This window comes from Oncorhynchus nerka, linkage group LG12 (assembly GCF_034236695.1).
Source record: "Oncorhynchus nerka isolate Pitt River linkage group LG12, Oner_Uvic_2.0, whole genome shotgun sequence".
Taxonomy (NCBI): domain Eukaryota; kingdom Metazoa; phylum Chordata; class Actinopteri; order Salmoniformes; family Salmonidae; genus Oncorhynchus; species Oncorhynchus nerka.
The window spans coordinates 17595900-17667988 of NC_088407.1; the positions used below are offsets into that span (position 1 = coordinate 17595900).

At 44.0% G+C, this 72089-nt stretch overlaps 3 protein-coding genes across 3 annotated transcripts; all 3 read left to right on the top strand.

The window, feature by feature from the left end:
* Window positions 1-2235: 2235 nt before the first annotated feature.
* Window positions 2236-17084, top strand: LOC115137886 (galactose-3-O-sulfotransferase 2-like). The gene is made up of 6 exons (XM_029674168.2): window positions 2236-2355; window positions 3973-4092; window positions 5393-5543; window positions 5658-5804; window positions 9490-9610; window positions 10353-17084. The coding sequence occupies exons 1-6, from the start codon at window positions 2333-2335 to the stop codon at window positions 11309-11311; spliced, it is 1521 nt and encodes a 506-aa protein (XP_029530028.1). The 5' UTR covers window positions 2236-2332; the 3' UTR covers window positions 11312-17084.
* A 3852-nt stretch (window positions 17085-20936) lies between these two features.
* LOC115137885 (trafficking protein particle complex subunit 14-like) lies at window positions 20937-48931 on the top strand. The gene is made up of 11 exons (XM_029674167.2): window positions 20937-21649; window positions 22578-22673; window positions 22761-22890; window positions 23040-23126; window positions 28330-28450; window positions 28575-28722; window positions 40840-40901; window positions 42711-42883; window positions 43176-43312; window positions 43472-43671; window positions 44189-48931. Exons 1-11 carry the CDS (start codon window positions 21158-21160, stop codon window positions 44370-44372), a joined length of 1830 nt encoding a protein of 609 aa, XP_029530027.1. The 5' UTR covers window positions 20937-21157; the 3' UTR covers window positions 44373-48931.
* A 4549-nt stretch (window positions 48932-53480) lies between these two features.
* mblac1 (metallo-beta-lactamase domain containing 1) lies at window positions 53481-54868 on the top strand. The gene is made up of 2 exons (XM_029674178.2): window positions 53481-54028; window positions 54231-54868. The coding sequence occupies exons 1-2, from the start codon at window positions 53597-53599 to the stop codon at window positions 54489-54491; spliced, it is 693 nt and encodes a 230-aa protein (XP_029530038.1). The 5' UTR covers window positions 53481-53596; the 3' UTR covers window positions 54492-54868.
* Window positions 54869-72089: the final 17221 nt, after the last annotated feature.

The following is a 72089-nucleotide window of genomic DNA, read 5'->3' on the forward strand; positions in this document are numbered from 1 at the left end:
CCCCCAGATGGTAAGGTAGGCAACAACACATCTGCCACGCTGATCCTCAACACTGGGATCCCCAGGGGTGCATGCTTAGTCCCCTCTTAGTACTCTCTGTTCACCCACGACTGTGTGGCCAAGCAAAACATCAACACCATCATTAAGTTTTCTGACGACACAACAGTGGTAGGCCTGATCACCGACAACGATGAGACAGCCTATAGGGAGGTGGTCAGAGAACTGGCAGTGTGTTGCCAGGCCAACAACCTCTCTTTCAATGTGAGCAAGACAAAGGAGCTGATTGTGGACTATAGGTAAAGGAGGGTCGAACAGGCCCCCATTAACATCGACGGTGCTGAAGTGGAGCAGGTCGAGAGTTTCAAGTTCCCTGGTGTCTGCATCACCAACAAACTATCATGGTCCAAACACACCAAGACAGTTGTGAAGAGGGCACGACAATACCTTTTCCCCTTCAGGAGACTGAAAATATTGGGCATGGGTCCCCAGATCCTCAAACAGTTCTACAGCTGCACCATCGAGAGCATCCTGGCCGGATGCATCACCGCCTGGTATAAGACGCTACAGAGGGTAGTACGTACGGCACTGTATATCACAGCGGCCAAGCTTCCTGATATCCCAGGACCTATATAGTAGGCGGTGTCAGAGGAAGGCCTGAAAAATTGTCCTCGACTCCAGTCACCCAAGTCATAGACTGTTCTCTCTGCTATCGCGGGGTAAGCGGTACCGGAGCGCCAAGTCTAGAATCATAAGGCTCCTTAACAGCTTCTACCCCCAAGCCATAAGACTGCTGAACAACTAAGGAAATGGCCACCCGGACTATTTACATTGACAACCCTGCTACTACTCGTTGTTAATTATCTATGCAAATTACCTCGACTAACCTGTACCCCTGCACATTGACTCGGTACCGGTATAGGCTCGTTATTGTTACGTAAAATATTGCGTTACTTTTTGATTGATTTTTTTTTTTTTACTTTAGTTAATTTAGTAAATATTTTATTAACTCTATTTCTTGAACTGCATTATTAGTTAAGGGCTTGTAAGAAAGCATTTCACGGTAATGTCTACATCTGTTGTATTCGGGGGCATGTGACAAATACAATTTGATTTGAATTAAAGGCCACTCTAAAATGTGCAGTTTTGTCAATCAACACAATGCCACGATGTCTTATGTGTTGAGGTAGCGTGCAATTGGCATGCTGACTGCAGGAATGTCCACCATAGCTGTTGACAAAGAATGTAATGTTCATTTCTTTACCATAAGCAGCCTCCAACGTGGTTTTAGAGATTTTGGCAGTATGACCATCTGGTCTCACAACCCATAGACCACGTGTAACCACACCAGACCAGAACCTCTTCACCTACGGGATCGTCTGAGACCAGCCATGAAATTGAGGAGTATTTCCATCTGTAAATATATATTTTTTAAATAAAGTCCCCAAAAAATTATTCTGATTGGCTGATCCTGGCTCCCCAGTGGGTGGGCCTATGCCCTCCCAGGCCCACCCCTGCCCAGTCATGTGAAATCCATAGATTCGGGCCAAATGAATGTATTTCAATTGACTGATTTCCTTATATGAACTGGAATACGTAAAATTGTTGCATGTTGCGTTTATATTTTAGTTCAGTATAGTTTTTTTGCTGCTCAAAATGATAATTATTGGGCTATTAATGGGATTCAAGGAATAAAATGGCCAGTGTAAGGGACTCAAGGAAAAAAATGGGCCATTGTGTTAGAAATTCCAGAGCCGATGTCTGATCCCAGTCTGCCCCTGCTGCTATAGGATACCCCTCAGGACTCTGCTCTGCACCTCAGTTCGTTCTGTCATGCGCCATCCGAGCAAACTAACCGACGGCTAGATCCATGACGTCAGAGCTCAACCAACTCACAGTGCAGTGGGCACAGCAATCTCTCTCTCTCTGTGTGTGTTACTCCCCCGCCTCTCATCACACACACATAACGCATACCAAACTCTCTCCCCGTCCAAACATGTTTTATCCTGGAGCCCTGAAGGAGCAGCCAACCACGACAGAAGGGCGCAAAATAAAAGCGAATTAAGCTTGACAATCAGCACTTTGAGGGCGGCGGTGACATGTACCCCCAATACGGTACACTACAGTCGTAAAGCAAAAACCTCTGGTATTTTCTACAGGCGACAATAATACCCGTTCTACTATATCTCTCGATGGCTTGATTATTTTGAAGCCTATCCTCGGTGGTTTTCGGTCAAGGCACCGCCAGGGCTCAAGCCTTCGAGATGCACGGTGGCTGCTGCTGCCGCCAACCACTGCACCACAACACGGACACCGCCACGGGCCCAGTTCTATCATGGTTTTCAAACGGAGAGCGAGGTAAGAACAACGATGTAATGTTCGGTCGGGACCGGGGGCATGAATTGGCGGCGGGAGCACAACGGAGGTTGAGAGCGATAGATAGGGCTCTGAAATGATGATTGAAACTGAAGCTGAGATTGATAAAGTGACCGCAGCCGTGGTCCGTGCAGAAGGACCTGAAAGGAGAGAAGCCTTTGCCTTACCAAACAAAGGCCCCCCTTTCGTTCGTGCGAGAATGTGTCTTGCCTATACCCTTCATTGCGTTATATAATGTATGTTGGCGTCTCGAAATATAGCCTAACTTCGCCTCGCCATTGGCTGCCTTGCTTGTAGTAAGTAGAATCAGCATGCTTGCTCAAATCCGTGCTTTGGAAGACACTGCTTATGATTCGGCTATGTTGTAGGCTATCAAGCAAGATGCATTTTCAATAAACGCTACACTGTTCTTGTGTAATTGCTAGCTTCATCTTTCAGCCCGGAAATCTTTGTTCTTGATTGAACATCTGGGCACATTTAAGTATACCCCCCCCCCCATCTCCAGTTTTATAATTATTTTATTATAGTAATAAATCCGTGTATTGTAGCACTTATCGAAGCGTGGGTGGTTATACACTGTGACACATTACAGTGGGACAGTTGGTGAAAACGGTAACAGGCTATGTAACAGTACAATGCATTCTATTGTTCTGGCATTTGTTTTAGTTCTTCATGCAAAACGTCCAGTGGTGAACAGTGAGGCTTTGCACAGTACATTGATTTAATTACAGTACCACTAAACCAGGGATGGGCGTTAGTTTATTTCGGGCATTTGTACACATTTTGCCATGGGGCCTTGAAACTGTTGCCGTTTTACAGCAAATTTCCTGCAATTCTACACGTCTTTCCATAGGGTGGAGAGAAATGTTTGCAGGTTTTAATGAGTTAAACAGAAAATCAATTTGGGTCGATAATTCGACCATGATTACTTAGTTTATATAGTTGGCCTCGAGACTAATTCACCAATCTAAAAATTGTTAGCTGACGTGGGCTAATTGAGTGACTATCAGTGACCGACATAAGAGAGAGAGAAAAAAAATCGAAATTGCACCTTGTGTAGTCAGTCTAATGTTCTAACTTGCAACAGTAAATTGAGCCCAACTGAGTTCACCCCCCTAAATGTTTTTGTTGTCTACTTTCACGATTTTGCAAGCGTTGTAGCGCTGATAAGTTGTCATTCACTGCTTTGTTTATAGTACAGTACACTGAGTATGAACAACATCAGACTCCGTGTACTGTACTAGCTGAATGATACATACGGGTGCTTCTCGCTGGTCATCACAACCCTGAAGTCATATTTGTTTGGTGAGCCATACAACTCTGCCTCTCTCCCCATATCTCTCTCCCAGCGCTCACACTCCCTCTTTCTGTTCTCCATATTTATTTGTCCATTCTGTCTCCCCCTCCGCCCTCTCCCCTCCTTATATTAGCTTGGTATGTTATATCATATTTGATTGATGACCCTTTGTAAATCTCTCCCTCCCAGCCTCTGTCTCTCTCTCTGTCCAGAAGGATGTGACTGGGGCCCATGTGGATCTGGACCCTTAAATATTATTATTGTTGTTATATTATTATTTATTTTTCTCTCTCTCTGTCCAGGAGGATGCGTCTTGGGCTGGGGTGCTATCGGGTGGGGCCCACGTGGCTCTGGAAGGCCCTGCTGGTGTTCGTGGCCATTGCCTTCGCAGGACAGCTCCTGGGAGTCATCTACAACAAAAGGTCAGAGGTCATCTAGCTTTTAGCCTGGTCACCTAGCCTGGCCACTCAGCACCTAGCCTGGTCAGCTAGCCTGGTCCCAGATCAGTTTGTGCTGTCTTGCCAACTTCTATGGCTGCAACCACCCTGCAGCTTTTGTTGTTGTTCTACTTCATCATCATCAATCAAATCAAATGTACTCATAAAACCATTTTTGCATCAGCCAATGTCACAAAGTGCTATACAGAAACCCAGCAAGCAATGCAGATGTAGAATCGTGGTGGCTAGGAAAAACTCCCTAGAAAGGCAGGAACCTAGGAAGAAACCTAGAGAGGAACCAGGCTCTGAGGGGTGGCCAGTCCTCTTCTGGCTGTGCCGGGTGGAGATTATAACAGAACGTGGCCAAGATGTTCAAACATTCATAGATGACTAGCAGGGTCAAATAATAATAATCACCGTGGTTGTAGAGGGTGCAACAGGTCAGCACCTCAGGAGTAAATGTCAGTTGGCTTTTCATAGCCGAGCATTCATCTTCTTCTTCTTCTGTTATTACTCTGTGTTATGTTTCTATTTCATTCTGCTCTTTAATAGATAATAGATTAGAAAAGACTAAAATGGAGCTGTCTCTTCTGTAACTGCCTAAAGGTAGCCCATCCTCCTATAGCTCCTCCCATCAGCCTCCACTGTTTTTTTTTTTTCATAAAAAAAAAATGTAACTAGGCAAGTCAGTTTAGAACAAATTCTTATTTACAATAACGGCCTATGCCGGACGGTGCTGGGCCAATTGTGCGCCGCCCTATGGGACTCCCAATCATGGCCGGTTGTGATACAGCCAGGAATCGAACCAGGGTCTGTAGTGACGTCTCTAGCACTGAGATGCAGTGCCTTAGACCACTGCGCCACTCGGGAGCCCTATGGTGGGTGCATAGACAGATAACAGGACAGATGAGGCAGAACAGAAGACAGCAGGACTGGTTTGACTGGATCTCTAGGCTGGCATGCTCTTGGTAAGACTTAGGTGTATTGCCTGGGGCTGCATATGTTGACTGTGGTTGATTTATATTATATGACTTAAATGTAAATTAAATGACTTAAATGTAAATTTCATTCACCATTTGGTTCACAGCCCATATGGGTAGACAAGACACTCTTCAACGAATATTTGTGCACAAAACAACATTACAAAACAGCTTATTAGGATACATGCTTTAGCCAAATGGGCCTTGGGTTGGGCAGGTTTCATTGTATATTGCCAAAGCAGCAATACACCTTTTTCTTTTATCTCTCTCTGTCCCTGTCTCTCTCTGTCCCTGTCTCCCAATAGCCTCCAGCAGGACAGGTCGTGGTGGTTGTTCTCATCCGATGGCCAGGGCCCGTCTCTGGGCTTCTGTCGGCCCCGCAGCCACGTCATGTTCCTGAAAACCCACAAGACAGCCAGCAGCACCGTCCTCAACATTCTCTACCGATACGGAGAGGTACAGACTCCATCTCCACATTCAAGGGAAACATTTTCGTGTTAAAAAAAAGAACAAAGCTGTGCAAAAATACTGTAAACCTCATAATAATCAATTGGATTCTTCTTCATCTAGGAGAAGGACCTGCGCTTCGCCCTGCCTCTGGGGTATCAGTTCGGCTACCCCCTCCCTTTCAACGCCCACAGGGTCAAAGGTTACAGAGGGCCCCGTGTGGCAGAATTCAGCATCATGGGAAACCACATGCGCTTCAACAAACCAGAGGTACTGCATAGGTACTTCAGGGGCGTATTCATTACGTCAATTCCGTTGCAAAACGTTTCTTAAACGGAACAAAACAGGGAGGGACCTACCTGAATTTGTCCAATAGAAACTCTTGTTTTGCACTGTTTACTTCCATTTGGTTTTTAAACGGTTTCCGCAATGAATATGCCCCAGATACGCCCCAAAATTATATAAGTAGAACATTTTCCACATTTTATTTGAAGGTTGTTATTTTAAATTCTAGAAATACATGTTGGCATTTTATTTCTTGAGGAAATTAAATTAAGTAAAATCCAATGTTTTAGTATTGTCGTATGTTAGCAAAACACAGATTGTAATTTGCATCGAGGTGATCTCTTTTGTAGGTCTGTCAGCTCCCTAGTGTTTCGTTAACTACTCATGTCACTGTTGGAAAAGAAAGGACTGAATGTTTAAGTTGTATGTACTGTAGGTGAACGTTTCAACAGGAGTTAGCTACGTATTATAACGGAAGGAGCAGGGATACTGTCTGTGGGTGTGTGTATTACTATTGTTAGCAGGACAAACCAGAGCTAAAACGGGTTTGTTAGTTTGAGATGACAGTACATGCTGACATTCTGTGTGATCTGCAGTGGTGGAAAAAATACCCAAATGTCATACTGGAGTAAAAGTATACATACCTTAATTTAAAGTTACCCAGTAAAATATTACTTAAGTAAAAGTATAGATACAGTTGAAGTCGGAAGTTTACATACACCTTAGCCAAATACATTTGAACTCAGTTTTTCACAATTCTTGACATTTAATCCTAGTAAAAATTCCCTGTCTTAGGTCAGCTAGGATCACCACTTTATTTTAAGAATGTGAAATGTCAGAATAATAGTAGAGAGAATAATTTCTTTCAGCTTTTATTTCTTTCATCACATTCCCAGTGTGTCAGAAGTTTGCATACACTCAATTAGTATTTGGTAGCATTGCCTTAAACAATTTAAACTTGGGTCAATCATTTCAGGTAGCCTTCCACAAGCTTCCCACAATAAGTTGGGGGAATTTTGGCCCATTCCTCCTGACAGAGCTGGTGTAACGGAGTCAGGTTTGTAGGCCTCCTTGTTCACACGCGCTTTTTCAGTTCTGCCCACACATTTTCTATGGGATTGAGGTCAGGGCTTTGTGATGGCCACTCCAATACTTTGACTTTGTTGTCCTTAAGCCATTTTGCCACAACTTTGGAAGTATGCTCGGTGTCATTGTCCATTTGGAAGACCCATTTGTGACCAAGCTTTAACTTCCTGACTGATGTCTTGAGATGTTGCTTCATTCCTCATGATGCCATCTATTTTGTGAAGTGCACCAGTCCCTCCTTCAGCAAAGCACCCCCACAATATGATGCTGCCACCCCTGTGCTTCATGGTTGGGATGGTGTTCTTCAGCTTGCAAGCCTGCCCCTTTTTCCTCCAAACATAACGATGGTCATTATGGCCAAACAGTTCTATTTTTGTTTCATCAGACCAGAGGACATTTCTCCAGAAGGTACGATCTTTGTCCCCATGTGCAGTTGCAAACCGTAGTCTGGCTTTTTTTATGGCGGTTTTGGAGCAGTGGCTTCTTCCTTGCTGAGCGGCCTTTCAGGTTATGTCGATATAGGACTCGTTTTACTGTGGATATAGATACTTTTATACTTGTTTCCTCCAGCAGCTTCACAAGGTTCTTTGCTGCTGTTCTGGGATTGATTTGCACTTTTCGCACCAAAGTACGTACAACCTCTAGGAGACAGACCGCGTCTCCTTCCTGAGCTGTATTACGGCTGCATGGTTCCATGGTGATTATACTTGCGTACTATTGTTTGTATAAATTAATGTGGTACCTTCAGGCATTTGAATGAAAAAGGAGACCGCACACTGCTCTTGATAGTATCACTGATCTTTAGTAAGCTTACGTATCGTCCTCACGGCCTTCGTCAGAGCTTTTGTGAATTTTTTTAATTAGCACCCTTATGTAGACCTAGCCCCAGGTCTACAATTTTCTTCTGAGTTCTTGATTGATTTGTTTTGATTTTCCCATCATGTCAAGCAAAGAGGCACTGAGTTTGAAGGTAGGCCTTGAAATACATCTACAGGTACACCTCCAATTGACTCAAATAATGTCAATTAGCCTATCAGAAGCTTCTAAAGCCATGACATAATTTTCTGGAATTTTCCAAGCTGTTTAAAGGCACAGTCAACTTAGTGTATGTAAACTTCTGACCCACTGGCATTGTGATACAGTGAAATAATCTGTCTAAACAATTGTTGGAAAAATGACTTGTGTCATGCACACAGTAGATGTCCTAACCAACTTGCCAAAACTATAGTTTGTTAACAATACATTTGTGGAGTGATTGAAAAAGGAGTTTTTGACTCCAACCTAAGTGTATGTAAACTTCCGACTTCAACTGTACCTTAATAGAAAGTTACTCAAGCAAAATAGAGAGTTACCCAGTAAAATACTACTTGAGTAAAAGTCTAAAAGTATTTGGTTCTAAATATACCTAAGTATCAAAAGTCAATGTAATTGATTAAATATACGTCAGAATCCAAAGTTAAAGTAAAAGTTCAAATTCCTTATATTAAGCAAAGCAGACAACACCATTTTCTTGTTTTGTAAATATATACGGATGGCCAGGTGCACACTCCAACACTGAGACATAATTTGCAAATGATGCATTTGTGTTTAGTGAGTCTGCCAGATCAGAGGCAGTAGGGATGACCAGGGATGTTCTCTGTTTAGTGAGTCCGCCAGATCAGAGGCAGTAGGGATGACCAGGGATGTTCTCTGTTTAGTGAGTCTGCCAGATCAGAGGCAGTAGGGATGACCAGGGATGTTCTCTGTTTAGTGAATCTGCCAGATCAGAGGCAGTAGGGATGACCAGGGATGTTCTCTGTTTAGTGAGTCCGCCAGATCAGAGGCAGTAGGGATGACCAGGGATGTTCTCTGTTTAGTGAGTCTGCCAGATCAGAGGCAGTAGGGATGACCAGGGATGTTCTCTGTTTAGTGAGTCTCCCAGATCAGAGGCAGTAGGGATGACCAGGGATGTTCTCTGTTTAGTGAGTCCTCCAGATCAGAGGCAGTAGGGATGACCAGGGATGTTCTCTGTTTAGTGAGTCCGCCAGATCAGAGGCAGTAGGGATGACCAGGGATGTTCTCTGTTTAGTGAGTCTGCCAGATCAGAGGCAGTAGGGATGACCAGGGATGTTCTCTGTTTAGTGAGTCCGCCAGATCAGAGGCAGTAGGGATGACCAGGGATGTTCTCTGTTTAGTGAGTATGCCAGATCCGAGGCAGTAGGGATGACCAGGGATGTTCTCTGTTTAGTGAGTCTGCCAGATCATTGACAGTAGGGATGACCAGGGATGTTCTCTTGATAAGTGTGTGAATTTGAATATTTTCCTGTCCTGCTAAGCATTCAAAATGTAACGAGTACTTTTGGGTGTCAAGGAAAATGTCATGATTTCATGACAATAACATCCTATTTAACAGTTTGACTATGGCATTCATTTACATTTACATTACATTTAAGTCATTTAGCAGACGCTCTTATCCAGAGCGACTTACAAATTGGTGCGTTCACCTTATGACATCCAGGCATTCGTCACTCATTTTCTTTCTCCATGACCTTTGACCCCTCTAACCTCTCACTTCTGACCTCTCTTCTTCTGCGGTCTACTCCAGGTAGAGAAGGTGATGCCAGCCGACACCTTCTATTTCTCCATCCTTCGTGACCCTGTAGCGCTCACTGAGTCGTCCTACGCCTACTACAAAGCCGTTGCCCCTGCCTTCAGGAAAGCCAAAGGTACATCATAGTGACACCACTCCGGAGGCCTATGCACTAAAGACCCGGGTTCGATCCCAGGCTGTGTCGCAACCGTCTGCGACCGGGAGACCCATGAGACGGTGCACAATTTGGCCCAGCGTCGTCCGGGTTAGGGGAGGGTTTGTCCTTGTCTCATCGCGCTCTAGAAACTCCTTGTGGCACGCTGACTTCGGTGTTTCCGCCGACACATTGGTGTGGTGTGTGAAGAAGTAGTGTGGCGCTCACTACATGAGCCTACATGAGGAAAGGTCCCTCTTCCCAACTCAGGACAGGAGAGCTGGGAGTGCAGGGTCTTTTTTCGGAGGACGCATGGCTCTCGACCTTCGCCTCTCCCGAGTCCCATCGCTGCAACTCCCGTATGGACAAGACTGCTAATTGGATGTAATGAAATTGAGGAGCAGCATACAACAATTTTTTGAACTACCTAGTCAGTCAGGGTCTGGGTCAATTCTATTACAATTCCAGTCAATTCAGAATTTTAACCAATTTCCAATTCCACATTTTCCTCATTGAAAATCATTTACTTCCTGAATTGACTGGAATTGATCCCAATGCTAGTATTGTCCAAAATAACATTGAAATATGTAATTGTATAGACTCCCCCCCCCACCCCCCACACCCTCCCATCACCAATGTATATAGAGTCTGGATGCTATCAAATGAATAGCCTCATTGAGGACATTTTAGGTTTTCTAATCTTAATCTAATCTTAATCTGACAGGCCTGGGAGACTTCGCCGACAACCCCCAGAAGTACTACGACCCCCGTCTCCGTAACAACCACTACGCTCGCAACCTGCTGTGGTTCGACTTCGGCCTGGACCACAACGCCAACTTCTCCACCACACTGACGCAACGAGGTGAAGTGGCCATTCGACGTGCCTTCAAACTCATCCTGGTCTCGGAGCACTTCGACGAATCCATGGTACTGCTCCGCCACGCCCTCTGTTGGCCTCTGGACGCTGTCGTCTCCTTTAGCCTGAACGCCCGGCAGCAAAAGTCCAATGGAGGCAGCTCCTGGGTGGATAAAGCGGCCGCTGCCCAGCCCCCCGCCATGGCTCTCACAGACAACCAACGGCAGAAGCTCCGGGAGTGGAACTCCCTGGACTGGCACCTCTATCAGGCATTCAACCGCTCCTTCTGGGATGAAGTGGATCGCTTTGGGAGAGCCAGAATGGACCAAGAGGTCGTTCTACTCCGGACCCGCCGGAAGTTGCTGGCTAAAGCTTGTCTGAGGGAAGGCGGGAGGCCGGTAGAGGCAAGCCGCATCCGGGACAAGAACATCAGGCCCTTCCAGAGCGGTTTGGTGAAGATCCTAGGATATGAGCTCCAGCCTGGGCTGGACAACGCTACCCGTCAGGCCTGTCTGAGGATGATCAGGCCGGAGATCCAGTATAAAGACCTGCTGGATGCCAGGCAGTTCCCCAGGGCAGCTCCCCAGCCTGCCCAGGCTCCGCCCCCAGCTATCCCTGCTGGGGGAGCCTACATGAGGAAAGGTCCCTCTTCCCAACTCAGGACAGGAGAGCTGGGAGTGGAGGGGGAAAGGAGGATGGGGGAGGAGGAGAGGGACTGGGATGGGAGTCGGTTATCACGTAGTAGTAATAATAATAATAATAATAATAACAACCAAACATTGGTACGAGATAGAGGTGGAAGAGAGGGGAAAAGGAACATAAGATAGTTTTCCATCCAGAATTAATTCCAGGTGGGGAGTGGATAAGACTAAACCCCGACTGAGCCTGTGTACTCGTACTCCAGCACTTGTTGAGTATTTCTATTACTCAAGTACTCCGAAAGACCCATTCTCCCTCCAACCCTGCTGTACCTCCACTTTATTGTACATCCCCGTTTTTTTGGCACATCTTATGACTCCTTTTATGAATGGTTATGACTCCCTTATGTTCATATTGACTTTGTAAGGGTGCGATTTATGGCACATGAGCTCCTCTAAAGATAACAAAAGTCAAAAAATGTTTTTTTTTTCTGGGAGGGGTATTAATAATTTGACCTAGACACGCACAGACAGCAAGACGCATCCATCTTACCGCTCAGTATGTGTTGCCCATATATCTGATGCTGTCGGGACCAAACAAGTATGACAGAGGGGCTGCGTTTCGCACGCTCCGATCCTTTCTCTGGTGAGATACAAGTAACTGCCAAAATAAAGGAAACACCAACATCAAGTGTCTTAATAGGGCGTTGGGTCACAACAGCTTCAATGCTCATGCCGCTGTGGCATCGATTCTGGAACTCTAAGTGTCTGGAACTCTATTGGAGCGATGTGACACAATTCTTCCATGACAAATTCCATAATTTGGTGTTTTGATGATGGCGGTGGAAAATGCTGTCTCAGGCACCACTCCAGAATCTCCCATAAGTGTTCAATTGGGTTGAGATGTGGTGACACACACACACATCCTTCAAACCCCTTATGCTAATTTCAGACGCTTCTTTCAAAGTCACTGAGATCTCTTCTAGTCATGGTAGCCAAAATAATGGGCAACTGGGCATTTTTGTACATGACACTAAGCATGATGAGCTTAATTAACTCAGGAACCACACCTGTGTGGAACCACCTGCTTACAATATACTTTGTATCTCTTATTTACTCAAGTGTTTCCTTTATTTTGGCAGTTACATATAGATTCATTCTGCCAATTGAAGGAAAATGACTTATTTTTGTATAAAGAATAATAATATTGTTCACATTTTTGGGGAAACATGGCTTCCCTTGGCATCCAAGAATACACCCACTGTAGAAGGCCTAATGCAAATCACCAAATGTCATTACACTGATGGCGTCTATAGCAGATGTCTCTTTCTATTCATTAAATGGCGCGTGCACAGTGCACTGTTTGGATGCTGTAATTATTTTGGAGTGGAGGAACCGCAGGTAGCCGACTTTTTGAAGTGATATGTTTTACAATCAGATGACTACTTCATGACTGGTTGTGCTCATGCCACATTAAAATGTAATACATTTTTACAGTTAAATTATAATAATATCTTTACGATTAGGCCAATAAACTGTTTCCTAGTAGACGCTCCCCTGAATGTCACAGTATAGTTCGCTCTCCGGACTTTATGAACACTGGACGTGAAATGGAATTGCATCGCATTCAGTGGGCCAACTGTCATTCAAAAAGTTTACTTCTCTGCTTGAGATTCGGCAGTCCAACTTCTCTTGCACGATCAAAATGTCAGCATTTTTTTTGTTTTTAGAAAAAAAGCTTGGCTGTTACCTTTTTCTTGAATGCTAATGTTAAAACAGCAAAACAGGCAGCCAGCCATAGCTACTGTAAATGCTGGGGTAGGGATGATGTGAGTTGCATGTTCTGACTGAGGATCGGAATGGAATTCCTCCCTCTGAACGCAGTGTGCCTGGCATAGAAAAAGTAGTTCGCATGAAGCAGTGGAGGCTGGTGTGAGGAGGACAGCTCATAATGGCTGGAATGCAATGAAAGGAACGGCAACAATCACATGGTTTCCATGTGTTTGATAGCATTCTATTCATGCCATTCCAATGAGCCTGTCCTATAATTTAAAGTGACACTAGCCTCCACTGATACAAAGCCAGCATTGAAGAGCAGTGAATCTCACAATAGGCCTTACTGTGATGTCTTCTAGAGAGATAGATGGAGAACATCTTAAAGGCCCAGTGCAGCTGTTTTTATATCAATGTCAAATCATTTCTGTCTACCAATTAAGTAATAGACTTCTATTAAAAAGGGCAAAAATAGTTTCTTTATGAAAAATTCTCAAGCTAGAATTTAGCTTGGACTGTCGGGACGGGGATTATAGCTGTTATTGGCAGATAGGATTTTAACTATTTGTTATTGTTATCTATTAAACAATTTCTCGCATGGTGATGTCACCATGGAAAGCCGTAACTCCCGCCTACAAGCCTGCTGATTAGAAGGGGGATGTGTAGATATTTTTATTTTTCAACCAGCAACTTTCAGGAAATAACACTGATAATAAAAAATGTAAAAAACTTCTACAGTGTTTCATCAGCGGTATCAATTATATAACAGAATGTTGACTGCACTGGGCCTTTAATGTTAACACATGGTACTTTGATAGGCACCGACATGTACTGTATCTGAACTGAAGCACTGTGGTTGAATGGATAGCAAGTCTGACTAACTTTTTTTTGTGTGCCTTTTCATACACTGTACATACCGTATGTAATATAGTACACACTATTTCCCTGGCTCAATGGTAAGTTTCAATGCGAGCTAGGATTCCACCCCCTCGCATAGATATTCACATGTGAAGCCTGAGTACATCTCATGCATACCTTACATACAAGAACACGTATGTACATCATATCTTACATAGTATATACATTTTAACACACACACACACACACTGTAGTCTGTCATGCTTGACAGCTTAAATGAATCATGGAAGCTCATTAAAATGCATTCTCACATGTCAGCCAGCCAGCGCAATTGGTGTCAGGTGATCATGGGGTGCATATATAAAGGTCCGCCATCTGGTGGTGTGGAGGTGTAATGCTATAATCCTGGTCCCAGATCTAGGTGTGCTGTATTAACCAACTCTTAGACCAGGCTATAGCAATGCCACTGAGTACCAGGATGTTATTATTGGTTGACGATCTTACTAGTGTAAGATCCACACATGATTTAATGTCTTTGGTGGAACGAGCTGTGATTTTTGGAGAGAATCTGTGACCAGGTCAGTTCAATTTTATTAAGCAATCTAGATTACATAATTTCTGGTGTGTCACAGCATCTTTGAACAGAACAGAATTTACCTGAAGCTTCTTTAAATAACAGGGACACACACACAGCTATCGTTTCCCTTTCCATTCACCACTCCAGGTGCAGTGTAATCTATTTCAAGTTTTATTTTTTTAATCATTTTGGCACATTTTTCAGATGTAAGTGGTATATTTTCTAAGCTCTATGTACAAAACTCTAAACTGATAACACGTGTAATGCCTCCTGTCTTATGTTCAGAACCTTTGATTGTGCATTCATTGAGGTTGCACACGTCTTTCACCCCTGGGTCATTCATGCCAAATCAAAGTTTTCCATAAAATACAACATTTAGTTAAGTCACCAATACATCAGGTAATGATAGGCTCACCATTTAGTCATTTTAACTAACATTAAATCCAATAGCAAAGAATACAAGATACACATTGTAAAAACTGTTATTTTTGAAGTGCTGTTAGAAAGAATAGTAGTCAAATCTAATTTTCCATACAGAATTTGACTATAGCTTGACATGCACAATTTTAGTTTCATTATCCTTATACAGTACTACAGTAGATACAGTACTACAGTACTGTGGTCAAATAATCAGATATAGTGGTATTGTAAACCAGTCTGCTACGGTAAAAACTTACCACGGTGTTGAATGCCATTTCTGCCCCATGGATAAATGTACAATATCACCTTTTCTACGTGATTTTCAACTGATACAGTATCACCTGTCTCTCTGCTTGAAATTCATTCATGTTTAATGTATCAATGTATACGGTATAATCCCAGGTATTTCAGCAGTGCATTGTACTCTACGCTATATAATGGTAGCACATAGGGAGTCGTTGTCCTATTGATGCACACTGGCTGATGGAGAATGATGATGCATTTACAGCCACATCCAGACATGATTTGAGATGGACAGTGTTCAGCAGTTATCAAGCTATACACGTTAGCTAGGCACTACATCATGTTGGTTCAGTAGTGAGCAGTTTCATTAACTAATAGTTCATTGTATTGTTTGCGATTGACAAAATCATATCAAAAGTAAAGTGAATATTGTGTTTTGAAAAGCAGATACTTATATTGAATATGCATCCGAATTGAAAGAGTGATTCGCTGGAGTGAACAAGTGAACAAGACACTGAATTTGTTTGGTGCTCAGTCAATGGAAAATGTGCTTAGAGTTTTGAAATATGAGCCATTTTGATGTTCTGTTTAGATTTCTGTGCTTAGAGTTGTGAAAATATACCACACTTGTGAAAATTGCACCGAAGGGATTGAAAAATTAACTTGAATGACTTGGTATTAGCATTGTGAAAGTGGCGTCTGTTAGTGTGTGACAAACAGTCAAGGAATTCATTGTCCATAAAACCTAGAACATTTATTACAGAATCACATTGACACACTAGCCTACTGCAGTTTTACAACTGTTAAATTAACCTTTTAAGGAAAAGATGTTACGCCGTTCTGTTATGAGGTGTGACGTTTTATCATTTTATTTAATCTCAGTACACTACACTCCGTTGGGTAACTGCCATTTTTTGTTGAGTTCAGGCAGTTTACTCAACAGCAATACAGTTGATTCATCCACAACTGAAATATCTTTTTACATTTATTTCAACGGTTAGACTTAACTAAAAATTGAATTTGTTGGTTACATCAACTGGTAACATCAACTGCTATGTCTTTCATTGTGTCTATGTTATGAACCATGGTTATGGTGGGCTTCTCAACTAAAAGCCCATTTCACTGTCTCCATGTTTGTCGTCTTGACTAAGACTCGGAGATGGTGTTTTTTGGTGGTGGTTTTAAGAGAAATAAAATGTTGAATGACAAAGATAAACGCTAATAAAACAGTTTTTCCACCCTTAAACTGTACATTTTGGGAACAGGGCTTTAAAAATGACTGTTTCTGTGTTTATCATTACTTTTTAAAATCTCTTGTATATATTGTATGTATTATTTTAAGGTAAATTTGACTTGACTGCACTGTTTTTGTTTTTTATTTTTACATTTAAGAGCTAATGGAAACACACATTGATACACAATTTAATTATGTTGATTATCCCATTTCTTTGAGACATAATTATTATAATATTAACAATATACAAAAACACACAATGTACTGTACGTGGCCCCAGTACATTTATGAATTATTTATTAATTAAAGCAATGGCAAGAATACAACCACACACACACTCACAAAGCAGTGACTGATATAGGCAAATGTATCTACTGACAATACTGTAAGAAATTGTCATTTTGTTCCTCCAAACTTGTTAATTTTTAAAGTGATGGGATTCACACTTCTTGAAAGCAGCCTGTAAGGCAACTCTACCCCCAAGACTGATGTTTAACCAGAGGTTGAGAGTCTCACAGGCTACTTTCAAGGCATCTCATTGCTATGCCCGTACAGAAAAACCACATGATTTCCCATGTGGAACATTTCACGTGTCTTCACATGTTGTCACGTGTTCTCACATTAACGGCTCATACGATCACACAAATTCATGTGGTTTTGGAACACTATATGTGAAATTCATGGGTGGTACTGTGATAATGCTACTTTTCTGTTGACCTCTCTACTATTGACTTGATACACTATTCTCACATGATGGGAACCATGTTACATATTGTATGTCTGTGAGAATGTATGGTACTGTACACTATTGAAATAAAGGGTTCTTGTCTCATGTATGTTGACTTGAAGAATACTCACCTGGAATCATGGGACATGTTTTCTCACTGCCATTAAAAAAATACAGAATAAGGTGTTGAAGCAACGATATGTAACTTAAATACATTGTCATTCCACCAAATAGAATGGATATCATTATGATTTAATTAATTTGTATGGGAAAACCAAGGAAATAGTAACTAGGGTAAATCGAGGGAATAGAACCTTTCTTTGATAGGCCTAACATTAACAAACAACCATAATGTACTGGTTTGGTAGGCCTGACATTAAAACCTGTTAGGGATGATGTGAATTTTCGCAGCTTTTTGTAAAAAATCGCGCAACATTTCAACGTCCTGCTACTCATGCCAGGAATATAGTATATGCATATGATAAGTATGTGTGTATAGAAAACACTCTGAAGTCTCTAAAACTGGTTAAATTGTGTCTGTGGCTATAACAGAACGTGTTTAGGAGTAAAAATCCCAGGGAAAACTGGTCACCAAAAACACAAAAAAAATATTCATCCGCCAGTCAATGTATTGTCTAAGGCGACAGAAAAAAAAGGTCCCCATTACAATGCCTACAGCTTCCACACGATGTCGCCAGTACTGGCATTGTATGGCTGCTTTATCCTTGGTTAGATGACGTATAGGCACTTCCTGTCTTGAGGCGCACCGCAGGATGTTATGAAAGTGTAAACATGGATGATGATTTCAAGACTTGCTGCTATCGAATACAGATCGCCCCGTGATCAATTTGATAGATTATTAACGTTTATTAATACCTAAAGTTGGTTTAGAAAAGTAGTTTGAAGTGATTTGTAAAAGTTTATAGGCAACTTTTGTAATTTTAAAAAGTGACGTTGCGTCTTGTAAAGCGGAATTTTCCTGGATCAGACCGGCCTTCAGAAAATGACATTTTGGGTATACAATGACGGATTTCATCAGGAAAAAGACCCAATTGTGATGTTTATGGGACATATAGGAGTGCCAACAGAGAAGCTCGTCAAAGGTAATGAACGTTTTATATTTTATTTCTGCGTTTTGTGTAGCGCCGGCTACCGCAAAATCTGTTGTTTAGGTGACGTTCTGGTATTTTGGGGGGTGCATGCTATCAGATAATAGCTTCTCATGCTTTCACCGAAAAGCATTTTACAAATCTGACTTGGTGGCTAGATTCACAACGAGTGTAGCTTTAATTCAGTACCTTGCATGTGTGTTTTAATGAAAGTTTGAGTTTTATCAAAAACTATAGGTGGCGCTCTGAAATTTCCGCTGATTGATGTTCCTGCACTGGGACTACATTCTGCATCATCCCTAAGAGGTTTTAACAAACAACCATAATGTACAGGTTTGATAGGCCTAACATTAACAAACAACCATAATGTACTGGTTTGATAGGCCTAACATTAACAAACAACCATAATGTACAGGTTTGATAGGCCTAACATTAACAAACAACCATAATGTACTGGTTTGATAGGCCTAACATTAATAACAAACAACCATAATGTACTGGTTTGATAGGCCTAACATTAACAAACAACCATAATGTACAGGTTTGATAGGCCTAACATTAACAAACAACCATAATGTACAGGTTTGATAGGCCTAACATTAACAAACAACCATAATGTACAGGTTTGATAGGCCTAACATTAACAAACAACCATAATGTACTGGTTTGATAGGCCTAACATTAGCAAACAACCATAATGTACAGGTTTGATAGGCCTAACATTAACAAACAACCATAATGTACAGGTTTGATAGGCCTAACATTAACAAACAACCATAATGTACAGGTTTGATAGGCCTAACTTTAACAAACAACCATAATGTACAGGTTTGATAGGCCTAACATTAACAAACAACCATAATGTACAGGTTTGATAGGCCTGATAGGCCTAACTTTAACAAACAACCATAATGTACAGGTTTGATAGGCCTAACTTTAACAAACAACCATAATGTACAGGTTTGATATGCCTGATAGGCCTAACTTTAACAAACAACCATAATGTACAGGTTTGATAGGCCTAACATTAACAAACAACCATAATGTACAGGTTTGATAGGCCTAACATTAACAAACAACCATAATGTACAGGTTTGATAGGCCTAACTTTAACAAACAACCATAATGTACAGGTTTGATAGGCCTAACATTAACAAACAACCATAATGTACAGGTTTGATAGGCCTGATAGGCCTAACTTTAACAAACAACCATAATGTACAGGTTTGATAGGCCTAACTTTAACAAACAACCATAATGTACAGGTTTGATATGCCTGATAGGCCTAACTTTAACAAACAACCATAATGTACAGGTTTGATAGGCCTAACATTAACAAACAACCATAATGTACAGGTTTGATAGGCCTAACATTAACAAACAACCATAATGTACAGGTTTGATAGGCCTAACATTAACAAACAACCATAATGTACAGGTTTGATAGGCCTAACATTAACAAACAACCATAATGTACTGGTTTGATAGGCCTAACATTAACAAACAACCATCATGTACAGGTTTGATAGGCCTAACATTAACAAACAACCATAATGTACAGGTTTGATAGGCCTAACATTAACAAACAACCATAATGTACAGGTTTGATAGGCCTAACATTAACAAACAACCATAATGTACAGGTTTGATAGGCCTAACATTAACAAACAACCATAATGTACAGGTTTGATAGGCCTAACATTAACAAACAACCATAATGTACTGGTTTGATAGGCCTAACATTAACAAACAACCATCATGTACAGGTTTGATAGGCCTAACATTAACAAACAACCATAATGTACAGGTTTGATAGGCCTAACATTAACAAACAACCATAATGTACAGGTTTGATAGGCCTAACATTAACAAACAACCATAATGTACAGGTTTGATAGGCCTAACATTAACAAACAACCATAATGTACAGGTTTGATAGGCCTAACATTAACAAACAACCATAATGTACTGGTTTGATAGGCCTAACATTAACAAACAACCATAATGTACAGGTTTGATAGGCCTAACATTAACAAACAACCATAATGTACAGGTTTGGTAGGCCTAACATTAACAAACAACCATAATGTACAGATCTGATAGGCCTAACATTAACAAACAACCATAATGTACAGATCTGATAGGCCTAACATTAACAAACAACCATAATGTACAGGTTTGATAGGCCTAACATTAACAAACAACCATAATGTACAGGTTTGATAGGCCTAACATTAACAAACAACCATAATGTACAGGTTTGATAGGCCTAACATTAACAAACAACCATAATGTACAGATCTGATAGGCCTAAAATTAACAAACAACCATAATGTACAGGTTTGATAGGACTTTTATTCTCATTCAAATTGGGACTATTCTACCATACTTGAGAGCATACTTTTGCAGACATTGTAGGTAATACTTCATAAAACTATATTTAACATGTCATTATCTCCCTGTTACTTGAAGATGTTTATACTTGGTTTGAAACCTCGATATACAGTACATCTGCATGCATTCATTCACTGGTTTTACAAAACTTCTGCCTGTGATCCTTGTGTGGTTTTGAGTGGCTTATCTATTTAAGATTTAAATAGAAATTGCAAACTCTAGGCATTGTTGCAAATTGATCACATCAAGTTTACAATGGGTTTAACAGGATTTTCAGTCAATGTTTTCAACTGACAAAATCAAGATTTATTTAATTGTCAGACATTTTTTTTATAGTACTATCGTATTTAGTAGGCCTACCTGAATGGGGAGAGAAAGGCCTGCTATGTGGGCTTCTGTGAACTATATTTATAGGCAGTTGATTACTCCTGCCTAATTTAAATATTCTGCTTTTTTTTGTCTGTGATCGACTGGTTGTACTGAAGCACATTGCAAAGTGAAGAGTCGGTTGCAGGTTCATCGACTGATGGCCACAATGAATTGGATTTTAAATGTTTATTATTGATAATATATTTATAGAAAATAGGCCAGCTGTCGACGCTGGTCATAAACGGAGACTATAATTCCAAGAGGGTTGTGAATCGTATTAGCTTGTTTGTATGTGGCAATAACCGGGTAAATAAGCTAGCTAACGTTAGCAATGGTTCTAATGATGGAATCGCAATGCGAGTATTTTATGTATTTCCCTGCTGTTCCCATCACGGACCTTTCCGACCCGTCAAAATACCGAACTCTCCCCCGTCGCAGTCACCTCTATCTCGGTGAGACCGTGCAGTTCTTGTTGGTCCTGCGGTCCAGAGATGAAAGGTCAGGTTCGGACGGGACAAAGGGAAACGGGGATAGTGACTGCGGTACCCGGGCTTGGAAGGAGCTGGTAGGGTCCCTCTCCGCTGTAGCAAGTGTGTGCCCTGGCGAGAGCCGACATCGCTCCCAACTTCACCCCCACGAGTTCCAGAGAAGCTACAGCGACGACGGTGCAGACGAGGACCCCGACGAGGTCGACTTTGCTGCGGGTACAGCCCATATAGGCAGAAGGGAGTCCAGGAACCGAGGCTTCAGAGAATGCAAGCCGCTTCTCATTCACAATAACACGGGGAGTGATGGGCGGCAGTATCGGCGGGCACCGATGCAGGTAATATGAAATAAATAATAACAGTCTGGTGATAAGTGGAAGGGAAAGAAGGGTCCGTAAGTGGACTATAAACATGGCCAGTTTATTGTATTTTATAATAGGCTACGTGTACACCTCTTGTGTGAAATAGGAAGTGCTGACATTTCCTGAGCTGATAAGAGTGCAGCAGAATCACACATGTAAACCACAACTACAGTGAACCATACCTTTTTCAACCTCCTGCATGCACTGACCCAACAAGCCAAAACACTGTCTCACTCTGACTATGGTAACTTGTTATTGTGATCTGCTGTACATGTCGGCGAGACGCCTCAAGCATGCGAGCCTCGGCACTGTTTCAATTTGTCCGAACTTGACATTGAGAGAGAGAGAGCGCAGGGCTTGTGGAGTATTTTCTCACCATTGCCTGTTATGAAGCCCGCGCAGTGCCAGTGCAGACAGACAAAAACAACCCAGTCATATTTTCAGAGAAGTCATACCACCTCTCATAACACCGCAGCTCATAGCCAAACAAATGTACCTTGAGGTGTTGGCAACGCTGCAAGATAACACCCACTATGATAGTCAATGTGGGCAAAACAATGGGAATGGATTGTTGTATTTGTGGCACTCAACCACACTTTCATTTCCCATGTCTTTTGTGAAAGATCCTGTTTGTCCATCATACACTGCTTGTGTGGGAGAGTGGATAACAGTAGTGACTCACATCCGTATCAAGGATCTATAGTCCAAATAAATCCTCCTCCTTTCTTTTTGAGAGCCCATTGTTTACATAATCTCTCTCTGTGTGGCACACACACAGACACACACACACATACATATAACATAGTTTTTCTGTCTCGTCCTCTCTCTCCTAGTCACCCATGAACAATAGAAAATGATATAATATTTCTGTGTGTGTGTACTTGTGCCCTCCTCTCTATCCTAGTCACCCATGGACAAGCCAGTGGTACTGAACGATGAGGTCATCTTCCCTCTGACCGTCTCATTGGACAAACTCCACGTCAACACGCTCAAGGTCAAGGTGAGAGTGTGTGTATGTGTGATCAGATCGTAGTGACTATTCATGTTCATAACCTCGCCATAACCTGTGCATTCCTGTCTATGTCAGATCGTAGTGACAGTGTGGAAGCAGGAGAAGGAGAAGGCAGAGATCAGGGAACATGGTTACCTCACCATCCTACAGCTGAGGAGTCCCACACACACCTTCAGACAGGACCTCAACACCTTCAAGGCCCAGGGTACACACAAACACACACATGCCTTTGAAATTCAAAAAACTCAATATATCATATTTGCATTCAATTAAATATTGTACAGAATAGTTTTTGAATGTATTTTTTATGACAAATATCTCTCTCTCTCCCCCTCCTTCCCCCTCTCTGTCCAGTCAGCACCACCCTGAGTGTTCTTCCTCCTCCGACTGTGAAATGTCAACAGATTACCGTCTCCGGGAAGCACCTGACCCTTCTCAAAGGTAGGGAGCTGGGGAGGTTAAACTTTGTTACACTGAATGAGAAACACTCTGGACCCTAGTTACACTGAACGAGAAACACTCTGGACCCTAGTTACACTGAACGAGAAACACTCTGGACCCTAGTTACACTGAACGAGAAACACTCTGGACCCTAGTTACACTGAACGAGAAACACTCTGGACCCTAGTTACACTGAACGAGAAACACTCTGGACCCTAGTTACACTGAACGAGAAACACTCTGGACCCTAGTTACACTGAATGAGAAACCATCTGGACCCTAGTTACACTGAACAAGAAACACTCTGGACCCTAGTTACACTGAATGAGAAACACTCTGGACCCTAGTTACACTGAACGAGAAACACTCTGAACCCTAGTTACACTGAACGAGAAACACTCTGGACCCTAGTTACACTGAATGAGAAACCATCTGGACCCTAGTTACACTGAACGAGAAACACTCTGGACCCTAGTTACACTGAATGAGAAACACTCTGGACCCTAGTTACACTGAACGAGAAACACTCTGAACCCTAGTTACACTGAACGAGAAACACTCTGGACCCTAGTTAAAGCCTAGAAATGGTAGGGGGCTGTTTGTGGATTTAGAATGGGCTCACACTATTTCTTCTTAACCCTAGACTCATTGGGTGTTTTCTATTCTCAGATTTGCTCACCCTGCTCTGAAGCAGAGCTAAGAGCTCCTGACTTCTGAATAAAGGAAAGATTGAAACAGTGTGTATGTGTGTGTGTGTGTGTGTGTGTGTGTGTGTGTGTGTGTGTAAAATCCTGTTCATTCACTGGAATTAATCAGAGCCATGTATATAGAGAGTTGGGCCAACTTTACGAATTTTGAATATTGTTTTAATTCTAGAAGTACAGTAGCAGCTTGGGTAATGCCCTAGTTGAGGAGTGCCAAATGAAGATTCATGATTGGTCCTGTGTGGCTCAATTGGTAGAGCATGGCACCTGCAATGCTAGGGTTGTGGATTTCAGTTCCCACTTAGGCCACACCCATATGAAAGACTTATGCACTCACTGTTGTAAGTCGCTTTGGAAAAAAGCATCTGATCAATGGCATATTTATGTTATGTTACTTCCTGTTTGAAAACAAAGTGCTTAAGCTAGTGGTTATGCTAACACAGTCTTGGTTTGTTAACAGTAACAGCAACAGAGAGCAAAGTATGACAAATCAAGTACTTTATCCTCGCTGCCACAGTGTTATTACAGTGTTATGCAATAGCTCAGAAGTGTAATGGCTTGTGCGTGCGTGCGTGTTATGTGTGTGTGCGTGTGTTTACACTATATAGTAAGAGGACCCTCTGAAATGACCCTGTATTGTCTTAAAGGGATAGTGTGGCAACTATAGTGCCTTCCGAAAATATTCATGTCCCTTGACTTATTCCACATTTTGTCGTGTTACATCTTGACTTAAAAATGTATGAAATATATATATTTTCACACCCATCTACACACAATAACCCATAATGACAAAGTGAGAAAGAAAAACATGTGAATACATTTTTGCAGATGTATTGAAAATAAATTACAGAAATATTTAATTTCCATAAGTATTCACACCTCTGAGTCAATACTTTTAAAAGCACCTTTGGCAGCGATAACAGGTGTGAGTCTTTTGGGGTGAGTCTCTAAGAACTTTCCACACCTTAATTGTGCAACATTTGCCCATTATTCTTTTCATAATTCTTCAAGCTCTTGTCAAATTGGTTGTTGATCATAGCTTGACAACCATTTTCATTGCCATATATTTTCAAGTAGATTTAAGTCAAAACTGTAACTCGGCCACTCGGGAACATTCACTGTCTTCTTGGTAAGTAACTCCGGTGTAGATTTGGCCTTGTGTTTTAGTTTATTGTCCTTCTGAAAGGTGAATTCATCCCCCAGTGTCTGGTGGAAAGCAGACTGACCCATGGTTTCCTTTAGGATTTGGCCTTGTGTTTTAGGTTATTGTCCTTCTGAAAGGTGAATTCATCCCCCAGTGTCTGGTGGAAAGCAGACTGACCCATGGTTTCCTTTAGGATTTGGCCTTGTGTTTTAGGTTATTGTCCTTCTGAAAGGTGAATTCATCCCCCAGTGTCTGGTGGAAAGCAGACTGACCCATGGTTTCCTTTAGGATTTGGCCTTGTGTTTTAGGTTATTGTCCTTCTGAAAGGTGAATTCATCCCCCAGTGTCTGGTGGAAAGCAGACTGACCTATGGTTTCCTTTAGGATTTGGCCTTGTGTTTTAGGTTATTGTCCTTCTGAAAGGTGAATTCATCCCCCAGTGTCTGGTGGAAAGCAGACTGACCTATGGTTTCCTTTAGGATTTGGCCTTGTGTTTTAGGTTATTGTCCTTCTGAAAGGTGAATTCATCCCCCAGTGTCTGGTGGAAAGCAGACTGACCCATGGTTTCCTTTAGGATTTGGCCTTGTGTTTTAGGTTATTGTCCTTCTGAAAGGTGAATTCATCCCCCAGTGTCTGGTGGAAAGCAGACTGACCCATGGTTTCCTTTAGGATTTGGCCTTTTTTTTTGATGCAACTACCACCAAAGGGATATTCAATGTCTGCTTTTGATTTTTTTTTACCCATCTACCAATGGGTGACCTTCTCTGCGAGGTATTGGACAACCGCCCTGGTCTGTTTTGAAATTCACTGCTCAACCGAGTGAACTTACAGATAATTGTATGTGTGGGTACAGAGATGAGGTAGTCATTCAACATTCATGTTAAACACTATTATTGCACACAGAGTGAGTCCATGCAATTTATTACGTGACTTGTTAAGCACATTTTTACTCCTGAACTTATTTAGGCTTGCAATAACTAAATGGGTTGAATGCTTATTGACTTAAGACATTTAAGCTTTTCATGTTTAATTAATTTGTACACATTTTGAGAAACATCATTTCACTTTGACATCATTATTGTATGTAGGCCAGTGACAAAAACAAATCTCAATTTCAATCCATTTCAAATTCCGTCTGTAACACAACAACGTGGAAAGGTCAAGGGGGTGTGAATACTTTCTGAAGGCAGTGTAAACCCTTTTTTCTACTTACCCAGACACAGATGAACTCATGGATACCATTTTTATGTTTCTACATACATACACAAACCCCACTTACAACATCCACGTCCCATTAAAGGAATAGTGCGACATTTTGGCAACCGAGTGCAGTTTCTCTGTGTGCAGTTTGAAGGAAGTTGAAGGTCGTATGCTAGCAGTTCCTATAGACTTGCACTAACTGTAGTTAGCAATGGCCCCTGAAACTACCTTCAACTTCCTTCAAACTGCACACAGAGAAACTGCACTCGGTTGCCAAAATGTTGCACTATTACTTTAATGGGATGTGGGGTTTGTGTATGTGTTTAAATATTGTCCTATGGCTCCACCTCTCTCGCTCCCCGCTCCACCTCTCTCTCGCTCCACCTCGCTCTCGCTCCACCTCTCTCTCGCTCCCCGCTCCACCTCTCTCTCGCTTCACCTCTCTCTCGCTCCCCGCTCCACCTCTCTCTCGCTCCACCTCTCTCTCGCTCCCCGCTCCACCTCTCTCTCGCTCCACCTCTCTCTCGCTCCCCGCTCCACCTCTCTCTCGCTCCCCGCTCCACCTCTCTCTCGCTCCACCTCTCTCTCGCTCCCCGCTCCACCTCTCTCTCGCTCCACCTCTCTCTCGCTCCCCGCTCCACCTCTCTCTCGCTCCCGGCTCCACCTCTCTCTCGCTCCCGGCTCCACCTCGCTCCCGGCTCCACCTCTCTCTCGATCCCCGCTCCACCTCTCTCTCGCTCCCCGCTCCACCTCGCTCTCGCTCCACCTCTCTCTCGCTCCCCGCTCCATCTCTCTCTCGCTTCACCTCTCTCTCGCTCCCCGCTCCACCTCTCTCTCGCTCCACCTCTCTCGCTCCCCGCTCCACCTCTCTCTCGCTCCACCTCTCTCTCGCTCCCCGCTCCACCTCTCTCTCGCGCCACCTCTCTCGCTCCCCGCTCCACCTCTCTCTCGCTCCACCTCTCTCTCGCTCCCCGCTCCACCTCTCTCTCGCTCCACCTCTCTCTCGCTCCCCGCTCCACCTCTCTCTCGCTCCCCGCTCCACCTCTCTCTCGCTCCCCGCTCCACCTCTCTCTCGCTCCCCGCTCCACCTCTCTCGCTCCCGCTCCACCTCTCTCTCGCTCCCCGCTCCACCTCTCTCGCTCCCGCTCCACCTCTCTTTCGCTCCCCGCTCCACCTCTCTCTCGCTCCCCGCTCCACCTCTCTCTCGCTCCACATCTCTCTCGCTCCCCGCTCCACCTCTCTCTCGCTCCCCGCTCCACCTCTCTCTCGCTCCCGGCTCCACCTCTCTCTCGCTCCCGGCTCCACCTCTCTCTCGCTCCCGGCTCCACCTCTCTCTCGCTCCCCGCTCCACCTCTCTCTCGCTCCCCGCTCCACCTCTCTCTCGTTTCCCGCTCCATCTCTCTCTCGCTCCCCGCTCCATCTCTCTCTCGCTCCCCGCCTCCACCTCTCTCTCGCTCCCGGCTCCACCTCTCTCTCGCTCCCCGCTCCACCTCTCTCTCGCTCCCCGCTCCACCTCTCTCTCGCTCCCGGCTCCACCTCTCTCTCGCTCCCGGCTCCACCTCTCTCTCGCTCCCCGCTCCACCTCTCTCTCGCTCCTCGCTCCACCTCTCTCTCGCTCCTCGCTCCACCTCTCTCTCGCTCCTCGCTCCACCTCTCTCTCGCTCCTCGCTCCATCTCTCTCTCGCTCCCCGCTCCACCTCTCTCTCGCTCCCCGCTCCACCTGTCTCTCGTTTCCCGCTCCACCTCTCTCTCGTTGCCCGCTCCATCTCTCTCTCGCTCCCCGCTCCACCTCTCTCTCGCTCCCCGCTCCACCTCTCTCTCGCTCCCGCTCCACCTCTCTCGCTCCACTCTCTCTCGCTCCCGCTCCACCTCTCTCTCGTTTCCCGCTCCACCTCTCTCTCGCTCCCCGCTCCACCTCTCTCTCGTTTCCCGCTCCACCTCTCTCTCGCTCCCCGCTCCACCTCTCTCTCGCTCCCCGCTCCACCTCTCTCTCGCTCCACCTCTCTCTCGCTCCCCGCTCCACCTCTCTCTCGTTTCCCGCTCCACCTCTCTCTCGCTCCCCGCTCCACCTCTCTCTCGTTTCCCACTCCACCTCTCTCTCGCTCCCCGCTCCACCTCTCTCGCTCCCCGCTCCACCTCTTTCCCCCTCTCCCCAGTATTAAACTCCAGTTCCCAGGAGGAGGTGTGTGTTAGGAACGTGAGGGTTCTTCCTAACTTCAACGCGTCCTACCTCCCCATGATGCCTGATGGCTCTGTACTCCTCGTGGACAATGTCTGGTAATTACAGTCCCAACCTTAACCATTAGGATTTAATGTAAAACTGCTGTAAAATTTTTTTTTTAAAAGTGCCACTTTTTGTAACCATTTTGTAACCACAACATTTTATACTACCTGTCTGCAGCCACCAATCAGCGGAGGTTACCATGGCATCATTCCACAGAATGAACAGTAGCTCCTCCCACCTTCCCAGCATGCTCTCTGCCCTGGAGGAGCAGAACTTCCTGTTTCAGCTGCAGCTCAGAGACCAGCCAGAGGAAGAGTCCAGCGAGGTGAGAGTGGGGGAGATTCTCAATTGGGCAAAAGTCTATCCTCGACTCCTTCCCTGAAACCGATAAGTGGGTAATAGTCGTGGAGAGTGTCAATTCGTTAGTAGGAGAACGGAGGATTGTGCTCACCACCATGATAACCTACTTCGGCAGAGGATGCACAGGTGTATCCTCAATGGAGGCTAGTGCAGAAGTGTTTAAACAACGGCCACTCCCCCTTTGAATCGGCTGTTGTTTTCTGGAATGAGAGAAGCAAGCACACATTTAAAATCTATATGCTACTTATCCTTTTATCTAGAAAATGTTGATGTGCGAGTGCAGATGTCTCATTTCACACAAGCACATTTGTTTCTATGTTTCCTCTTCTCGGCTCCTCTCCTCGGTTACCTTCAACCTTTTTCAAAAGCAGGCAAGGAGAGATTCTCTCACGGAGAGAAAGGAGAATGTAATACCAACTGAAATAGTCCCAGTTTGTAACATAAAGAGGAGTGAAGTGAGTATCTCTGTCAGTGAGATACATTCCAGACTATAATATCATACTTAACCCGATTGGCCCGGATTTAGTTTTTGAGATTGGAGACAAAATTCCCATGTCATTTCCTACTCGGGACGCGCAGCTATGACTGACACAATCTACCATTTCCTACTCGGGACGCGCAGCTATCACTGACACAATCTACCATTTCCTACTCGGGACGCGCAGCTATCACTGACACTCGTTTAATGTGAGCGGGTCAGAGACACAATCTACCATTTCCTACTCGGGACGCGCAGCTATCACTGACACTCGTTTAATGTGAGCGGGTCAGAGACACAATCTACCATTTCCTACTCGGGACGCGCAGCTATCACTGACACTCGTTTAATGTGAGCGGGTCAGAGACACAATCTACCATTTCCTACTCGGGACACGCAGCTATCACTGACACTCGTTTAATGTGAGCGGGTCAGAGACACAATCTACCATTTCCTACTCGGGACACGCAGCTATCACTGACACTCGTTTAATGTGAGCGGGTCAGAGACACAATCTACCATTTCCTACTCGGAACGCGCAGCTATCACTGACACTCGTTTAATGTGAGCGGGGCAGAGACACAATCTACCATTTCCTACTCGGGACGCGCAGCTATCACTGACACAATCTACCATTTCCTACTCGGGACGCGCAGCTATCACTGACACTCGTTTAATGTGAGCGGGTCAGAGACACAATCTACCATTTCCTACTCGGGACGCGCAGCTATCACTGACACAATCTACCATTTCCTACTCGGGACACGCAGCTATCACTGACACTCGTTTAATGTGAGCGGGGCAGAGACACAATCTACCATTTCCTACTCGGGACGCGCAGCTATCACTGACACTCGTTTAATGTCAGCTATCACTGACACAATCTACCATTTCCTACTCGGGACGCGCAGCTATGACTGACACTCGTTTAATGTGAGCGGGGCAGAGACACAATCTACCATTTCCTACTCGGGACGCGCAGCTATCACTGACACTCGTTTAATGTGAGCGGGGCAGAGACACAATCTACCATTTCCTACTCGGGACACGCAGCTATCACTGACACTCGTTTAATGTGAGCAGGTCAGAGACACAATCTACCATTTCCTACTCGGGACGCGCAGCTATCACTGACACTCGTTTAATGTGAGCGGGGCAGAGACACAATCTACCATTTCCTACTCGGGACGCGCAGCTATCACTGACACTCGTTTAATGTGAGCGGGTCAGAGACACAATCTACCATTTCCTACTCGGGACGCGCAGCTATCACTGACACTCGTTTAATGTGAGCGGGGCAGAGACACAATCTACCATTTCCTACTCGGGACGCGCAGCTATGACTGACACAATCTACCATTTCCTACTCGGGACGCGCAGCTATCACTGACACTCGTTTAATGTGAGCGGGGCAGAGACACAATCTACCATTTCCTACTCGGGACGCGCAGCTATGACTGACACAATCTACCATTTCCTACTCGGGACGCGCAGCTATCACTGACACTCGTTTAATGTGAGCGGGGCAGAGACACAATCTACCATTTCCTACTCGGGACGCGCAGCTTTCACTGACACTCGTTTAATGTGAGCAGGGCAGAGACACAATCTACCATTTCCTACTCGGGACGCGCAGCTATCACTGACACAATCTACCATTTCCTACTCGGGACGCGCAGCTATCACTGACACTCGTTTAATGTGAGCGGGGCAGAGACACAATCTACCATTTCCTACTCGGGACGCGCAGCTATCACTGACACTCGTTTAATGTGAGCAGGGCAGAGACACAATCTACCATTTCCTACTCGGGACGCGCAGCTATCACTGACACAATCTACCATTTCCTACTCGGGACGCGCAGCTATCACTGACACTCGTTTAATGTGAGCAGGAGGGCAGAGACACAATCTACCATTTCCTACTCGGGACGCGCAGCTATCACTGACACAATCTACCATTTCCTACTCGGGACGCGCAGCTATGACTGACACTCGTTTAATGTCAGCTATCACTGACACAATCTACCATTTCCTACTCGGGACACGCAGCTATCACTGACACAATCTACCATTTCCTACTCGGGACGCGCAGCTATCACTGACACTCGTTTAATGTGAGCGGGGCAGAGACACAATCTACAATTTCCTACTCGGGACGCGCAGCTATCACTGACACTCGTTTAATGTGAGCGGGTCAGAGACACAATCTACCATTTCCTACTCGGGACACGCAGTTATCACTGACACTCGTTTAATGTGAGCGGGTCAGAGACACAATCTACCATTTCCTACTCAGGACGCGCAGCTATCACTGACACTCGTTTAATGTCAGCTATCACTGACACAATCTACCATTTCCTACTCGGGACGCGCAGCTATCACTGACACTCGTTTAATGTGAGCGGGGCAGAGACACAATCTACCATTTCCTACTCGGGACACGCAGCTATCACTGACACAATCTACCATTTCCTACTCGGGACGCGCAGCTATGACTGACACTCGTTTAATGTGAGCGGGGCAGAGACACAATCTACCATTTCCTACTCGGGACGCGCAGCTATCACTGACACTCGTTTAATGTGAGCGGGGCAGAGACACAATCTACCATTTCCTACTCGGGACGCGCAGCTATCACTGACACTCGTTTAATGTGAGCGGGGCAGAGACACAATCTACCATTTCCTACTCGGAACGCGCAGCTATCACTGACACTCGTTTAATGTGAGCGGGGCAGAGACACAATCTACCATTTCCTACTCGGGACGCGCAGCTATCACTGACACAATCTACCATTTCCTACTCGGGACGCGCAGCTATCACTGACACTCGTTTAATGTGAGCGGGTCAGAGACACAATCTACCATTTCCTACTCGGGACGCGCAGCTATCACTGACACAATCTACCATTTCCTACTCGGGACACGCAGCTATCACTGACACTCGTTTAATGTGAGCGGGGCAGAGACACAATCTACCATTTCCTACTCGGGACGCGCAGCTATCACTGACACTCGTTTAATGTCAGCTATCACTGACACAATCTACCATTTCCTACTCGGGACGCGCAGCTATGACTGACACTCGTTTAATGTGAGCGGGGCAGAGACACAATCTACCATTTCCTACTCGGGACGCGCAGCTATCACTGACACTCGTTTAATGTGAGCGGGGCAGAGACACAATCTACCATTTCCTACTCGGGACACGCAGCTATCACTGACACTCGTTTAATGTGAGCAGGTCAGAGACACAATCTACCATTTCCTACTCGGGACGCGCAGCTATCACTGACACTCGTTTAATGTGAGCGGGGCAGAGACACAATCTACCATTTCCTACTCGGGACGCGCAGCTATCACTGACACTCGTTTAATGTGAGCGGGTCAGAGACACAATCTACCATTTCCTACTCGGGACGCGCAGCTATCACTGACACTCGTTTAATGTGAGCGGGGCAGAGACACAATCTACCATTTCCTACTCGGGACGCGCAGCTATGACTGACACAATCTACCATTTCCTACTCGGGACGCGCAGCTATCACTGACACTCGTTTAATGTGAGCGGGGCAGAGACACAATCTACCATTTCCTACTCGGGACGCGCAGCTATCACTGACACTCGTTTAATGTGAGCGGGGCAGAGACACAATCTACCATTTCCTACTCGGGACACGCAGCTATCACTGACACTCGTTTAATGTGAGCAGGTCAGAGACACAATCTACCATTTCCTACTCGGGACGCGCAGCTATCACTGACACTCGTTTAATGTGAGCGGGGCAGAGACACAATCTACCATTTCCTACTCGGGACGCGCAGCTATCACTGACACTCGTTTAATGTGAGCGGGGCAGAGACACAATCTACCATTTCCTACTCGGGACGCGCAGCTATGACTGACACAATCTACCATTTCCTACTCGGGACGCGCAGCTATCACTGACACTCGTTTAATGTGAGCGGGGCAGAGACACAATCTACCATTTCCTACTCGGGACGCGCAGCTTTCACTGACACTCGTTTAATGTGAGCAGGGCAGAGACACAATCTACCATTTCCTACTCGGGACGCGCAGCTATCACTGACACAATCTACCATTTCCTACTCGGGACGCGCAGCTATCACTGACACTCGTTTAATGTGAGCGGGGCAGAGACACAATCTACCATTTCCTACTCGGGACGCGCAGCTATCACTGACACTCGTTTAATGTGAGCAGGGCAGAGACACAATCTACCATTTCCTACTCGGGACGCGCAGCTATCACTGACACAATCTACCATTTCCTACTCGGGACGCGCAGCTATCACTGACACTCGTTTAATGTGAGCAGGGCAGAGACACAATCTACCATTTCCTACTCGGGACGCGCAGCTATCACTGACACAATCTACCATTTCCTACTCGGGACGCGCAGCTATGACTGACACTCGTTTAATGTCAGCTATCACTGACACAATCTACCATTTCCTACTCGGGACACGCAGCTATCACTGACACAATCTACCATTTCCTACTCGGGACGCGCAGCTATCACTGACACTCGTTTAATGTGAGCGGGGCAGAGACACAATCTACAATTTCCTACTCGGGACGCGCAGCTATCACTGACACTCGTTTAATGTGAGCGGGTCAGAGACACAATCTACCATTTCCTACTCGGGACACGCAGTTATCACTGACACTCGTTTAATGTGAGCGGGTCAGAGACACAATCTACCATTTCCTACTCAGGACGCGCAGCTATCACTGACACTCGTTTAATGTCAGCTATCACTGACACAATCTACCATTTCCTACTCGGGACGCGCAGCTATCACTGACACTCGTTTAATGTGAGCGGGGCAGAGACACAATCTACCATTTCCTACTCGGGACACGCAGCTATCACTGACACAATCTACCATTTCCTACTCGGGACGCGCAGCTATGACTGACACTCGTTTAATGTGAGCGGGGCAGAGACACAATCTACCATTTCCTACTCGGGACGCGCAGCTATCACTGACACTCGTTTAATGTGAGCGGGGCAGAGACACAATCTACCATTTCCTACTCGGGACGCGCAGCTATCACTGACACTCGTTTAATGTGAGCGGGGCAGAGACACAATCTACCATTTCCTACTCGGGACACGCAGCTATCACTGACACTCGTTTAATGTGAGCGGGGCAGAGACACAATCTACCATTTCCTACTCGGGACACGCAGCTATCACTGACACAATCTACCATTTCCTACTCGGGACGCGCAGCTATGACTGACACTCGTTTAATGTGAGCAGGGCAGAGACACAATCTACCATTTCCTACTCGGGACGCGCAGCTATCACTGACACAATCTACCATTTCCTACTCGGGACGCGCAGCTATGACTGACACTCGTTTAATGTGAGCGGGGCAGAGACACAATCTACCATTTCCTACTCGGGACGCGCAGCTATGACTGACACTCGTTTAATGTGAGCAGGGCAGAGACACAATCTACCATTTCCTACTCGGGACACGCAGCTATCACTGACACTCGTTTAATGTGAGCGGGGCAGAGACACAATCTACCATTTCCTACTCGGGACGCGCAGCTATCACTGACACTCGTTTAATGTGAGCGGGGCAGAGACACAATCTACCATTTCCTACTCGGGACACGCAGCTATCACTGACACAATCTACCATTTCCTACTCGGGACGCGCAGCTATCACTGACACTCGTTTAATGTGAGCGGGGCAGAGACACAATCTACCATTTCCTACTCGGGACGCGCAGCTATCACTGACACTCGTTTAATGTGAGCGGGTCAGAGACACAATCTACCATTTCCTACTCGGGACGCGCAGCTATCACTGACACTCGTTTAATGTGAGCGGGGCAGAGACACAATCTACCATTTCCTACTCAGGACGCGCAGCTATGACTGACACTCGTTTAATGAGCGGGTCAGAGACACAATCTACCATTTCCTACTCTCGACGCGCAGCTATCACTGACACTCGTTTAATGTGAGCAGGGCAGAGACACAATCTACCATTTCCTACTCGGGACACGCAGCTATCACTGACACTCGTTTAATGTGAGCGGGTCAGAGACACAATCTACCATTTCCTACTCGGGACACGCAGCTATCACTGACACTCGTTTAATGTGAGCGGGTCAGAGACACAATCTACCATTTCCTACTCGGGACACGCAGCTATCACTGACACTCGTTTAATGTGAGCAGGGCAGAGACACAATCTACCATTTCCTACTCGGGACGCGCAGCTATCACTGACACAATCTACCATTTCCTACGGGACGCGCAGCTATGACTGACACTCGTTTAATGTGAGCGGGGCAGAGACACAATCTACCATTTCCTACTCGGGACGCGCAGCTATGACTGACACTCGTTTAATGTGAGCAGGGCAGAGACACAATCTACCATTTCCTACTCGGGACACGCAGCTATCACTGACACTCGTTTAATGTGAGCGGGGCAGAGACACAATCTACCATTTCCTACTCGGGACGCGCAGCTATCACTGACACTCGTTTAATGTGAGCGGGGCAGAGACACAATCTACCATTTCCTACTCGGGACACGCAGCTATCACTGACACAATCTACCATTTCCTACTCGGGACGCGCAGCTATCACTGACACTCGTTTAATGTGAGCGGGGCAGAGACACAATCTACCATTTCCTACTCGGGACGCGCAGCTATCACTGACACTCGTTTAATGTGAGCGGGTCAGAGACACAATCTACCATTTCCTACTCGGGACGCGCAGCTATCACTGACACTCGTTTAATGTGAGCGGGGCAGAGACACAATCTACCATTTCCTACTCAGGACGCGCAGCTATGACTGACACTCGTTTAATGTGAGCGGGTCAGAGACACAATCTACCATTTCCTACTCTCGACGCGCAGCTATCACTGACACTCGTTTAATGTGAGCAGGGCAGAGACACAATCTACCATTTCCTACTCGGGACACGCAGCTATCACTGACACTCGTTTAATGTGAGCGGGTCAGAGACACAATCTACCATTTCCTACTCGGGACACGCAGCTATCACTGACACTCGTTTAATGTGAGCGGGTCAGAGACACAATCTACCATTTCCTACTCGGGACACGCAGCTATCACTGACACTCGTTTAATGTGAGCAGGGCAGAGACACAATCTACCATTTCCTACTCGGGACGCGCAGCTATCACTGACACAATCTACCATTTCCTACTCGGGACGCGCAGCTATGACTGACACTCGTTTAATGTGAGCGGGGCAGAGACACAATCTACCATTTCCTACTCGGGACGCGCAGCTATGACTGACACTCGTTTAATGTGAGCAGGGCAGAGACACAATCTACCATTTCCTACTCGGGACACGCAGCTATCACTGACACTCGTTTAATGTGAGCGGGGCAGAGACACAATCTACCATTTCCTACTCGGGACGCGCAGCTATCACTGACACTCGTTTAATGTGAGCGGGGCAGAGACACAATCTACCATTTCCTACTCGGGACGCGCAGCTATCACTGACACTCGTTTAATGTGAGCGGGTCAGAGACACAATCTACCATTTCCTACTCGGGACGCGCAGCTATCACTGACACTCGTTTAATGTGAGCGGGGCAGAGACACAATCTACCATTTCCTACTCAGGACGCGCAGCTATGACTGACACTCGTTTAATGTGAGCGGGTCAGAGACACAATCTACCATTTCCTACTCTCGACGCGCAGCTATCACTGACACTCGTTTAATGTGAGCAGGGCAGAGACACAATCTACCATTTCCTACTCGGGACACGCAGCTATCACTGACACTCGTTTAATGTGAGCAGGGCAGAGACACAATCTACCATTTCCTACTCGGGACACGCAGCTATCACTGACACTCGTTTAATGTGAGCGGGTCAGAGACACAATCTTACGGATCTCGTCTTTGAGGAGTCCCAGACGTCCCAAATATTTTCAAACATGTTTGATTTTATCTGCATGAAATCTGCAATGCTCGTGTAGTGTGAAACAACACGTTTTGAAAACGGTGACAAGCAATAGCCAATGAGAGCTCGCCAGAGAAGAAAACAGTGAGATGATGAGTGTTTCGCTTCACCCAGGATGTGTAGACAAGAGCAGGAGTGATGACTACTACTATTATGTGTTTGTACTTGCATTTAACCAAAGCCAAAGTGTCAAATCGCTACAGCTCTGAAGTTCACAACCAATGTTATTCAATTCAATATGTTGGCTTGATACAGTTGAAGTCGGAAGTTTACATACACTTAGGTTGGAGTCATTAAAACTTGTTTTTCAACCACTCCACAAATTTCTTGTTAACCAACTATAGTTTTGGCAAGTCGGTTAGGACATCTACTTTGTGCATGACAAGTTATTTTTCCAACAATTGTTTACAGACAGATTATTTCACTTATAATTCACTGTATCACAATTCCAGTGGGTCAGAAGTTTACATACACTAAGTTGACTATGCCTTTAAACAGCTTGGAAAATTCCAGAAAATTATGTCATGGCTTTAGAAGCTTCTGATTGGCTACTTGACATAATTTGAGTCAATTGGAGGTGGACCTGTGGATGTATTTCAAGGCCTACCTTCAAACTCAGTGCCTCTTTGCTTGACATCAGCTCGCTTGGAGTTTGACAAAAGGCACCTAATGGACTCTGACCATGAGAAACAAGAATCCCTGGTCTGATGAAACCAAGATTGAACTTTTTGGCCAGAATGCCAAGCGTCCCGTCCGGAGGAAACCGGGCACCATCCCTACGGCGAAGCATGGTGGCAGCGGCATCATGCTGTGGGGATGTTTTTCAGCGGGAGGGACTGGGAGGCTAGTCAGAATCATGAGAGAGGTGAATGGAGCAAAGTTCAGAGCGATCCTTGATGAAAACCTGCTCCAGACCGCTCAGGACCTCAGACTAGGGCGAAGGTTCATCTTCCAACGGGACAACGACCCTAAGCACACAGCCAAGACAACGCAGGAATGGCTTCGGGACAGGTCTTTGAATGTTGTGGTGGTTATTTCTTTATTGTCAAATGAGGAGACACAAACTTTTCCGAGTCCGAGTTAAACAAAATCTTTATTCACTTATTAATAAGAATTGCATGTCACACCACACACACAGGTGATTCATGTGAGTGCTCTGCAATAACGATGGCTGGTCGACACAACACTCTTGAATGTTGCGTTGAGAGCCCCGACACAAGAAATACCAACATCTTTTATATGGCAAAGATACACCCGCTTAGTCTAGATGACAAACAACAGATGTGTGGAATTGGTCACAAGGTTAGGATTTGTATGAAATAAATGAATAATTTATAGCAGACAGTATCTGCTGTGAAGACTGTTCTCATTGGATGAAAAACAGGGTTTGGCCCCCAAAACGAGGTTCCTCTCAACCCGAGCCATCTCTCCCCAGTGCCTTCCAGTCAGAGCAGAGCAATTTCCCTCACATGAATGGAATGTGGCTTGTTAGGTTTATCACCTAAGGCAACGTAAATCTACTCTTAGCATTAAGCCGCAGAGGCCCACTCTTAGTTCACACAGACACAATAGAGTTCTAAGAACCCTATTCTGTTGCATAAAATTAACATTTGATGAAATAACAGTATTATAACATAATATTGTAATTTCACCACCACAATGTCCTTGAGTGGCCCAGACAGAGCCCGGACTTGAACCCAATACATCTCTGGAGAGACCTAAAAATAGCTGTGCAGCGACGCTCCCCATCCAACCTGACAGAGCTTTAGAGGCTCTGCAGAGAGGAATGGGAGAAACTTCCCAAATACAGGTGTGCCGAGCTTGTAGCATCATACCCAAGAAGACTAGAGGCTGTAATCGCTGCCAAAGGTGCTTCAACAAAGTACTGAGTAAAGGGTCTGAATACTTATGTAAATGTGATATTTCAGTTTTTATTTCTTATAAATAGTTTTTGCTTTGTCGCTATGGGGTATTGTGTGTAGATTGATGAGGGAGAAAAACAATTGGGGCTGTAAAATGAAAACATTTGGAAAAAGTCAAGGGGTCTGAATACTTTCAGATTGCATTGTATGGCAAGCGTTAATGTCTGACTGAAGATATTTGAGGCTGCTTTGAGCCACAGCTCATTGTAGCTACGTTAAATCTAATCACATCGTTGTTTTGGCGAGACGGCGTGGTATCGACAATCCTTACGACCAAGTGAAGAATCTTGTAGCGTGTGACCCCCATCTGTGCCACATTGTTTAGTGTGCCACATTGTTTAGTGTGCCACATTGTTTAGTGTGCCACATTGTTTAGTGTGCCACATTGTTTAGTGTGCCACATTGTTTAGTGTGTGTGCCACATTGTTTAGTGTGCCACATTGTTTAGTGTGCCACATTGTTTAGTGTGCCACATTGTTTAGTGTGTGTGCCACATTGTTTAGTGTGCGCATTGTTTAGTGTGTGTGCCACATTGTTTAGTGTGTGTGCCACATTGTTTAGTGTGTGTGCCACATTGTTTAGTGTGTGTGCCACATTGTTTAGTGTGTGTGCCACATTGTTTAGTGTGTGTGCCACATTGTTTAGTGTGTGTGCCACATTGTTTAGTGTGTGTGCCACATTGTTTAGTGTGCCACATTGTTTAGTGTGTGTGCCACATTGTTTAGTGTGCCACATTGTTTAGTGTGTGTGCCACATTGTTTAGTGTGCTACATTGTTTAGTGTGCCACATTGTTTAGTGTGCCACATTGTTTAGTGTGCCACATTGTTTAGTGTGCCACATTGTTTAGTGTGCCACATTGTTTAGTGTGCCACATTGTTTAGTGTGCCACATTGTTTAGTGTGCTACATTGTTTAGTGTGCCACATTGTTTAGTGTGCCACATTGTTTAGTGTGCCACATTGTTTAGTGTGCCACATTGTTTAGTGTGCCACATTGTTTAGTGTGCCACATTGTTTAGTGTGCCACATTGTTTAGTGTGCTACATTGTTTAGTGTGCCACATTGTTTAGTGTGCCACATTGTTTAGTGTGCCACATTGTTTAGTGTGCTACATTGTTTAGTGTGCCACATTGTTTAGTGTGCCACATTGTTTAGTGTGCCACATTGTTTAGTGTGCCACATTGTTTAGTGTGCCACATTGTTTAGTGTGCCACATTGTTTAGTGTGCCACATTGTTTAGTGTGCCACATTGTTTAGTGTGCTACATTGTTTAGTGTGCCACATTGTTTAGTGTGCCACATTGTTTAGTGTGTGTGCCACGTTGTTTAGTGTGCCACGTTGTTTAGTGTGCCACGTTGTTTAGTGTGCCACATTGTTTAGTGTGCCACGTTGTTTAGTGTGCCACGTTGTTTAGTGTGCCACGTTGTTTAGTGTGCCACGTTGTTTAGTGTGCCACATTGTTTAGTGTGCCACATTGTTTAGTGTGCCACATTGTTTAGTGTGCCACATTGTTTAGTGTGCCACATTGTTTAGTGTGCCACATTGTTTAGTGTGCGCACCACTATGTTGGCAAGACCATCGCTCAGCAAGTTATTATATATATTTTTTCTTTGTGTCGCGTACAACCGGCTTTAGTGTGAGATCATTTGAGGAATGTGTTTTTCTTTCTGCTTTAGGGTCTGGAGGTTCCATTGGTGGCTGTGCTGCAATGGTCTACCTCTAAGCTTCCATTTACCAGGTAGGTCTATTTTTAAATGTTTTTATTTTACCCTCTTTTTCTCCACAGTTTTGATCTTGTCTCATCGCTGCAACCCCCCAATGGGCTCGGGAGGTGAAGGTCGAGTCATGCGTCCTCCGAAATATGACCCGCCTAACCGTGCTTCTTAAAACCCACCCGCTTAACCTGGGAGCCAGCCGCACCAATGTGTCAGAGGAAACACCGTTCAACTTATGACCGGGGTCAGCTTGCAAGCGCCCAGCCTGCCATAAGGAGTCGCTAGAGATCGCGATGAACCAAGTAAAGCCCCCCCGCCAGACCCTCCCCTAACCCGGACGACGCTGGGCCAATTGTGCGCCGCCCTATGGGACTCCCAATGACGGCCGGTTGGGATACTGCCCGGGATCGAACCCGGGTCTGTGATGATGCCTCTAGCACTGCGATGCAGTGCCTTAGACTGCTGCGCCACTCAGGAGGCCCAGGGGCCGGATTCACAAAACCTTCTTATTTCCTCTTAACTGCCATTTTTTTCCTTTAACTAAAGACGCGAGAAGAGGGTTAAGCAACGGTGCTATTCCTCAAGAAGGTTCTAGGAAATGTTCTTGTGCTATTTCTTATGTTTCTCCTTTCGCAAAAAGATTATTGGAAATGTTCTTAATTCCAAGATGGCTAAACCCTTGTCTTAAACTCAGGGCAGTGAGAGAAAAAGCTCATGAAAGCAATTGACCATATTTAATTCACACAACCTTCATCTGAAAGTTTCAGTATGGATTATTTTAAACCCAAGAACATGTTTTAGAACAGTCATCTCGGTAAGAAAATACATGATTGCCATTGCTTGCTAGAGTTAAATCTTGGTTTCATCAGACCAGAGAATCTTGTTTCTCATGGTCTGAGAGTCCTTTAGGTGCCTTTTTGGCAAACTCCAAGCGGGCTGTCATGTGCCTTTTACTGATTGGTGGTGCTACAGAGATGGTTGTCCATCTGGAATGTTCTCCCATCTCCACAGAGGAACTCTGGAGCTCTGTCAGAGTGACCATCGGGTTCTTAATCACCTCCCTGACAAAAGCCTTTCTCCCCCGATTGCTTAGTTTGGCCATTCAGCCAGCTCTTGGAAGAGTCTTTGTGGTTCCAAACTTCTTCCATTTAAGAATGATGGCGACCACTGTGTTCTTGGGGACCTTCAATGCTGCAGAAATGTTTTTATACCCTTCCCCAGATCTGTGCCTCGACACAATCCTGTCCTGGAGCTCTATGGACAATTCCTTTGACCTCATGGCTTGGTTTTTGCTCTGACATGCACTGTCAACTGTGGGACCTTATATAGACAGGTGCGTGTCTTTCCAAATCAATTGAATTTACCACAGGTGGACGCCAATCAAGTTGTAGAAACATCTCAAGGATGATCAATAGAAACAGGAGCCCAATTTCGAGTCTCATAGCAAAGGGTCTGAATACTTAAGTAAATAAGGTATTTTTTTCAATCAATTTTTTATAAATTTGCAAAAATCTCGAAAATCCTGTTTTCGCTTTGTCATTATGGGGTATTGTGTATAGATTGATGAGGGGAAAAAAGTATTTGAATCCATTTTAGAATAAGGCTGTAACGTAACTAAATGTGGGAAGGGGTCCCAATACTTTCCGAATGCACTGTAACTATCCTATTATAACTACAAGCATAACTACAAGCCTTCCCTTCACAAGATAAGTGTACACCCAGTATTTGTTGGAACTACCCCATAATAACTACTCTTCATTAACTCTATTATCTGTCCAAATATACCTCCCCCATTATTACCTGATTTGACCTTCTTCACTTCCCTTCCCCAGGTACATTTCGACCCACTACCAGCTACCCAGCGTGAGACTGGACCGCCCCCGTTTGGTGATGACAGCTTCTTGTCAGAGTTCCGTGAGGCCGCTGGAACACTTCCGGGTCAAATACACCCTCCTCAACAACCTGCAGGACTTCCTGGCTGTACGCCTGGTCTGGACACCCGAAGGTGAGAAGAGATAATCATTATGGAGGGGGGAAAAGAGTGATAGAGAGAGATTGGAAGATGGAGGAAAGCGAAAAAGGTTTGTTACAAGGGAGAGGTTGTTACGAGGGAGGGAGGGAGGGAGATGTGTAGTGGTAGATGAGGGGTGAATCCTGTCTAACATCCAGTCATGATTTGTAACAAAGCCCCTAACTAACTGACTACATACCAAAGGAACAGAATGACTTTAGGTTATATTATATTGCTCTCTCCTTGGTTAAACTAAACACCATCCTCTCTTCCTTCCTCCCCCCAGGACGTGGTCGGCAGGAGGACCCGTCAGCGAGTTCTGTGGTGTGTCACTCCCCCCTCAACAACTTGGGACAGTGTCGGAAAGGATCCACCCTCTCCTTCACAGTTGCCTTCCAGATTCTCAAGGCAGGACTGTTTGAGGTACCAACACACTCACACTCACTTCCTGTCTGTCTGTCCGTCCGTCTGTCGTTTCTCAGACCAAACATTACTCACTCACACTCCCTGTCTGGTCTGGTCCAGACTGGTCTTGTCTGGTCTTACCAAACATTACTCACTCACCCTCCTCTTCCTCTCCAGTTAAGCCAGCACATGAAGCTGAAGCTCCAGTTCACAGCGTCCTGTTCCAACCCCCCTGCTGAGGCCAGGCCCATGTCTCTGTCCCTGTCCCGTCACAACTCTCCCTCCAGCCCTGCTGTTAGAGACCTGCTGGACAGACAGAGTATGGGACGGTCACAGAGCTTCTCTCACCAACAACCCTCACGGTCACATCTTATGAGGTAGGAGACACTGACGCGTATATACAGTCGCTAGTGAAAGTCTTGCTGCCTTAAAATGTAATCTAAATAGGAATACATTACATTTTCTTCCCTACCGATCTACACAACCTAACCTACTCCACATTTTCAAAAAATTATTAACATTTATAGAACATTTTACAAATGAATAAAACGAATAATGAATTTTAAAAAATGAATAAAACAAAGGTGTTTTGATTACGTAGGTATGTAGTTCTCATTCACTTTGAGAATGTACAGTAGGTTGTATAGATCGGGGAGGAAAAACAGCAAGTGTATATTCCCCTTTTAGATTTAACTTGAAGGCAGAACACACACGTAGACACACACACATTAGCATTCAGTCAAACACGCACACCCAACCATACTGTAATCCCCACGTTCTGGCAGTGCCTCCCTGACCGCTCTCAGACTCTTTGAACTCTCTCCTAATCATCCCCATCTTGTGTGTGTGCCTGTCTGTTGCGTCTGTCTGTATCTGTCCGTGTGTGTGTTCCAGGACGGGCAGTGTTATGGAGCGCCGGGCCATCACTCCTCCAGTGGGATCTCCAGTGGGTCGACCCCTCTACCTTCCCCCCGAACGCCCCGTCCTCTCACTGGATAAGATCGCCAAGAGAGAGTGTAAGGTATTGGTACTGGAACTTGGAAGAGACTGGGAGAGGGAGGGAGGGTTGGAAGAATGAGGTAGAGAGGAAATAAGAGATGTAATGGGAGATTTAGAGGGGGGGGGGGGGACATTTCTCATTGAGCATTTCATCCAACCTGAAACAAAACACAAAAACTGTTTCACACAAAAATACAGACCACAGTCACCACACTGAATGACTTACTCTACATGATCCACATCATTTCAAGACACCGGAGGAGTTACTTTCCACACAATTATTTTTTCTTTTTTTTTTACTATTATTTCAACATTCTGTTTTATTCCTTGTTTTATGTCTTGGTGTGTAATTAAATATGTAAATAACTGTTTTACACCAAAAAACATTGGGTGGCGAGCTAGATCTGCAGTAATATTTGGGCTGCCATTTAACGTGAAATTCACAGGGTTTGGTTAATTAATAAACTTTTAATATATTGTCTGACTAACACTGTTCTGCATGCGACATGTTTGATGTAAAACTTTGCATGTTAAAGCTAGAGTCCTTGAGTCAAGCAATAACAAGCTCTACTCCGCCTCTGTTTTTGTAAAAAGCTTTGGGATAGGCCTGGAGTGATGTAACCACTGTTATAGACAGAGCTATGGATGCAAGGACTGACCTTCTATGATATCAACATTATAATTTAGCCATGTTTTGAGGCTGTACAGTGTTTTGTTTACATTGTTTTACTCGAATGTTTGGAAGCAAACTTATATTTTGGGTTCTGATGGGGTACGGCAGCTGCTCGTGAGGCATTTATAATATTCTTCAAGAATCAATGGGTGTATATAATTCATAAGTTAAACAAAATTGATGTAGCAACTAAGGATTTTAGCTTCAACAAAAGCACCAGGATGACCCAGAGAATGGGCTGAGTTCGGTGTCATTGTGGAAAAACTGTGGTTTCATTCTTGTTACAATGTGTTGTAGTTTAGTGACTAAGGGCCACAGTCTCTAGACTGAATTTAAAACGTTTAATATTTAGTCTTTACACTGGCTATCAGAGATTTTGTAAGTGTATTTGTCTGATTTTGTGTTTATGCTAAGTGTATTTGTCTGATTTTGTGTTTATGCTAAGTGTATTTGTCTGATTTTGTGTTTATGCTAAGTGTATTTGTCTGATTTTGTGTTTATGCTAAGTGTATTTGTCTGATTTTGTGTTTATGCTAAGTGTATTTGTCTGATTTTGATTATTTTATTTTGTCAGCTTAAAAATCTAACATCTCATCTCCTTAGTACACTACATATTAGTACACACTCCATGATAGGGAATAATCCTGCATCCTTTTCAGTCATTTTGTCTTTCCTTTGCGTCCCTATACAACCTACAGACTAATGGATTTAACAATGGTGGAAACTCTCTCCAATCCAATACTTTCACATCCAAGCCGGGAAATTGTGCAAGTGCACATTTTGGGAGAAGGGTGGAGAATTGGGACATAACCTGCCACTGTGGTTCACAGCTGTTAAAGCGTTGACTGGTTGAGCCTGTTGATCGTTGAGGTCATTCACACTTGACCTTATTATTAGGGATTTAGTCCTCTTGGGTAATCCAGAATAGTGCATTATTTAAAGTCAGTCCCTGTAGATGTTTTCAACTCTTTCCATTTGTGTTATGAACGATGGTGGTGTGTGTGTGTGTGTGTGTGTGTGTGTGTGTGTGTGTGTGTGTGTGTGTGTGTGTGTGTGTGTGTGTGTGTGTGTGTGTGTGTGTGTGTGTGTGTGTGTGTGTTGTATGCTTCTGAATGAGCCTAAAACACTGGATGTATATTGTATTTTCATTGTATTTTCTGGTTCATAAACCAATAGGAATGGCCAAGAGGTATCTATTCCCGATGTAAAAGACAATGTGATATTCGGTGGGGACATTTCAAACAATCTGTCTACTGAGTGGTATGCCTCATTTTCCCTGGACACAAACTACTTTCTTGTGTATCCTTTGTTCATTTCTATATCTTGTCAAGAAGGACATAAGAGACTTGAGTAGAGGATGTAGTTTGCTATTATCGTGTTTGTTTTTTGTTTTTATTTCTGATTTAAAAAAACTCATTGCATTGTTGGAAAAGGACCCGTAAATAAGCATTTCACTGTTAGTCTCCACCTTTTTTAATTTCACTGTTAGTCTCCACCTTTTTTATTCCGAAGCATGTGACATTTTTTGTTGTTGTTGATTCCAGACTTTGTTTAAGGCTAGTGATAGATCATTGGTAAAGAATAGAGAACAGTAAAGGACCGAGACAGCTGCCTTGCAGAATACCACATTTCCATTAAAGAAGACCCTCTGTGTTATATTGGATAGATACAGTGCATTCGGAAACTATTCAGACCCTTTTACTTTTTCCACATTTTGTTAGGTTACAGCCTTATTTTAAAATGGATTACATTGTTTTTCCCCCCTAATTAATCTACACACAATACCCAATAATTACAAGGCAAAAACAGTTTTTTAGAAAAACCTATTCAGACCCTTTACTCAGTACTTTGTTGAAGCACCTTTGGCAACGATTACAACCTAGAGTCTCTGCAGATCCTCTGAAACTCTGTCAGATTGGATGGGGAGTGTCACTGCAGAGCTATTTTCAGGTCTCTCCAAACATGTTCAAGCATGGCCTCTTGCTGGACCACTCAAGGACATTTGGAGACTTTTCCCGGTGTTGTTTTGGCTGTGTGCTTGGTTGTTGTCCTGTTGGAAGGTGAACCTTCCCCCAGTCTGAAGTCCTGAGCCATCTGGAGCAAATTTTCATCAAGGATCTGTCCGTACTTTGCTCCGTTCATCTTTCCCTCGATCCTGACTAGTCTCTCCAGTACCTGCCGCTGAAAAACATCCCCACATCATGATGCTGCCACCACCATGCTTCACCGTAGGGATGGTGCCAGGTTTCTTCCAGACGTGAAGGTTGGCATTCAGGTCAAAGAGTTCAATCTTGGTCTCATCAGACCAGGGAATCTTGTTTCTCATGGTGAGAGTCATTTAGGTGCCTTTTCTCTCCAAGCGGGCTGCCATGTGCCTTTTACTGAGGAGTGGCTTCCATCTGGCCACTCTACCATAAATGCCTGATTGGTGGATTGCTACAAAGATGGTTATCCTTCTGGAAGGTTCTCTCAACAGAGGAACTCTTGAGCTCTGTCAGAGTGACCATCGGGTTCTTTATCACCTCCCTGACCAAGGCCCTTCTCCCTGATTGCTCAGTTTGACCAGGCGGCCAGCTCTAGGAAGAGTCTTGGTGGTTCCAAACTTCATCCATTTAAGAATGAGTGAGGCCACTGTTCTTAGGAACCTTCAATGCTGCAGAAATGTTTTAATACCCTTCCCCAGATCTGTGCCTCGACACAATCCTGGCCTGGAGCTCTACGGACAATTCCTTTGACCTCATGACTTGGTTTTTGCTCTGACATGTACTGTCAACTGTGGAACCTTTTATATAGACAGGTGTGTGCCTTTCCAAATCATGTCCAATCAATTGAATTTACCACAGGTGGACCAAGTTGTAGAAACATCTCAAAGATGATCAATGGAAACAATATGCACCTGAGCTCAATTTCGAGTCTCATAGCAAAGAGTCTGAATACTTATATAAATAAGGTATTTCTGTTTTTGTTTTTTTAATACATTTGCAAAATAATCTAAACCTGTTTTTACTTTGTCATTATGGGGTATTATGTGTAGATTGATGAGGACTGTTTTTTTAATAAGGCTGTAAGGTAACAACATGGGGGAAAAGTCCAGGGGTCTGAATACTTTCCGAATGCACTGTAACTGTCAACCCATAGTAGAGTAGAGGATGTAGGCTTGGCTATTATTTACATTTAACATTTAAGTCATTTAGCAGACGCTCTTATCCAGAGCGACTTACAAATTGGTGCGTTCACCTTAAGACATCCAGTGGAACAGCCACTTTACAATAGTGCATCTAAATCTTTTAAGGGGGGTGAGAAGGATTACTTTATCCTATCCTAGGTATTCCTGAAAGAGGTGGGGTTTCAGGTGTCTCCGGAAGGTGGTGATTGACTCCGTTATTATCTTGTTTATCATGATTTATTTCATTTGTTTTTATTTACCTTGAAAAACAGCCCCATTCCAAATGCATTTCCATTGTTCCCTTTGTCAGACAAAAAGTTGTCATAACATTTCCATTCCTTTCCTTTGTCAGACAAAAAGTTGTCATAACATTTCCATTCCTTTCCTTTGTCAGACAAAAAGTTGTCATAACATTTCCATTCCTTTCCTTTGTCAGACAAAAAGTTGTCATAACATTTCCATTGTTCCCTTTGTCAGACAAAAAGTTGTCATAACATTTCCATTCCTTTCCTTTGTGATTTGAAATTAATTTATTATTTCCACTCAGACCAAAGTAACTCATAATTGCATTGTTTATGTATATTTTGGACTTATTTTTAACAGTGATTTTTTTTAAGCACTTTATTTACATTTTAATTGTATTGTTCATGGTTCCTCGGACACACAAACACAAGGAATGCCTTGAATGCAAACGTCGTTGGCAAAAAGTGTTTTGAATTTGCAACAAACATGTTGGAAAAAAAGTGTTTTTGGTCACTCCTAGTTTGTTGCACTGACTGAATAAAGACAATTGAAAAGATTGGGCAGTTTGTATACATGCCTTTTGTGTGTCTGTATATGTATATATTAGAGGTCGACCGATTTATGATTTTTCAACACCGATACTGATTATTGGGGGACCAAAAAAGCCGATACCGATTAATCGGACGATTTTTATTTATTTATTTATTTGTAATAATTACATATTTACATACTATATATATTTACATACTTGTTTTAACCCAGGTAGGTTAATATAACACACAACCCAGGTAGGTTAATATAACACACCACCCAGGTAGGTTAATATAACACACCACCCAGGTAGGTTAATATAACACCACCCAGGTAGGTTAATATAACACCACCCAGGTAGGTTAATATAACACCACCCAGGTAGGTTAATATAACACCACCCAGGTAGGTTAATATAACACCACCCAGGTAGGTTAATATAACACCACCCAGGTAGGTTAATATAACACCACCCAGGTAGGTTAATATAACACCACCCAGGTAGGTTAATATAACACCACTCAGGTAGGTTAATATAACACCACCCAGGTAGGTTAATATAACACCACCCAGGTAGGTTAATATAACACACCACCCAGGTAGGTTAATATAACACACCAGGTAGGTTAATATAACACCACCCAGGTAGGTTCATATAACACACCAGGTAGGTTCATATAACACACCACCCAGGTAGGTTAATATAACACACCAGGTAGGTTAATATAACACCACCCAGGTAGGTTCATATAACACACCAGGTAGGTTCATATAACACACCACCCAGGTAGGTTAATATAACACACCACCCAGGTAGGTTCATATAACACACCACCCAGGTAGGTTAATATAACACCACCCAGGTAGGTTAATATAACACACCACCCAGGTAGGTTAATATAACACCACCCAGGTAGGTTAATATAACACCACCCAGGTTGGTTAATATAACACACCACCCAGGTAGGTTAATATAACACACCAGGTAGGTTAATATAACACACCAGGTAGGTTAATATAACACACCACCCAGGTAGGTTCATATAACACACCACCCAGGTTGGTTAATATAACACACCACCCAGGTAGGTTAATATAACACACCACCCAGGTTGGCTAATATAACACACACAACCCCAGGTAGGTTAATATAACACACCACCCAGGTAGGTTCATATAACACACCACCCAGGTTGGTTAATATAACACCACGCAGGTAGGTTCATATAACACACCAGGTAGGTTCATATAACACACCACCCAGGTAGGTTAATATAACACCACCCAGGTTGGTTAATATAACACACCACCCAGGTTGGTTAATATAACACACCACCCAGGTAGGTTAATATAACACACCACCCAGGTAGGTTAATATAACACACCACCCAGGTAGGTTAATATAACACCACCCAGGTAGGTTAATATAACACACCACCCAGGTAGGTTAATATAACACACCACCCAGGTAGGTTAATATAACACCACCCAGGTAGGTTAATATAACACCACCCAGGTTGGTTAATATAACACACCACCCAGGTAGGTTAATATAACACACCACCCAGGTAGGTTCATATAACACACCACCCAGGTTGGTTAATATAACACACCACCCAGGTAGGTTAATATAACACACCACCCAGGTTGGCTAATATAACACACACAACCCCAGGTAGGTTAATATAACACACCACCCAGGTAGGTTCATATAACACACCACCCAGGTAGGTTAATATAACACACCACCCAGGTTGGCTAATATAACACACACAACCCCAGGTAGGTTAATATAACACACCACCCAGGTAGGTTCATATAACACACCACCCAGGTAGGTTCATATAACACACCACCCAGGTAGGTTCATATAACACACCACCCTGGTAGGTTAATTCAACACACAATCCCAGGTATGTTTTTTCTCACGTGATTTTTTCGTGTGTTTTTTATTTGTAAGGGGTAGGCTGAAGTAATTTGTACGTCATACCATTGGAAAAGACACCGCAAAACAACTAAAATAATTATTGATTTAAATCGTTGTGCAACGTTATAGGTAAGCTCAGCCATCATGCCCAGCATCCAAGATTCAAAATCTATATGCAGAAAGTTAAATAGGCGATTCAACAGTTTGGGACAAGGTCCCTGGCATAAACATGGGATGGCTAGTTGTTTACTGGTTAGAAACCAAACCCACCTTGCTGTTGAGGAGTTGTGGTTTATTCCAGGGTGCTGAATGGGTAGCATCCACAGTCTCCAGGCTCTTGTCCTGTATCACCATCAGTGGGAGTACAGACAGGGTTAGAAAAGACAGAATACACCCACACACTAGTAGGCTGATTATACTGTCAAATCCTAGTGTCTACTACAGAGACGGTCTTGTCACAATGTAGCTCTGGTCACAAGTAGTGCACTTAATGGAAAAGACTGGGCTCTAGTCAAAGTAGTGCACTATATAGTGAATAGTGAGTCATGTGAGACAGCCATAGACAACATCATCATCATCAGGGTCAGTTCCAAAGACATCCTTAGTGTGATTATCTGTTACTGGAATTCTCCAATTGTTTCCTTGTAACTCATAGGAAATGTATGACATTGGAACTGGATAAGGTCCTATATAGGGAATAGGGTGTCATAAGACAGCCTGCAGCTTGTCACTGAGGTTGGGCCTGTTCCAGGGTTCTGAGCTTCTGTCCTCCAACCACTGCTGTGGTTATTAGGCTGCTGCATTATGGTCTATGGAGAGGAAGGAGGGAGGGAGGGCGAGAGATCAAGAGAGAAAAATCTCAGTAAGACTAAAATAATGGTTTTCCAAAAAAGGTCCAGTTGCCAGGACCACAAATACAAATTCAATCTAGACATCGTTGCCCTGGAGCACACAAAAAATGATACATACCTCGGCCTAAACAGTAGCGCCACAGGTAACTTCCACAAAGCAGTGAACGATCTGAGAGACAAGGCAAGAAGGGCATTGTTTGCCATCAAAAGGAGCATAAAGTTCAATATACCAATTAGGATTTGGCTAAAAATACTTGAATCAGTTATAGAACCCATTGACCTTTATGGTTGTGAGGTCTGAGGTCCACTCACCAACCAAGAATTCACTAAATGGGACAAACACCACATTGAGGCTCTGCATGCAGAATTTTGCAAAAAATATCTGCAGAGCAGAGTTAGGCCGATACCCGCTAATTATCAAAATCCAGAAAAGAGCTGTTAAATTCTACAACCACCAAAAAGGAAGTGATTCCCAAACCTTCCATAACAAAGCCATCACCCACAGAGAAATTAACCTGGAGAAGAGTCCCCTAAGCAAGCTGGTCCTGGGGCTCTGTTCACAAACACAAACACACCCCACAGAGCCCCAGGACAGAAACACAATTAGACTCAACCAAATCATGAGAAAATAAAAAAATAATTACTTGACACATTGGAAAGAATTAACAAAAAAACAGAGCAAACTAGAATGCTATTTGGCCCTAAACAGAGAGTACACAGTGGCAGAATACCTGACGACTGTGACTGACCCTAAACAGAGAGTACACAGTGGCAGAATACCTGACCTCTGTGACTGACCCTAAACAGAGATTACACAGTGGCAGAATACCTGACCTCTGTGACTAGAGAGAGAGAGAGAGAGAAAAATGAGGAAGTAAGGGTGAGAGAGGGATACAGACAAAGAGAGGGAGAGAGAGAGAGAGATGTACTATTTCACAAGAACAATAACAATTTCAGCCATGCAGTCAAGTTGTCTGCCAGTGTTTATAGGATCAAGGGTCAGTTCCACAGACTGCCTTACAGTGATTACACGTTACTGGAATTCTACAATTGTTTCCTTGTATTGAACCAACATCAGCCTCATGCAATGTGATCAATCATTTCACAGAACTCTTAGATTCAAAACCTTTTCAGGTATAATACTGTAACTGTAGGTGCACTTGCTTTGTTTTGATTGAGGTGGGTTTTAATGTCATATTTGTAAATGATTTTAAATCAGATATCTCAGATGTATGAAGTAGTAATTAAACAATACGTTGGTGACAGTTATGTTTAAGACAGTTAGTTATTAACAATGAGTAGCGACAACTTTTGGTTTGAGGTTTGACACTTTTGTCAGCTTTCTTTTTGTACTGTTTAAGACATCTATATTAGCATCTCATAATATACAGCATCTATAATTATGAAATGTCTGAAAATACCCAGAATTTACCTCCTAAACACAAAAAAGTGACTTACCTGTTTATCTCTCACCTGCTTCTGTTTTGTTCATGGTACTATTCTTGGTCATACACACAGTAGATGCACTATAGTCTTGAAAGTGGACTTATACCGAAAGAAATCATAACATTTTACTGGAAGCCAAATATGTTTACAACCTGCCATAATTTAGGCTAGGCAGATATAGGTTAAGAGTGTTAAGGGTAGTCATGGTGCAAAGTTGCGTTACGCCAGCTGGCCTTACACAATGTAATAGACGCTGCCGTCCAACAGATGGCGACAAAGCACTTTGCTGTGACAGCTAAACATTTTTCCAAACGACAAAATTACACTTGTTCTTCTTGCCATACCGTAGAACTGGTACAAGCTGTCAACAACGTGTGTGGTTGTTAGATACATGTATTGATACTTGTAGTTAATCGATAAAAAAAAACGGATTCTGTAGCTAGCAAACATCTATTATTGAGCAGAGATGGAAGCGACTGAAACAAATTATACATGTAACAGTAGTGAGTTTAGAAGAAGCGAGTTATCAGACACAGAACTTGAGATTGTGGGACAACCCTACTCCATCTCGGTGCTCAAAGTAGGCTATTGTCTGTCCGAACAGGACGGTTCTTTTCGAGCAGACGGGACTATCACTCTTCTAACGGGACCTAGAACTATTCTAGTAGACACCGGAGGACCGTGGGACCGGGACTTTCTAGTGAAACGGCTGAAGGATAAGCGATTAGACCCGGGTGATATCAGCATAGTGGTGGGGACACATGGCCACTCCGACCATGTTGGTAATCTGGGTCTGTTTCCAGGGGCAACAATAGTTGTGGGGTGTGACATCAGTGAGGGGGATAGGTACCTTCCTAACCAGCTGTCTGAGGGGCAACCCTATCCTATTGATGAACATGTGAGTCTGAAACTCTTCCTTTGTTCAACCCAACTCAGTGTAATCATATTCAATAGTGTGTGTGTGTGTGTGTAACAGCCATATTCAATGATTTTCCATTCATATTCACCAGCACTTTACAGTGCATCATTTGCATGTTATAATAGGTACTGCCTACCACTGTACTCTGAACCTCATTGCAATACCTTAATTTATCCACCAGGTGTCAATAGTACCCACTCCAGGCCACACAGGGCGTGATGTGAGCCTTCTTGTGAAGGGAACCACAATGGGCACGGTGCTTGTTGCCGGGGACCTATTTGAGCGTTGCACTGATGACGACAGTTGGAGAGAATTGAGTGAGAATCCTGCAGTTCAGGAGGCCAGCCGACAAGAGGCGCTACGCACCTCTGATGTCATCATCCCGGGACACGGGTTGCCGTTCAGGATCCACAGGGAGGAGGTGGATGGACGCTCCGGGTAGAAACTGCCCTGTTAGGCCCTTAGGCACAGATCAGTTTTAGCCTTCCTCTCTCTAACCGTAGCAATGTGGGGGAAGAAAACCTTAGATCAGTGGTTAAATGTAACCACTGATGTGTACAGTGCATTCGGAAAGTATTCAGACCCCTTCCCTTTTTCCACATTTTGTTACGTTACAGCTTTATTATAAAATGTATTTAAAAAATATATATCTCATCAATCTACGCGCAATACCTCAAAATGACATCACGATACCCCATAATGACAAAGCAAAAAAAGGTTTTTAGACATTTTAGCAAATTGTTTGTAGAGCTCTGTGACATGATTGTGTTGAGGCAAACGACAAAAACATTTCTGCTGCATTAAAGGTCCGCAAGAACACAGTGGCCTCCGTCATTCTTAAATGGAAGAAGTTTGGTACCACCAAGACTTCCTAGAGCTGGCCACCTGGCCAAACTGAGCAATCTGGGGAGAAGGGCCTTGGTCAGGGTGGTGACCAAGAACCCAATTGTCACTCTGACAGAGCTCCAGTTCCTCTGTGTAGATGAGAGAACCTTCCAGAAGGACCACCATCTCCGCAGCACTCCACCAATCAGGCAATTTTGGTAGAGTGGCCAGACAGAAGCCACTCCTCAGTAAAAGTCACATGACAGCTCGCTTGGAATTTGCCCAAAGGCACCTAAATGACTCTCAGACCATGTGAAACAAGATTCTCTGGTCTGATGAAACTAAGATTGAACTCTTTGCCCTGAATGCCAAGCATCATGTCTGGATGAAACCTGGCACCATTCCTACGCTGAAGCATGGTGGAGGCAGCATCATGCTGTGGGGATGTATTTCAGGCACTGGGAGACTAGTCAGGATTGAGGGAAAGATGAACAGAGCAAAGTGCATAGAGATCCTTGATGAAAACCTGCTCCAGACCGCTCAGGACCTCAGACTGGAGCGATGGTTCACCTTCCAATGGGACAACGACCCTAAGCACACAGCCAAGACAATGCAGGACATGTCTCTGAATGTTCTTGAGTGGCCGAGCCAGAGCCCGGACTTGAACCTGAGTAAAGGGTCTGAATACTTACAGTACAAATCAGAAGTTTGGACACACCTACTCATTCAAGGGTTTTTCTTTATTTTTTACATATTTTTTACATTTTAGAATAATAGTGAAGACATCAAAACTATGAAATAACACATGGAATCATGTAGTAACCAAAAAACTGTTAAACAAATCCAAATATGTTTTATATTTCAGATTCTTCGAAGTAGCCACCCTTTGGCTTGATGACAGCTTTGCACACTCTTGGGATTCTCTCAACTAGCTTCATGAGGTAGTCACCTGGAAGGCATTTCGATTAATAAGTGTGCCTTGTTAAAATTTCATTTGTAGAATTTCTTTCCTTAAAATCTTTTGTGACTAGGGGGCAGTATTTTCATTTTTGGGAGAAAATCCAATCCGGAAGTGCCTCATGTTTTGAAAGCGCTGCGTTCCAATGTGTCCCTATTGACCAGTGAATGGGCTATCAACCAGATTACTCTTTCTCCGTATTCCCGAAGGTGTCTACAGCATTGTAACGTAGTTTTACGCATTTATGTTAAAGAATACCCGTAGGCGGCTACATTGCGCAAGTGGTCACCTGATGCTCCCAGAGAGATTCTCTCGTAAAATACAGAGGTAGCCATTACTCCAATCGGTCCTACTGAAAAACTAATTGTCCCGATGGATATATTATCAAATAGATATTTGAAAAAAACCTTGAGGATTGAGTATAAACAACGTTTGCCATGTTTCTGTCGATATTATGGAGCTAATTTGGAATATCTTTCGGCGTTTTCGTGACTGCAATTTCCGTACGATTTCTCAACCAAACGCAAAGAACAAAACGGAGCTATTTCGCCTACAAAAATAATATTTTGGGAAAAAAGGAACATTTGCTATCTAACTGGGAGTCTCGTGAGTGAAAACATCCGAAGCTCATCAAAGGTAAAGATTTAATTTGATTGCTTTTCTGATTTCCGTGACCAAGTTACCTGCTGCTAGCTGGACAAAATGCTATGCTACGCTATAGATAAACTTACACAAATGCTTGTCTAGCTTTGGCTGTAAAGCATATTGTGAAAATCTGAGATGACAGGGTTATTAACAAAAGGCTAAGCTGTGTCTCAATATATTTCACTTGTGATTTTCATGAACAGGAATATTTTCTAGGAATATTTATGTCCGTTGCGTTATGCTAATTAGTGTCAGTCGATGATTACGCTCCCTCATGCAGGATGGGGAGTCACTAGAGTTAAATACTTAACCTAAGTCTACCATAATTAAAACTTATTCTTGCTAACTTTATAACCTTATTCAACAACAAAATATAATAATACTATTATATCAATTTCACAGCCTTGTTGTGTTACTCTTCTCGCAAAAATATAATTTGCATACAACAACAGCTAAGGGAAAATAAAACTTAGCTAGGTTACTAAACATTACTTAAGCCAAAATAGTAATCAGTATTACAAATGACCTTCAATTCATTATCCCAATGACTTTCCCATGAGGCTGATCAAACCACAATGGAAAGTCGTGATAGAGGTCATAGGTCATACAAACCCTTCAAAGAAGTGTTTCTTACTATATTAGACAAATTAAAGAAAAACCGTCTTAACATTTTCTACATGTTGTATCCCAGGTTCCCAGAACATTCCTTTATCAAAATAAAACTTCTAAAATGTCATGTGTGTGCGTGCCCCTTTAAGATATTGTGGCACTAAGACAAATGGAAATCTCACCAAACCCAAAGGAAATAGAACACACCAATCCAAACATAGTATTTTAAAAATATCAACAAATAGTTATACACTTTTTGTTGTATGTGGGTATTTGCAAACCCTAGATTAAAAACAAACAAAACATTTCCAGGCTTTTTCAATTTGGTTGTTTTTATGCCTCTATCTCACGCACTCTCCCCAAGATTATATCGCCAGGAAACATTCCAAGGAGAGAGAGAACAACTGATGCCCCTGAGATAAATGTCTATGTATCAGTGGAAGAGCTCCAGGTGGTATCCAATTTTAAGTACCACGGCAGCATATTCTTCCTCACATTTATCTTGACCAATGCTTTATAAGAATTTAATCCAGTCCATTCTAAGTCAATTTTTAGTATGTTTAGAATTTAACCCCAAACTAATGAATACAGATTACGGACCTTATCTTGCAGCTGAGAATTCAATGTAGGTTGGATCTCGTCACCATTTCTGTCGTGTACCAGTTCGCCACCGGCCTGTAAAGAACCCTCAGAATGGGGCCAAGTCTACCCGTGTACGGTTTTCGGCACTCCCATAGGACAACAGAAACAGGTATTGAGATCCGGCTCGAAGGACCAAGTTGTCACGAGAATTTTCAACGGATTAGTATTTCAATTATCAACTGTGTCTTATCTCATTCGACCCCCACTTCCCTTTTGTACACCAAACCGTGATGCCAGTTTATCCCACTTGGGAAACTCCGTTGTCATTTCCTTGTAACTATCTACTTTGTTTATGCATTTCTGTGAATTACTTAGTTAGTAAATAAATTATTTAAGACAATTGATGTATGGATGACTCATAGTGAAAACTGGGTTCGTTCAGATAACCAAGAATTTACAACGTTTGGTATGAGACTAACTTGAGGTAAATAATAATTCATTAATTCGAAGACTAATTGATCAGAAACAAAAATATCTGAAGAGTTATATTAGGAAAATTATAATTTTGTAATCTGAATATTTTCCTTGGTGCCCCGACTTCTTAGTAAATTACATTTGCCTGATTAGTTAATTACAGAGAATCTTTGATAAAAAACTAAGTCTTCAGTTAATGATAGTAAAGACACGACACTACTATTACTACTTTTACTATTACTACTATTACTATTGTTATTATTACTATTATTACTACTATTAGTACTACTACTACTTTTACTACTGGTATTACTACTATTACTACTTTTTCTATTACTACTTTTACTATTACTACGATTACTTCTGCTATTACTACTTTTACATCTATTACTACTTTTACTACTATTACTACTACTATTACTACTATTACTACTTTTACTACTATTACTACTACTATTACTACTATTACTACTTTTACTACTATTACTACTACTACTACTTTTACTACTACTACTATTACTACTATTACTACTACTTTTGCGACTATTACTACTATTACTGCTATTACTACTACTTTTACTACTACTATTACTACTATTACTATTACTACGTTTACTGCTATTACTACTAGCTAGGCAAGTCGTTGTATTTTAAGTCTTAAAATCAAAGCTAAGATGTTTTTTGGTTGGAATTGCAGTATGTATTTAGTTTGAGAATTTAGACATGAGCTAGAAACTTTGACAGACTGGTTTCGCTTCGTCTCGTGGCTATAAACACACACAGCCATGATACAAATGTCACAACACCTGGCCTCATGTACTTTTGGTTAATTCATGTTGGGTCATCAAGTTATTAATAAACCTTGTGTCCTATCTGCGATCACCTTTACTGTCCCACATGCATTACCTAACCAAACCACACCCAGTCTCTAGTTCCAATTTCATAGAGTTGGAGTATCTACCTGTACAAAGATCACTACACCACATCAACAACGACCTTCAACAAAGATAATAGGGTGCTATTTGGGTAGCAGTACTGGTCAAAAGTAGTGCACCATAAAGCGAATAGGGTGCTATTTGGCTTTACATCCATAAACAGTGTTTTCCTGTGTTGCGAAGACGAGAGGGTGGTTTAAACACTGCTGTTCACGCTCCCAGGTGATATCTGGATGCCTGATGAAGACCAAAGGGTGGAAACGTTGTGTCGATAAGATCACCTGGGAGCGTGCAGCGTTTTCCTTTTTATTTTTCAAGAGTTCACCGAGAACTACAGCACCTGCAAAAAAAAAGTACCTGGATGTGCATTTGTTCTTCAGCTTCTAACGTAAATGTGCAGATATGTCAGGTGTTTAAAAGTGGCCATAAAGAGTGACATTTGACCGTTTCTGTCTGTTACCATGGTACAATGTTATTATATATTGTAGTGACCTTAACTAATTGATGTCACCAGGCAGGCCAAAACAGGCAAACATTTCAGACAGCCTTTCAAAATAGCTCTTACACTAGGGCATTACCATCACTTTCACATCTTCACAGTATTATTCCAACTTCATAGTGTAGAAATACACCCATCTAGCACTGTGTAACGGTTTTGACTTGAGGTTATTATTTATAGGGGTGCCAGGTAGGTTGTGCCTACCAGAGAAAACATTGGTTTCTCCTTTTAGTTTGGGTGGGAATGAGTCCCATCTGGTCCGTCAAGTCTACACCAATACAAAGGACTTATGTAAAAGTCAGGATGGAAATAAACTTTTCATAAACCCTTAAAACATTGGAAAGAACTTCAAAAACAACTATATTCTTTTGCGTGGGTTGTATTAGCAACAACAATGATTACACACACACATATAATAATATCACAATGAGTTCTGGTTCCTCCAGAAATGTCCTGTACCTCGGGCCTAAAAAGAGTCCAGCCCGGTAAAGGAGTTCAGTGAACTCAAGTGACTTTTGTCACGCAATGTTTGTCCGTTCATTCAGTGTAGCGTAAACCCAGTATTAAACATACCATCAATATAACAATTATTTTACCACAGAACTTTAAAGCGTATCAACTCTTACTAAGTCCTCAACTACAACTAACTACATAAATCATCACAGTATACCTCACATCAAAACAAATGAAATACCGTATACAAAAAGGTTGTAGTCAATCGGTCAGTCAGACAATCCAATCCGCCAATAGATCTCCAGCGGAGAAGGAGAGGTGTAGTCCACGGACGCAAAGAGTGGATCCGATCCTGGGTAAACTCTATTAGGCTACAAAACACACGTTTAACGGCAACAAAACAAACGGAATAGAGAAGCTTCGGAACTGAGGGAAGAACACATCCTCATTCACGTCTCCATCACAACCCCACTTTTGCGCAGCTGATGCTGGCTATTTAATTGGGAATTAAAAAGAAAGCGCCCTATTGGAAGGAGCTGCACTGAGACGGTTCAGAAAAATTCAGGGCTGTCACAACTGGGACCCCTGTTTGCCTCCAGAACAGCCTGAATTATTTGGGGCGTGGAAGGCAGGATAGGATAAGTCCATGGACTAATGCTGCTTACGCCAAATCCTGACTCAGTATGACGCAACAGGAACCAGGATTTGCCAGACCAGCAATGTTTTTCCACTCTTCAATGGTCTAGTGTTGGTGATCTGGAGCCGCTTTTCCTTGTTTTTAGCTGATAGGAGTGGAGCCCGATGTGGTCCACAGGAGGTTGGTGGCACCTTAATTGGGGAGGACGGGCTTGTGGTAATGGCTGAAGCGGAAAAGTGGAACGGTATCAAATGCATCAAATGGTTCACATGGTTTCCATGTTTCACAATCTCTGGCGGCGAGGAGACTGAACCCTCGCCAGGCAAGGTGGGCTACATTCTTTACCCGTTTGGTCCTACAGACCAGGTTCCCAGAACGCTAAGGCAGACGCACTATCCCGGATATATGACACAGAGGAGCGGTCCATGGATCACACTCCCCTACTTCCGGCCTCTTGCCTGGTGGCACCGGTGGTGTGGGAGCTGGACGCGGACATTGAGCGGGCGTCACGTGCAGAGCCCACTCCTCCCCAGTGTCCAGCTGGGCGCCTGTATGTTCCGTCTGCTGTCCGCGACCGTTTGATCTATTGGGCCCACACGTCACCCTCCTCTGGTCACCCTGGTATCGGTCTGATGGTGCGTTGCCTTAGTGGGAAGTGCTGGTGGCCCACCTTGGCCAAGGACGTGAGGGATTATGTTTCCTCCTGCTTGGTGTGCGCCCAGTGCAAGGCTCCCAGGCACCTGCCCAGAGGGAAATTACAACCCCTTCCCGTTCCACAACGGCCATGGTTGCACCTGTCGGTGGACTTCCTGACGGATTTTCCTCCCTCACAGGGCAACACCACGATACTGGTCGTTGTGGAACGGTTTTCTAAGTCCTGCCGTCTCCTCCCTTTGCCCGGTCTCCCTACGGCCCTACAGACTGCGGAGGCCCTGTTCACTCATGTCTTCCGGCACTACGGGTGTCTCTGATCGAGGTCCCCAGTTCACGTCCAGGGTCTGGAGAGTGTTCATGGAACATCTGGGGGTCACGGTCAGCCTCACCTCAGGTTTTCACCCCGAGAGTAACGGGCAGGTGGAGAGAGTAAACCAGGATGTGGGTAGGTTTCTGCGGTCATATTGCCAGGACCGGCCGGGGGAGTGGGCAGCGTTCATCCCCTGGGCAGAGATGGCCCAAAACTCACTCCGCCACTCCTCCACTAACCTATCTCCTTTCCAGTGCATACTGGGGTATCAGCCGGTTCTGGCATCGTGGCATCAGAGCCAGATCGAAGCTCCTGCGGTGGACGAATGGTTCACCTGGGACGCCGCCCATGTGTACCTACAATGGGCTATGAGGCGGCAAAGAGAGGGCGCTGACCGCCACCACAGCGAGGCCCCGGTGTTCGCACCGGGGGACCGGGTCTGGCTCTCAACCCGAAACCTGCCCCTCCGCCTGCCCTGCCGGAAGCTGGGTCCGCGGTTTGTGGGGCCATTTAAAGTCCTGAGGTGACTGATCGAGGTGAGCTACAGGTTACAGCTTCCCTCAGATTATCGTATTAATCCCTCGTTCCATGTGTCTCTCCTCAGGCCGGTGGTGGCTGGTCCACTTCAGTAATCTGAGGTGCGGGAGGTTCCCCCGCCCCCTCTGGACATCGAGGGGGCCCCGGCGCATGCTGTTCGAGCTATCCTGGACTCGAGGCGTCGGGCAAGGGGCCTTCAGTACCTCGTGGAGTGGGAGGGGTACAGTCCGGAGGAGAGATGCTGGGTGCCGGTGGAGGACGTCCTGGACCCTTCGTTGCTGCGCCTCGTCCTCCGGGTCGTCCCCGAGATCGGTGTCGGCGCACTGCTGGAGCCGCGCGTCAAGGTGAGGGTACTGTCACGACTTCCGCCGAAGTCGGTCCTTCTCCTTGTTCTGGCGGCATTCGGCGGTCGACGTCACCGGCCTTCTAGCCACCGATCCACTTTTAATTTTCCATTTGTTTTGTCTTTGTTTTACACACCTGATTTCAATCCCACAATTACTGTTTCATTAATTAACCCTCTGTTCCCCCATGTTTTTTTTGTGAGTGATTGTTTATTGTATTTTCGGTCTGTCATGATGTGCGTGTATTTGTTACTTTGTATATTTGACATTTTGAGTAAAAGTACGTTGATTACTCATATCTTCTGTCCTGCGCCTGACTCTCTACACCAGCTACACATAGGACCCATTACACATCTGCATTGGACCATTGCACCACGAACCTGCTACAATATCATGAGAGCCCGTGCAACTGAGCAATTTGAATACCTACCCAACATAAACTTAATATTTATTTCTGAAATATGTATTTATCTATATAGGATCACTGTACTTAATTATTGTAAATTACACCAATAATTAAGAAAATACAAATGTAAAAACGTTTTTTTTAAATTGCAAATTTGTTTTGATTACATAATGTCCCTTTAGTGTGGGTTTGTGTTAAAACACATGCTAGCTTTACAGAGTTCTCTATACGTATGTGTGTGTGTGTGTATACTCTAACTGATGGATGGGTGTGGATGCTAATTGGATTATAGATTAACAGGATAGCTCTATACTGTATGACTCACTGTGTGTGTGTGAGTCCAATCACTGTACTGACAGGAGAGTGAAGGTCAAAGGTTATTTCAAGGTTTTGATTTCAGTCACAAAATAGTTACCAAAGACCAACTATGAGCTCTTTGTCAGAATTTCAGTTAGGATGACAGCTATAACAATGTTGTTCAATTATTATAAGATGAATTTGTTTGCTTTGTAAACTGTATAGTGTTGAAGTTGTTTGTACAGTATTTATTCAAATAGCTGTTCAAATACAAAAGGGACATTTTGATCGTTCCAGGCCTAGCTACATGGTCTGTAACCTGAATTTCTGATGTGCATTTATGTGAGAAATCAGCGTATACGCCTAGGTGTTGAATGTACATGTTCCCATGGAGACAGCAACCTTACCTTGGTCTCTCTTGACCTCTTGGTTGGCCAATCCAAGCGGACTATTATGTGTTCAGATGGTGACGAAACATAAATATGTACAAAAAGGCAAAATACCAAAGGCCCAAACGAAACAGTAAAAAACCAACCAGCAGCCTCTCCAAGCTGGCACACTGACTGACGATCACCTTAACTGGCAGAACCTGATGTGTTGATCAACCAGGTTCAGCAGCTGGACAAGGTGAATAGTGTGGAAGTGTAACTTGGATATTGTGTCTGTCTATCTCCCAACATGAACCTAAGTTACCGTATCCAACGAAGGTCAAACATAAGAAGAGAGAACTGAATAGAACAGGAAAACCTGCGGGGAACCAAAGTTTTTAATCAAAGTATTTCCAGTACCTTTTTTTACACCTTAATATGGCCGTAACTGTTGAATCATTTCTCAAATGTTACACACTCCAGACAATCTCACTCCCCATTCCCGAAAGAGGATCAGAGGGGAGAAGGAAATCAATAGAGGGGAATAGTAGTGGTCAGACAGATGAAAAGAGAGGGGAAGAAAGAAAGAAAGAAATACCGATACAGAACAACTCTTCCTGGGGTCCATTAGCTACTGCACATGCAGCAGCTACTCTTCCTGGGGTCCATTAGCTACTGCAAATGCAGCAGCTACTCTTCCTGGGGTCCATTAGCTACTGCACATGCAGCAGCTACTCTTCCTGGGGTCCATTAGCTACTGCACATGCAGCAGCTACTCTTCCTGGGGTCCATTAGCTACTGCAAATGCAGCAGCTACTCTTCCTGGGGTCCATTAGCTACTGCACATGCAGCAGCTACTCTTCCTGGGGTCCATTAGCTACTGCACATGCAGCAGCTACTCTTCCTGGGGTCCATTAGCTACTGCACATGCAGCAGCTACTCTTCCTGGGGTCCATTAGCTACTGCCAATGCAGCAGCTACTCTTCCTGGGTCCATTAGCTACTGCACATGCAGCAGCTACTCTTCCTGGGGTCCATTAGCTACTGCACATGCAGCAGCTACTCTTCCTGGGGTCCATTAGCTACTGCACATGCAGCAGCTACTCTTCCTGGGGTCCATTAGCTACTGCACATGCAGCAGCTACTCTTCCTGGGGTCCATTAGCTACTGCAAATGCAGCAGCTACTCTTCCTGGGGTCCATTAGCTACTGCACATGCAGCAGCTACTCTTCCTGGGGTCCATTAGCTACTGCACATGCAGCAGCTACTCTTCCTGGGGTCCATTAGCTACTGCAAATGCAGCAGCTACTCTTCCTGGGGTCCATTAGCTACTGCAAATGCAGCAGCTACTCTTCCTGGGTCCATTAGCTACTGCACATGCAGCAGCTACTCTTCCTGGGGTCCATTAGCTACTGCAAATGCAGCAGCTACTCTTCCTGGGGTCCATTAGCTACTGCACATGCAGCAGCTACTCTTCCTGGGTCCATTAGCTACTGCAAATGCAGCAGCTACTCTTCCTGGGGTCCATTAGCTACTGCAAATGCAGCAGCTACTCTTCCTGGGGTCCATTAGCTACTGCACATGCAGCAGCTACTCTTCCTGGGGTCTATTAGCTACTGCACATGCAGCAGCTACTCTTCCTGGGGTCCATTAGCTACTGCAAATGCAGCAGCTACTCTTCCTGGGGTCCATTAGCTACTGCACATGCAGCAGCTACTCTTCCTGGGGTCCATTAGCTACTGCACATGCAGCAGCTACTCTTCCTGGGGTCCATTAGCTACTGCAAATGCAGCAGCTACTCTTCCTGGGGTCAATTAGCTACTGCACATGCAGCAGCTACTCTTCCTGGGGTCCATTAGCTACTGCACATGCAGCAGCTACTCTTCCTGGGGTCCATTAGCTACTGCACATGCAGCAGCTACTCTTCCTGGGGTCCATTAGCTACTGCAAATGCAGCAGCTACTCTTCCTGGGGTCCATTAGCTACTGCACATGCAGCAGCTACTCTTACTGGGGTCCATTAGCTACTGCACATGCAGCAGCTACTCTTCCTGGGGTCCATTAGCTACTGCACATGCAGCAGCTACTCTTCCTGGGGTCCATTAGCTACTGCACATACAGCAGCTACTCTTCCTGGGGTCCATTAGCTACTGCAAATGCAGCAGCTACTCTTCCTGGGGTCCATTAGCTACTGCACATGCAGCAGCTACTCTTCCTGGGGTCCATTAGCTACTGCACATGCAGCAGCTACTCTTCCTGGGGTCCATTAGCTACTGCAAATGCAGCAGCTACTCTTCCTGGGGTCCATTAGCTACTGCAAATGCAGCAGCTACTCTTCCTGGGGTCCATTAGCTACTGCACATGCAGCAGCTACTCTTCCTGGGGTCCATTAGCTACTGCAAATGCAGCAGCTACTCTTCCTGGGGTCCATTAGCTACTGCACATGCAGCAGCTACTCTTCCTGGGGTCCATTAGCTACTGCAAATGCAGCAGCTACTCTTCCTGGGGTCCATTAGCTACTGCAAATGCAGCAGCTACTCTTCCTGGGGTCCATTAGCTACTGCACATGCAGCAGCTACTCTTCCTGGGGTCCATTAGCTACTGCACATGCAGCAGCTACTCTTCCTGGGGTCCATTAGCTACTGCAAATGCAGCAGCTACTCTTCCTGGGTCCATTAGCTACTGCAAATGCAGCAGCTACTCTTCCTGGGGTCCATTAGCTACTGCAAATGCAGCAGCTACTCTTCCTGGGGTCCATTAGCTACTGCACATGCAGCAGCTACTCTTCCTGGGGTCCATTAGCTACTGCAAATGCAGCAGCTACTCTTCCTGTGGTCCATTAGCTACTGCAAATGCAGCAGCTACTCTTCCTGGGGTCCATTAGCTACTGCAAATGCAGCAGCTACTCTTCCTGGGGTCCATTAGCTACTGCACATGCAGCAGCTACTCTTCCTGGGGTCCATTAGCTACTGCAAATGCAGCAGCATGACATGGCTCTATACATAACTGAGTAACCTCTAGTGACAGAGCATTCCACGATGATATGACTCAATACATAACTGAGTAACCTCTAGTGACAGAGCATTCCACGATGATATGGCTCTATACATAACTGAGTGACCTCTGGTGGCAGAGCATTCCACGATGTCATGGCTCTATACATAACTGAGTAACCTCTAGTGACAGAGCATTCCACGATGATATGACTCTATACATAACTGAGTAACCTCTAGTGACAGAGCATTCCACGATGATATGACTCAATACATAACTGAGTAACCTCTAGTGACAGAGCATTCCACGATGATATGGCTCTATACATAACTGAGTAACCTCTGGTGGCAGAGCATTCCACGATGACATGGCTCTATACATAACTGAGTAACCTCTAGTGACAGAGCATTCCACGATGATATGACTCTATACATAACTGAGTAACCTCTAGTGACAGAGCATTCCACGATGACATGGCTCTATACATAACTGAGTAACCTCTGGTGACAGAGCATTCCACGATGACATGGCTCAATACATAACTGAGTAACCTCTGGTGGCAGAGCATTCCACGATGTCATGGCTCTATACATAACTGAGTAACCTCTAGTGACAGAGCATTCCACGATGATATGACTCTATACATAACTGAGTAACCTCTGGTGACAGAGCATTCCACGATGACATGGCTCTATACATAACTGAGTAACCTCTAGTGACAGAGCATTCCACGATGATATGACTCTATACATAACTGAGTAACCTCTGGTGACAGAGCATTCCACGATGACATGGCTCTATACATAACTGAGTAACCTCTGGTGACAGAGCATTCCACGATGACATGGCTCTATACATAACTGAGTAACCTCTGGTGACAGAGCATTCCATGATGACATGGCTCTATACATAACTGAGTAACCTCTGGTGGCAGAGCATTCCATGATGACATGGCTCTATACATAACTGAGTAACCTCTGGTGACAGAGCATTCCACGATGATATGGCTCTATACATAACTGAGTAACCTCTGGTGGCAGAGCATTCCACAATGACATGGCTCTATACATAACTGAGTAACCTCTAGTGACAGAGCATTCCATGATGACATGGCTCTATACATAACTGAGTAACCTCTGGTGTCAGAGCATTCCACGATGACATGGCTCTATACATAACTGAGTAACCTCTGGTGACAGAGCATTCCACCATGACATGGCTCAATACATAACTGAGTAACCTCTGGTGGCAGAGCATTCCACGATGACATGGCTCTATACATAACTGAGTAACCTCTAGTGACAGAGCATTCCACGATGACATGGCTCTATACATAACTGAGTAACCTCTGGTGGCAGAGCATTCCACGATGACATGGCTCAATACATAACTGAGTAACCTCTAGTGGCAGAGCATTCCACGATGACATGGCTCTATACATAACTGAGTAACCTCTAGTGACAGAGCATTCCATGATGACATGGCTCTATACATAACTGAGTAACCTCTGGTGGCAGAGCATTCCACAATGACATGGCTCTATACATAACTGAGTAACCTCTAGTGACAGAGCATTCCACGATGATATGACTCAATACATAACTGAGTAACCTCTAGTGACAGAGCATTCCACGATGACATGGCTCTATACATAACTGAGTAACCTCTAGTGACAGAGCATTCCACGATGATATGGCTCTATACATAACTGAGTAACCTCTAGTGACAGAGCATTCCACGATGATATGGCTCTATACATAACTGAGTAACCTCTGGTGGCAGAGCATTCCACAATGACATGGCTCTATACATAACTGAGTAACCTCTAGTGGCAGAGCATTCCACAATGACATGGCTCTATACATAACTGAGTAACCTCTAGTGACAGAGCATTCCACGATGATATGGCTCTATACATAACTGAGTAACCTCTAGTGACAGAGCATTCCACAATGACATGGCTCTATACATAACTGAGTAACCTCTAGTGACAGAGCATTCCACCATGACATGACTCAATACATAACTGAGTAACCTCTGGTGGCAGAGCATTCCATGATGACATGGCTCTATACATAACTGAGTAACCTCTAGTGACAGAGCATTCCATGATGACATGGCTCTATACATAACTGAGTAACCTCTAGTGACAGAGCATTCCACAATGACATGGCTCAATACATATCTGAGTAACCTCTGGTGACAGAGCATTCCATGATGACATGGCTCTATACATAACTGAGTAACCTCTTGTGACAGAGCATTCCATGATAACATGGCTCTATACATAACTGAGTAACCTCTAGTGACAGAGCATTCCATGATGACATGGCTCTATACATAACTGAGTAACCTCTGGTGGCAGAGCATTCCATGATGACATGGCTCTATACATAACTGAGTAATCTCTGGTGACAGAGCATTCCACAATGACATGGCTCTATACATAACTGAGTAACCTCTAGTGACAGAGCATTCCACCATGACATGACTCAATACATAACTGAGTAACCTCTGGTGGCAGAGCATTCCATGATGACATGGCTCTATACATAACTGAGTAACCTCTGGTGACAGAGCATTCCATGATGACATGGCTCTATACATAACTGAGTAACCTCTAGTGACAGAGCATTCCATGATGACATGGCTCTATACATAACTGAGTAACCTCTAGTGACAGAGCATTCCACAATGACATGGCTCAATACATATCTGAGTAACCTCTGGTGACAGAGCATTCCATGATGACATGGCTCTATACATAACTGAGTAACCTCTGGTGGCAGAGCATTCCATGATGACATGGCTCTATACATAACTGAGTAACCTCTGGTGGCAGAGCATTCCTTGATGACATGGCTCTATACATAACTGAGTAACCTCTGGTGACAGAGCATTCCACAATGACATGACTCAATACATAACTGAGTAACCTCTAGTGACAGAGCATTCCACCATGACATGACTCTATACATAACTGAGTAACCTCTGGTGGCAGAGCATTCCATGATGACATGGCTCTATACATAACTGAGTAACCTCTGGTGACAGAGCATTCCACGATGACATGGCTCTATACATAACTGAGTAACCTCTGGTGACAGAGCATTCCATGATGACATGGCTCTATACATAACTGAGTAACCTCTGGTGACAGAGCATTCCATGATGACATGGCTCTATACATAACTGAGTAACCTCTGGTGGCAGAGCATTCCACGATGACATGGCTCTATACATAACTGAGTAACCTCTAGTGGCAGAGCATTCCACCATGACATGACTCTATACATAACTGAGTAACCTCTGGTGGCAGAGCATTCCACGATGACATGGCTCTATACATAACTGAGTAACCTCTAGTGGCAGAGCATTCCATGATGACATGGCTCTATACATAACTGAGTAACCTCTGGTGGCAGAGCATTCCATGATGACATGGCTCTATACATAACTGAGTAACCTCTGGTGACAGAGCATTCCACAATGACATGACTCAATACATAACTGAGTAACCTCTGGTGGCAGAGCATTCCATGATGACATGGCTCTATACATAACTGAGTAACCTCTGGTGACAGAGCATTCCATGATGACATGGCTCTATACATAACTGAGTAACCTCTGGTGACAGAGCATTCCATGATGACATGGCTCTATACATAACTGAGTAACCTCTGGTGACAGAGCATTCCATGATGACATGGCTCTATACATAACTGAGTAACCTCTGGTGCCAGAGCATTCCATGATGACATGGCTCAATACATAACTGAGTAACCTCTGGTGACAGAGCATTCCACGATGACATGACTCAATACATAACTGAGTAACCTCTGGTGGCAGAGCATTCTACCATGACATGGCTCAATACATAACTGAGTAACCTCTGGTGGCAGAGCATTCCATGATGACATGGCTCTATACATAACTGAGTAACCTCTGGTGACAGAGCATTCCACAATGACATGGCTCAATACATATCTGAGCGACACATTACATCTGTTTTTGGTTTGGGTATCCGTGAGGTATAGTGGCGTGTCTGGTGAGGTATGTATGTCTGTTTGAAGTGTATGCAAATAGATTATACACGTGGTTAGTCATTTTCAACACAGAAATGTTTCTTAAGAAGACGAGAGGAGAAGTAGTCCATTTCTCCTCAACCCTCAACCATGAAAGACTATCATGTTGTTGATGTTAGTTCTGTGTTTGTAGTTCAGGGCAAGGCGTTCTGCTTTGTTATGAGTCAGCTGCAGCTTTTCTAGGTCTTTCTTTACTGCACCTGACCATATTACTGTAATGAAGATGGGACAAGATAAAAGCCTGAACAACATCCCGAGCTGACTAGGTGCAACCCTAATGGTTCTGGATAAGAGCGTCCGCTGAATGACGAACATGTACATGTAACTAGTACAGTTGATTTTTGTGTCACAGCATATTTTTATAACAGACATACCTCTCCCCATCTTCACAACTATTTTGTCCATACGACTTGAACATGATTACTGACCATCCAATGTAACTCCTATTAGTTCAGCTTCTTTAACTTCAATAGTCACACCCTTTATACACAACGCCAGTTGAGGTCTAGGTCTGAGTGAATGCTTTGAACCAAGTAGTTCAATGGTTCTAAATAGTACACCGTGAGGGAATATGCAGTAGTTCTGCAGATAGGATGGAAAGGTGGGCCGAGTGAAAGGTGACTGATAGAGAGAGAGAGAGAGAGAGAGAGAGACGGATAGGTGACTGATCGCATGATGGGGTTCCAGAGAGAGCGAGAGAAAGAAAGAGGGATGTATAAAGAGAGAAAGATGGAGAGAGAGAGAGAGAGAGAGAGAAAGAAAGAAAGAGGGATGTATAAAGAGAGAAAGATGGAGAGAGAGAGTAGAGAGAGAGTAGAGAGAGAGAGAGAGAGAGTAGAGAGAGAGAGAGAGAGAGAAAGAAAGAGGGATGTATAAAGAGAGAAAGATGTAGAGAGAGAGAGAGAGTAGAGAGAGAGAGAGTAGAGAGAGAGTAGAGAGAGAGAGAGAGTAGAGAGAGAGAGAGAGTAGCGAGAGAGAGAGTAGAGAGAGAGAGAAAGAAAGAAAGAGGGATGTATAAAGAGAGAAAGATGGAGAGAATAGAGAGAGAGAGAGAGAGTAGAGAGAGAAAGAAAGAGGGATGTATAAAGAGAGAAAGATAGAGAGAGAGCGAGAGAGAGAGTAGAGAGAGAGAGAGGAGAGAGAGAGACTGATAGGTGACTGATCGCATGATGGGGTTCCAGAGAGAGCGAGAGAAAGAAAGAGGGATGTATAAAGAGAGAGAGAGAGAGAGAGAGAGAGCGTGAGATTGATAGCAGCATGGACATCACCTCTTTACAACCTCCTATAAAAACCCTTATCATTGGTGCTTCATTTACCAGACTAGTGGTCGGGAACTTGTCAGAGAGTGGGAACAGGGCTGAACCTCTATGGCAGTACTCCTGGAATCTTGTTACATTGATTAGATGTTTGTTTGTTTGTTTGTTTTGTTT

Coding starts and splice junctions, on each gene's coding strand:
- LOC115137886 (XM_029674168.2), top strand. CDS start 2,333: ATGGTTTTCAAACGGAGAGCGAG. Junction 2,356..3,972: donor GTTTTCAAACGGAGAGCGAG/GTAAGAACAACG, acceptor CTCTCTGTCCAG/GAGGATGCGTCTTGGGCTGG. Junction 5,544..5,657: donor TTCTCTACCGATACGGAGAG/GTACAGACTCCA, acceptor TTCTTCATCTAG/GAGAAGGACCTGCGCTTCGC.
- LOC115137885 (XM_029674167.2), top strand. CDS start 21,158: ATGGTTCTAATGATGGAATCGCAATGCGAGTATTTTATGTATTTCCCT. Junction 21,650..22,577: donor ATCGGCGGGCACCGATGCAG/GTAATATGAAAT, acceptor TCTCTATCCTAG/TCACCCATGGACAAGCCAGT. Junction 43,672..44,188: donor TCACGGTCACATCTTATGAG/GTAGGAGACACT, acceptor TGTGTGTTCCAG/GACGGGCAGTGTTATGGAGC.
- mblac1 (XM_029674178.2), top strand. CDS start 53,597: ATGGAAGCGACTGAAACAAATTATACATGTAACAGTAGTGAGTTTAGA. Junction 54,029..54,230: donor CCTATCCTATTGATGAACAT/GTGAGTCTGAAA, acceptor TTTATCCACCAG/GTGTCAATAGTACCCACTCC.